The sequence below is a fragment of the Sitophilus oryzae genome, unplaced genomic scaffold, assembly GCF_002938485.1.
Source record: "Sitophilus oryzae breed Bouriz unplaced genomic scaffold, Soryzae_2.0 scaffold_637_pilon_pilon, whole genome shotgun sequence".
Lineage (NCBI taxonomy): Eukaryota > Metazoa > Arthropoda > Insecta > Coleoptera > Curculionidae > Sitophilus > Sitophilus oryzae.
This window is the reverse complement of record NW_022147237.1, coordinates 1,307,771-1,379,859: the sequence shown is the minus strand read 5'-3', so window position 1 is coordinate 1,379,859 and position 72,089 is coordinate 1,307,771.

Genomic DNA, 72,089 nt, shown 5'->3' with positions numbered 1-72,089 from the left:
GGCAATTTCCCAATTGGATATTTAAGTTCGTCGTCTTGCGATGTCCTACCAGAACGACTAGTTCTGATTTTTCTGGTGCCAGATGTATGTCCATTCTATCCAACTTATTGGTTACCCACGAGCAATCAAGAGACCTAGAAGTAGACCAAACTTGAGATGAGGTATGATATTAGAAAATTAGCAGGAATAACTTGGGCCCGCACAGCCAACAATAGGCAACAATGGGCCCAACTACAAAGAGAGTATCTAAATATGTGAGGGAGGGTACACCATAATTGGAAATGGTTGAATAAAAAGATTGACTTCTGAATAAAAATTACTAGGGACCATAAAAAATATAGGAGAAAAGGAAAAGGAGATTAGGTACGATAAATTTCGCCATTTTTATCAAATCTGATCAACATTTTTGTAAAAAAATATTCATAATATACCTGGATTAAGGAAACAGTCTAACATTATTTATATACCGCGTGAGTCTTAAATAAGTACAATTTTTTTCAAGGCTAGTAGACCTAGATAAAAGAAATATATTGTCCCTTTGTGGTATTTCAGATACATCTAAAATAACCCAGGTATATTATAGTTTGAAAATTTAAAATAAATATGTTTTTTGCTTAAAATTTGAAAACCACTAGATTTTTCTGTCAAACCAAACCAAACCAAACCTACTACCTATGTTGTTATATTATCGATATATTATATATTTTAACTGAAAATTAAATGTTTCCACATTTTTTTTTATCTAAAATTTTATTATTGACATTTTGAAAAAAAAATTCTTTGCTTGTTCTATAATTTTTAATGCCGTTACTTTTCCAAATTTCCATACCGTTTTAGAGAAAATTAAGAAAAACATGAAAATATGGTTGAATTATGGTAAGTCCTAAAAATTAAAACGCGTTTCTATAGTAATATAACTTAGTTTTCATTATCTGATAGGTTGTTGTTGATAGAATTTTAATTAACGTAATATTTTTTGTGGTTTTAAAACGATAAAGAAGCACAAAATTTATTTAGTTAAATGCTACGGAAAGGGTGATAATAGTTACCGGAAAATATCATACTTTAACAACAGCATAGAATATGATATTAATCAAAATTAATAATAACCGTCTATCAAAGAATATATATTTATTCTTTTGATTTTTATTACTTAAAGGAAAAAAAATCAACCATATTTTCAAGTTTTTCTTAATTTTCTCTAAAACGGTGTGGAAGTTTGGAAAAATATAACCGGGATTTCTATGAAAAATTTCGGGGCAAAAATTTCTATGAAAAATGCATTTTTTTTTTGAAAATGTGAATAATAAAAAAGTTTTTCCTCTTGTAAAGACAATCCGAAGACATATCCTATTGTATAATACACGTTAGGTGTAGTAAACCGATCAATAAATTGAAGACCATATAAGTAAGATATACATATGCTAAGTTTCAAACAGTGGGGGTACATAGCAGATGCCCTAATTTTATTCGTCGACTGTTTTATTAAAACACAATTTCCTTTTTATGACACTTAGCCTGTTTCTTACTTATGGTCTTCAATTATTAAAAAAATCATTTAAATTACCTAACTATATACAGGGTTGCGCACCTCATTCGCCTCGGTTGATTATACGAAAACGGAAAGATGTAGAAACAAAATATTTTATGGGTATATGCGGGGAGGGAATATGCACAATTTAAAATTATTTTGAAATGTACAGGGTGTTTCAGAACTAAGATCCATACCAAAGTTATATTTTTTCTTATGGAACACCCGGTATTTTATTTTATTTTTGGATTCTTGGGCCCAAAAAAAGGTATTTATTATAAGGGTTAAATATGTTTAAAATCTTTAGTTTTTGAGATATTTAAGAATATTTAAAAATGCATGCTACATTAGAATAGACTATTAACACCCTGTACATTGCTTTTCAGAACTAATTCCTGTGCTGACTTTTAAGCCAGAGAAATAAACTTTACTGAAAAATTTAATCCCTTCGTTTAATGTATACAGGGGTATCAAAAATTGCTGGTCTATTTTAAATATTTATTTTACATAAAAACTTCGTTATTTCAAATACAACACCCTGTATTTTTTCAAATAAATCGAAGCAGACTCAAATGCTCTTTCAAACTATATTAGGGTTTTCTATACCTATCTAGCTCAGATTTTGAATAAAAAGCGATTTTTCAATAAAATGGCAATCAAGATGGCTGGTGTCGCTATGGCAATTTTCTGGTTAAAGCTAGTAAATCGAGCTTCAAAATCGACGTTACTTTGTGGACATTATTATTTAGATTTATAACAGTTTCCTTAAATTTAGTACAATATTTTAATACTTATTAAACTTCATTATTCATTATTTTATGAAGAAAAATAAAGCAGTATCTGCTGGCGGAACGAATAGATATGATACTAGTGATTTTATTTTGTGAGGAAAATTGTTTCTTCGCCTCAAGAGCCTATGCTCAAAGATATCCAAATAGGAATCTTCCTGATAAGCGTTCCTTGAAAAAATACTTTTCTATTTTGCAGAGCTATGGTAGTGTGGTTTATAAAAAACTTATTAGGCAGAAACCTGTCGTTGGAAGTAAAGAAAATGAATTTGCCGTAATTGGCTCTTTTATAGAAAATCCATATATCTACGAGTGATCATAAAATAAATGAGGGAACTACTTCTTCGTTTTTCTTGAAAGATTAATAAATACATATTTAATAAATATTATTTATTAAACTACTGTAGGTAAATTAAATAAAAGTAAACTGCTATACTTAAATAAAAATAAAGTCCATAAACTAATTTCGATTTTGAAAATAGCTAACTGTCACTAGAAACTTGACATCAGCCATCTTGGTTCCCATTTTAATGAAAAATGGCTCTTTATTCAAAATCTGAGCTAGATAGGTATAGGAAACCCTTATATAGTTTGAAAGAGCATTTAAATCTGCTTCGATTTATTTAAAAAAATACAGGGTGTTGTATTTGAAATAACGAAGTTTTTATGTAAAATATATATTTAAAGTAGACCAGCAATTTTTAATACCCCTGTATACATTAAACAAAGCAATTAAATTTTTTAGTAAAGTTTATTTCTCTGGCTAGAAGTCAGTACAAGAATTCATTCTGAAAAGCAATGTACAGGGTGTTAATAATCTATTCTATGCATTTTCAAATATCTTTAAATATCTCAAAAACCAAAGATTTTAAACATATTTAACCCTTATAATAAATACCTTTTTTTGGGCCCAAGAATCCAAAAATGAAATAAAATACAGGGTGTTCCATAAGAAAAAATACAACTTTGGTATGGATCTTAGTCTAAACTAACACCCTGTACATTTCAAAATAATTTTAAATTGTGCACATTGCCTTCCCACATATACTCATAAAATATTTCGTTTCTACATCTTTTCGTTTTCGTATAATCAACCGAGGCGAATGAGATGCGCCACCATGTATTTTTTCTTGAATTTTCGCTCTTATTTACAACTTTTCAAAAATAATTAGAATATGTGCCAAATTTGAGTAAGCTATTTCAGTTTTTCAGGTACTTTCAGAGGAATCAACAAATGATTGAAAAACCAACAAATTAGTTCCGTTTAGTTCCGTTTAGTTTACCATACTGCATACAGAATTTTTACACGTTTAAAAAAATAGAATGGCACTAGTAAACTGGAAAGTTTGCTGATAGGTTCCTTCCCACATTTTCCTAGACATAATCTGCATTTGCTGTTGTTTCTTAGCTACACCTCAATAGATTGAAAAAAACAACGGCGAATGCAGATTATGTGAGGAAAATGGGGAAACACCAAAACATCTCATCACTGAGTGCTCCGAGACAACAAACTTTCCTACCTTAAATTTTGGCATTACTGATATCCGAGATGGAGAACTAACCTCTCTAAAACCGTCTCAGATACTGGCTTTTATCAAAGCCCCAAGACTGCATGATGAGTTATAACTCAAGAAAGGGGGACACAATAGATCTATAAGGTCGCGGTGATTAACTTCCCTCCTCCCATACAATGTACAACCCCAATTTTTGTGTCACGTAAATATTAAACAAATTACCACAACCTCGGAGTAATTGACTACCAAAACAATTGTATATAAATCTCGTAATCGCGTCGAGAAAATTACCACCGGTAATAAACCTGTTTATCAAAGCACCACGGAGCATATCATGTGTGACAATCCCCATAAATACCCTTCGCCAAGAGAGCATATATCCGGTCAGCGAGGAATCGTGTATCCTTTAGCGTCCGGATATTTAGTTGCATGGTTTATGTTTATTCTGAATAGGAAAGCGTTTTGAATTTTTTATAATCTACTCCGTATTATTATGCGCGGCAGTTCGTGAATGATAGTCTGGAAAAGGTTATTGCCTTTGGTCGTAGCCTAGACGTATCGTTTTATTACTCATTGTAATATAAAGAGAATTAAATAATTAGTACGATTATTTTAAGTAAGTTTTCTGTCACAGATTTTTTACAATTAAAAAATTATCTAATGGCTAAATTATTTTTCAATTTAATTTAATTTGTACAAATTTGTTGTACAGGTAATGATCTTCCGTTATTTATGTGCAGACACATCAATTGACAACACGATAAGCGACATAAAATCACAACTTTATAAAACCTCATAATTAATATTAGGTTTGATAAGAGACACCATCTAGATGAACATAAAGAAACACATGTTCATTAACCGTAATGACCATGGTCTTCCTCCCTCTAGTTGATGACTCAACCCGTTGTTAGACGGTTTTCCATCCTGGATTTTTCTCTCCTTGTTGGAGCGGAGGTTCTCGCTCTCTCTCTTATCCGATGATGGAGACGGGCCAGGCTAATTTTTAGTTCCTTTAATCTACCATTTTTGGAGAAGTGTTTTCGCTTTTGCATTCCCTGGAACAAATCCTTCGTGGAGCAGTCGGAGGTATCTCCTTACTCCTGCTCCGCTGAGATGTACTCTCACCAGCTTGTCTAACACGCCTGGTTTACCCAGGCCGGGTAGAGGAAACGGTAGCTTGTGTAGTCTATTAGGTCTAAAGGTAGGCTCCCGATCCTTATTAGAGGACGTGGTAGTTGCACTTTGTGGAGGCTGGTCTCGCGCATTTGTCAGCTGCCTCTCCTGTATTTCTCTTGGAACTTGCACTGTTAAAATGTTGTTAGTGTTGTTAGGGGGCTTCCCTCCAGCTTCACCGCAAAGATCCACTTCTACAGAGGCTCGTATGTAGAAGTAAGGGATTGTGCCCCAAGGTTGAGGCCCATAGAAACTAGTGTTCTATCTAGCCACGCATCCCTTTGACCTAGTGCCGCTATCGTAGGATTTAAGTTTTTGGTGAAGTTGTCTCCTCTTTGTTCGGTTGATTAAGCCAAGACCTCTTCCCCCACACCCTCTATCAATAACTCCTACTCCTAAAGAATGTAAACATTTTACATTCTACCCTCTGTCCATGATACATGACCATAAACAGTAGAGGGTGCCTGGTATGATGGACAGGGTAGTCCCATCCAGGACGTTATACGCCTTAGTGCTATTATCTGGCCACAATACGACAGCCAGGGACAAAACAGTGGGATGTTCCTTAGACTCAGCTAAAGTGCTGGAGGGAATTACCCTAGCAGCTGACTAGGAGCTTCCCACCAACCACAAGGTCTCGCGTCTCCTATAGAGAACGAACTATAATAATTCCTAAAACGATATCTAAAAATGTCAGAATATCACCGTAATTAAAAATGAAGATTTTTTTTAATTGTATGATTTGTATTGTATGATATTTTTTGTATCTAAAAATGTCAGAATATCTAAAAATATCAGAATATCATCGGCGTAATTAAAAATGAAGATTTTTTGAATTGTATGATTTGTATTGTATGATAGTTTTTATATATTTTTTGTGCTTTTGTTTCTTTTGTAAATGCTTTGTCGATGTCGATTATTTTGGCTTTTTGTAGGATAAAGCGTTATTTATTATTATTATCATTATAAATAGCATGTAAATTTTTAAATAAACTGAAAATTCTTAGTCTTCTAAATGATCAAATTATAAACAATACAGATAACTTACAAAATTTAGATATTAATGTGCCAGAAAATATCATTTTATTCAGTGATATGAGACGAATTGATCTGTCCTTTATTGAAAATAAAACCGTATAAATTCTATTATGCCAGCTTCCAACATAAAACATTTATATTTATTACATTTTCACGGACGAACAAAAACAGAAAACGTTTTTCATATTTTGATTTTATTCTCTGGTGATAGAATTAATTGATGTAACAGAAAAAACAAGTTGTAAAAATATTATATTCCATATTTTATATTACCACTTAACACCATTTTTGCGATTGTCCATATATCACAATCGTATCGAGCAAAAAGATAAACAAATTATTCGATTCTGATATTATTTATAAACATCATTCACAAATATTTTTCTATTTAAAAATATATATAAATTTTTAAGGGTTTGATTTTAGTTGATTTAACATATTAAAAGAACTAAAGAAGCGACCAATGTGTACTACCAGTCATGACCTATGCATGCGAAACCTGGTCTCTTAAAACGGACATTATAAGAAAACCGCAAGTCGCACAATGCTCAATTGAACGAAAATGCTGGGAATAACCAAGAAAGAGAGTAAAAGAATAGAGTAGATACGACAAAATACCCAGGTAATAGATGTCATCCACAGAATCAAATTCCTCAAGTAGCAATGCGCAGGACTCCTGGCAAGAAGGACGGACAACATATGGGCCACAAAAACTACAGTACGGTACCCACGTGGAATTAAGAAACCTAGAGGTAGACCAAACTTGAGATGGGACCATGATATTACGAAATTAGTAGGGATAACTTGGACCTGCAAAGCCAACAACAGACAACAATGAACCCAACTACAAAGAGTTTCTCCAAATATGTGAGGGGAGCTACACCATAATTGGAAATGGTTGAAAAAGCTGAAAATAATGATAATGATGATGATACAATGTGTTTAATAACAATAATTATAATCAAAGTTTCAATAATAATTATCATGACACAATCATCATCATCATCATCATTAGCCGTTTGTCGTCCAACTTTGGACATAGGCCTCTCCCAATTCTCGCCACCGATCTCTGTTCTGTGCTGTGCGTGTCCAATGTAGTCCTGCCACTCTTTTGAAATCATCGTACCATCTCATTTGAGGGCGTCCTCTCATTCGCTGTCCTAAGTATGGCCTCCATCGCTGAATTACCGTGTTCCATCTATTGTCGGATTGTCTAACTGTATGTCCTGCAAAGCTCCATTTCAATCGTGCCGCCCTGGCTGTCACATCCTCCACTTTAGTCCGCATTCTTATCCAGCTATTTCTTTTTTTATCCTTAAGTTTAACTCCTAACATAATTCTTTCCATGGCTCTTTGGGTCCTCGACAGTTTTTCTATATTTGCCTTTGTAAATGTCCATGTTTGGCAGCCGTATGTAAGGATTGGCAATATGCATTGGTTGAAAATTCTGCTTCTCAAATATTGGGGAAATTTCTGATTTTTGAGTATCCACGATAATTTTCCGAATCCAGCCCATGCCAACTTGCTCCGCCTAGTAATTTCGGCCGTTTGGTTTTCTTTTCCTAACTTGATCACCTGTCCCAGGTATATGTATTCTTTAACTGTTTCCAGGGGGGATCCGTTGATCGTCACGTTGTTTTGATTTTCGGTATTTGTCATCATTTTTGTTTTTTGTATATTTATCTTTAGGCCAACATTTTCCGATGCGGTTGTCAGCTGGTTTACCATTGCCTGAATTCCCTCAAAAGTGTCAGTAATTAGGACGACGTCATCGGCAAATCTCAAGTGATTTAGTTTTTTGCCGTTTACATTAATGCCATATTCCGACCAGTCCAGTTTTTTAAAAACATCTTCCATTGCCAAGGTAAACAATTTTGGAGATATCACGTCTCCCTGACGTACTCCTCTCTTAACTTGGATGGGTCTAGTAGTATCTCCTATTTGTATTGTCATTGTTGCGTTCTTGTATATATTATGGATTAAGGTTCTATATCTTGAATCAATTCGGCAGTTGTTCATTGCTTGTTCTACAGCCCATAATTCGACACTGTCAAAGGCCTTTTCATAGTCCACGAAAGCAAAATACATGGGAAGATGATACTCGTTTGCCTTCTCAACCAATACTTTCATAGTCAGCAGGTGGTCTGACGTACTGTATCCTTTACGGAAACCTGCCTGTTCCACCGGCTGGTAGTTGTCGAATTTTGATGTTAGTCTGTTGTTAATGACTTTCATGAAAAGCTTATATACTTGAGAAAGCAAGGATATTGGCCTGTAGTTTTTTATATCACCTCTATCACCTTTTTTGAATAAGAGTACTGTCAGGCTGTTATTCCAATCTCTTGGTATTTGTCCGAGATGTAGACATTCGTTAAATAGCTTTTTTAATATCGGTATCACTATGTCTTTTCCTTCCTTTAGCATTTCTGCTAATACTTCATCTTGGCCTGGTGCTTTATTATTCTTCAGGTTTCTTATGGCTTGTTCAATTTCGAATTCATCTATATCCGGCAGTTCCTCGGATCCAACATTTTCTATTTTCAGTTTTAGTTTTTCTCTTGTAGGGGTGTCTGCATCTTTCTTAGACCTATATAGGTCAGTGTAGAAGTCTTCTACTATTGAGGTGATCTTTTTTTTGTCTCTCTCTTCTTTTCCATTTGGGTATTTTAGAGATATCATTCTTTGGGTTCCAAGTGTTGGTTGTAAGCTTTTTAGACCCCTGTTGCTCTCTATAATTTTCTCCGCTAACGCTTCGTTGTGTTCTTTTAGGTCTTTTTTGACTTCTTTTTTGATGATTTTATTTAGTTCATTATATTCCCCCGTATTCATCCTTCCATTCGTCATGAGTTGCCTCCTTTGATTCATCAGTTGTTTCGTTTCCTGACTTAACTTATTTACCCTAGTTTTTGTCCTGCTAGCGACCTCCAATCCAGCTCTGAGGAGCTCCTTACTTATTCTATCGTTTGTTTCGTCTATATCTTGTCCATCCATTTGTTCTAAATTTATATTATCTTCAAGTGTTCTTCTGAATTCGTTTCCCTGTTTTCTCAGTTTATTTGGATCTATTTGGGCTTTCTTTTTGAACAGTTGTTTTCGCATTTTTCTTTCATTTATACAGATTTTGGCTCTAACCATCCTATGGTCACTTCCTGTTGTACATCTGTTTATTACTGTTACGTCCTCAAACATCGATTTATTGGTTGTTAAGAGGTAATCTATTTCGTTCTTTGTCATTCCGTCTGGTGAATCCATGTCCATTTCTTATTTGGTCTTTTTTGTAGAAGCTGTTCATGGCATATAGATTGGCTTTTTCCAGGAATTCATATAGTCTATCACCTCTCTCATTTCTTGTGCCATATCCGTAGTTGCCTAGTCTGTTCTCTCCTTCTGTTCTGTGTCCCAGCTTGGCATTGAAGTCCCCATAATGATTGTGTTTTTAGTATTTTCGTCTTCTAGCGCTTCAGCTAAGTCCTCATAGAAGGTTTCAAGGTCTTCCTCATTGCTGGCAGAGGTTGGCGCGTATACTTGAATGAGTTTGATGTTAGTTTTCTCATTGATTTTTAGAGTTAGGCATCCTACTCTGTCTGATATGGCCTTGAATGCTTCTATATGTGCCTTCAATTTACTGTTGATCATGAATCCTATTCCGCCGTATGTTTCATCATCAGGTCCTCTGTAATATAGGGTGTTACCAGATCTCAGATCTATACAGTGTTCTCCGCGTCTTCTGACCTCTGATAACCCCACTACATCCCATTTTATCTTTTCCAGTTCTTCCTCTAGTTCAGCTAATTTATCATTGTTCGCCATGGTTCGTACATTGTACGTTACGATTTGGAGTGTGGTTTTAGAGTGGGAGTTTTTCCTGTTTTTACATGTCAACTTGTTGCCTCCCCAGAATCCTTGAGGCTGACCGAATGCTCGGTGTGGGATTGTGGATTTGTTTTCCTACCCACCTGGGGTATTTTCCTTGATTGTTTTACGGTTAACATGATTTGGGAGGTTTTGGCAATATTGTTACCGCGCTTGCCGGACGTCTTGGTAACAGGTCTGAGTACTGCATTTCCTTGGTACTCGATGGAACGGTTATACCGCCGTGACTCGGTCGTCAGAGCCTCGTTAGTTATCTAGCAGGGTGCACCGGGTGACCTAGGTCACCACTCTAGCAGGTGAGGTTGACATTTGGGCTGGTGTTCTGACCTTTTTACCTTCGCCCCTTACACCCCTTCATGACACAATACTAAACATAAATTGGTGTGATGTCAAAAAGAACTAGTTTTAATTGAGAAGAAGCAAAACACATTAATTTTCAAGTTAATAATAATAATAATAATATACAGGGTGAGTTTTCTACGATGTTCTCTATGGGTGTCTCGGAAACTACTGGAGATACAGAGTCGGTTAAATTGGGAAAGAATTGCAGTTTTGTGAGGTCATGAGATTTTTGAAAAAGTTCACGGCTTACTAGATATTTCTAAAAAAAAACAAAATTTGGCTATTTTAAAAATTGTCCCTAATTCCATTATAGTCAATTTTAGACAAAAAGTTTTCAGATAAAAGTTTTAGATAATCACATCCTTAATGAGATTGCGTCCTCCGTTTTTTTCCTAAAGCGTGTCATTTTTGACATATGACACAAACATATGTTTTTTTAAATGGAAACCATAGTTGGCCATGACATCATAAAAATCCCCATTTTTCAGCGATATGAGCTATAATATGTTTTTTTTTTCGATAAATTACCGAGTTATACCCAATTCTTATTATTTTAAAACAATTTCACTTAGTTAGCCATGGAAACAGGTTCAATCGTCGTTGCCTTCAGAAATGCAAAACTGTCACATCCAAACTTTGTAAATTAAAATAAACAAACATTGTAAATATGATTTTTTTAAACGAAGAAAAGCGTGTAGGATTATTGGTTCATTTTTGTTTGATACGTTGACCGGTGAACGTTACTTACGTTTTTAAGGAAACGGTTTTCAAGACATGTTAGAAAAGTTAAATTTAGATAGTCGCGCATCATTAGAGTGGTTCGAACATGACTTTCATTATGACACCCCCCCATAATGAAGGAAATGTTAAAAATTATTTATATCATAATTTATGCAAACTCAGGGATCGGAAGATGTGGGCCAATTGCATGGGCCTACTCGATGAATTAAGAGAGGCACTCGAAGACAGAGACACGGAAGAACATTTTCTAAAATAAATTAAAATATATGGGGTAGTGATATTATTTGTTTAAGTCTTCAAGGGAAAGTCTTTGGCAAAAGAGGACCCGGAAGACGAAGAATCTCATGGCTGAAAAATCTCAGAACTTGGTTCACTACAACAACGAAAAATCTATTCAGAGCAGCGGCAAACAAAATAATAATAGCCAGGATGATTGCCAATATTCGAAACGAATAGGCACCTTAAGAAGAAGATCGCTGAAATTCTTAAAAAATGGCGATTTTTATAAAGTCATGGCCAACTATGGTTGTTGTTGTGTTTCATTAAAAATATATATATTTTGACATATGTTTGTATCATATGTCAAAAATTACAGGCTTTAGAAAAAAAAATAGAAAACACAAACTCATTAGGTATGTGATTATCTACAACTTTTATCTGAAAACTTTTTGTCTAAAATAGATTATAATGGAATTAGGAACAAGTTTTAAAATTGTCAAAATTAGTTTTTTTTTCGAAATATCTAGTAAGCCACGAACTTTTTCAAAAATCCCAAAGGCGCATATTTATGACCCCACAAAACTCCAATTCTTTCCCCATTTAACCGACTCTCTATCTCCAGTAGTTTCCGAGATACCCATAGAGAACATCGTAGGAAACTCACCCTGTATAAGTGTTTAATAAACATGCAGTCATGAAGAGGCAGTTTTACATAATATCTACTACTTAACTTATGAAGAGTTAAATACGAAATGTTAAAATGTCCTTTTTTCATAATATTAACACCAATGAAATAAAGCGTCGATGATATTAATTTAAAATGAATGTCTCTTCAAGTGCGTCATACACTGTTGCACAAATTTCTTTGTGATAAATGAAATAAAACTGTATCTTTGTTGTTTCGAGTTTTATTACTGCATGCGATGCACTGTAATTGAATAGCCAGCTAATACACGCATATTTGTATTTAGCTGCCTGCTCGTGACAAGTGCCAAGTCCATATAAATTTTCAGCCTCTGTGCTAAATAGCTGCTACCCTGTTATTCGATTCTTTAATTTCTTTAATAGTGGGTCTTTTTGACTTTGTATTATTCGTAACTGTTAGGGTTTATGTGATTTGAAAATGAAATGACAATCATTTTAAAACTTTTCTACAGGGTTGTCCGAACTGTATTCCGGAAACTTCGGCAGCAAATTCTGCTGGTAAAAAAATTCGTTTAAAGGTATGTCCTAAAATGCGTTAGTTTCGGAGATACAGAGTGTAGAAGTTTCATTTTTATTCCGATTTTTTCGAAATCATTTCTGAAAATTGGTGCCAGAAAGTTTTTTGACATGAGAAATATGATTTTGATGTCAATATGACTCCTACTTGTAGAGGGCGCAACCTACATATTTTTTAACCTGGTTTGAAGTGTAACAACTTTTCGTCTATACCTCTATAAAACTACTGAGTAAAAAAAATACATTTAGGACGTTTTTTACATAAAAAAAATTATTGGTAAAAATAGCTTCAACTAATGGTTCTCGAGATATTTGGAATCCAAATTATCAATACCATGCCATCATTGACATACATTAAACATGCTGACTAAATGGTTATTAAACTGAAATCATAAATTTGAAATGTTTTCCAGTTCAACAGAAATTGTTTTATCATCATTTTTTCGAAGAAAAATTTATGATTAATTTAAAAAAATAAAGTTCTAAAATATATCATTTCAGTCAAATAACTATCTACTCAGCATGTTTATTTTTTGTCAATAATGACATGTATTGATTATTTCCATTCTAAATATCTTGAGAACCGTTGCTCGTAGCGATTTTCCCCACGAAATATATTTTTACGTTAAAAATTCGAAACGGAACAGAAATGTATATTTTTTCACTCAGTAGTTTTATACAGGTACGGACGAAAAGTTATTACTCTTCAGAACAGTTAAAGAAAGTTTAGGCTATAATATATACGTTAAGTACCAAACAAAAGGTTTTAAGCAAAAAACCGAAAAATGTTATTAATATAAATAAACAAAATACGAGAAGCGGAAAAGGGGGGCCAAAAAACCAGCTGCCGCTAGATGGCGTAGAGCGTCTAGCACTCTACGTTTTGTACTACACTAGTACGTTTGGTACTCAAATGCTATTCTCCGCTTTTCGTTGGTCAGATCGAGGGTTACAGCAAAGTCGGCCTGACGATGGAGATAAATCTCCGAAACCGGTCGTCGAATGGCTGTTCCACAGAATATACTAACGAAAAAGAAGCCCAAGTTCCCTGTAATAAATCGGTTCCATTTTCGTAACGCCATCTCTCGACATAGTTAACATTTATAGGTTAGCCAAAGGGGTGCGGGGCCGGGGGGAATTGTAAAATACACTTTTTTATTTTAATTATTTTTATTCGCTATTTGCAATTTTATTTTTAAAACATATTATGTGAAACAATCACATAATATGTCTTAAAAATAAAATTACAAACGGAAACAAAAGGAATTAAATAATCTTTGCCATACCTTGTTTGTTGCAAATCTGGCAGCAGCTTTATCGATCACTTCTATTATCCCAATTTTTCCGAAATGTTGCACACGTATTGAGTTGTGGTGACACTTTATAATATTTTTGAAGAAAAAAAAATCAAATTAGCGGATCCAATATGGCGGATTTTTTAATATAAGAAGGGATTTGCTTGAAATTTAAAACTTTGGGTTCTTAGAAGGACACTTGAGATACTTACTACCTTAAATTGGCCCGTTTTAAAAACATCCTGTAAAGATAGGGTAGGTGTTCATTTAAGTTTCAAACGAAATAAATAAACAAGCTAACATCAGAATACTTAGGTATTTATTTATTCCTGCCTCCATATAATTAGTTTGTTTTTATTGGCTGTTTTAAAATTAAGGTTCCATTTTTTTTAACGCCATCTCTCGACATAGTTAACATTTATAGGTTAGCCAAAGGGGTGCGGGGCCGGGGAATTGTAAAATACACTTTTTATTTTAATTATTTTTATTCGCTATTTGTAATTTTATTTTAAAACATATTATGTGAAACAATCACATAATATGTCTTAAAAATAAAATTACAAACAGAAACAAAAGGAATTAAATAATCTGAAAATCTACAAAGTTTATTGATAAAAAAGTTAGGCTATGCAAATTGATATATTAAGTATAACCTCTTTGGAATAACATTGTTAAACAAACATTAACAAATCATAACATATCAGATCATAGAACTAAAAAAAGTACTATTACATAAAAACAGGTGATACAATAATTCAAAATTAATTTTAACATAATATCAAAACCGAAAAATCAAACTGCAAACACAACCACACTTATCACAACAGAAATTAACACACACTTCCGCGGCAAATGTCCAAGAAAGACTGATCATTCTGATTGGTCCTGGTCCGGTCGTAGCTCACGTTGTATTGTCGGTAAGCAAAATCCCTGTCCAAAAATTTTGACGATCAGCGCCATCACCCGTCATAATTGGGAAACTTTTGCTGGAACCATTTTTAATATTTCACTTACATGGCCCTGGGCTGTTCCCTTCGGTCTGATGAACTTAATGCAGAGAATAAGCATATATGTAGGGTTTTTTGGCCCCCCTTTTCCGCTTCTCGTATTTTGTTTATTCATATTATATATACCCTACCCTTAACCTTCTTAGCTCCATCTACGGTAACGTGGATGAAGCAAGCATGTTATTAATATGTATGCGTGTATAAACGATCGGTTTGAAATACCAAAAATGCACGCTTTTATTTGGAATTTCAAATATATGAGATAAAAGCATTATAATTTTAATTAATTCATTCTGCTTAAATATAATTATTGTATTCCATTTATTATTCGATGTTTCAGATTTTAAAGAGTTTTGAACAAAAATGTAAATTAAAAGTTTAATACATAATTATCCATAATATATTGATTTTATCAGTTTTATTAAAACAAGTAAGTAATTTTGGAGTAAATATTTTGAAGTGCATACAGAAATATTGAAATATTCCTATCGATTAATATATTTTTTAATAAGACCCTACTATATTTAAAGCTGTGTAGGTATCCTTTGTTATAATAATAACTGAATAAGAAAGGAATCGTATCTACGGTCACTGAATGCAAATAGCTCCAGATAGGGAGTTATGGAAGCAAACGAGGGAGGCTACGTCTAGTAGTGAAGTTCACTGGTTGGTTGATGATGATGACATCATGTAGCTGCTTAGTTGGCATAAGTACCATAAATTTATATTGTATTACTGAATAAAAATATGCCCGTTACAAAGAAATATTTCTGATTCCTTTTAAAATATGGAATGAAATATGTTTCAATAGTACTGGTCTTGGAATAGAGTCAATAAAATACATCAATTAAAAGTCAAAGTAATTCATTGTTGTTCAAGCCAGTTAACTCATCCATTCCCATATAACACAACACAATCCTATAGATATCTTGAGGATATCCACCAAGGATATAGTAAATATCTTAGGGATATCCAAAAACCAGAGGAGGATATTTATGGGATATCCAGATGGGACAAAAAAAAGTCATCTTCAAGACATCCCTAGGCAAGCCTTTTACGATTATTTGGGATATTTCTAGGATAATACAGGGATGATGTTGGGAGCATTATAGAATATTTTAGGACATTATATGAGGACTGTTATTTGACAATACTTACTTCATCCTTAGTTTATAGTAAAAACGTCGTGATTTAGTTTTATTTAGCCACATTTTGACGTTATTCATTGGATATTTTTATTAACAGCTCTAAAATAAACCTACATATTATGTCAATGAATTTTACCATCGAAAAAAAAAACGGCGTTCAATTAGCTGAAAATTACGATCGATTTTCCCCATACAATTTTTCCTACAAAATAACAGCAATCTTCATTTCCAAGCCACCTCTGACGCCTTTTTTTCGATCGTACGGTATTATACCAGATTATACTACCCTTTATGGAGTCTAGCATGTAACAGTTACATCAAAGTTGGCACACAGGATACAGGTATAATTTCTAACACCACACATTCCACAAAACTCAAAATTTAAACACAAGAATAGGATTTCTGTTTGAATAGATCAAACAGGAAAATGGGTTTAGGGATAAAGAACAAGCGCTTTTCAACAAATTTTCACCTATAATTTTGTCACAAATTTTTCATTGTGAGACCCTGAGTCGTTCGTCGTTTTTCGACATTAGTTGAGGTTAGGATAGAATTTCTGCTAGAACAAGGCTAGAACTATGAGTATAAGAAAAAAAAAGTCAAACTCAACCAGTTTTGTCAGTTTCAGTCATTTTTAAGCCCATCCAATATCGACAAACGACCGAATTCACCTCGAATTTCACTAAATCAAAGAACTGAATAATACACGATGAACAAAGAACTGTCGAGATGGATTGTGGGAATTTTTTTGCGCGGGCGTTTTAAATTCTCTGTATTACTGGGAGTGGCCAAGCTCATAAATATCCAGATTATCCAGAAGATACTAACAGGATATTGTGTTGCCTTGACGTAATATATATCTATCTGTATGGTTTATTGCATTTTATGTAATATAAAAAGTAGTACATTATTTATTTTTCCTAAATATCTATATCATATCTATAAATATCATGAGCATGTTTGGATATCTCAGCTAGATGTACATTAGATATACGACAGAGATATCCATAGGATATTATATTCTGAGACATCTATAGGATTTCAGGATATCTGGAGGATATCCTATAGATGTTTTTATAAGATGATCTTAGAATGGGACATTCCGACATTCTATGAATATCCTGCGGATATTGTGTGTTATATGGGTTTCCATTCTATTTTAATTTAAAATTGTATTAGGTTATTTGAGGCGTTAAGTTGCAAAACGTTCTTAGTTTTAGATTTATAGTCTTATCCCAAAAATGCTATTTCGACATAATATGCAAAAACTGTTTTAGCAAATGTTTGAAGCGTTATTTTACAAAAAACATGAATAGAAACCATTGTTTTGAATCGTTTTTCTTGAAATAAAAATTAATATTCAATTTTTCAATAGATAAAACACAAAAATAATTCGGAAAAAGCGGGTTTTGCTACAGCAAGATATTTGCATCCTAACTTGATTTATTAGATATGCAAATATAATAATTAATAAATCAATAATTCATTAAAATAAAATCAGTAATTCCTTAAAATTAGATAGAGGATTTTAAATCGATAAAACATCAGTAGAAATAACTTGTGTAAAAAGTCTATCAAAAAATGGGGGATTTGCAACAATACCTAATGACAATAAAAAGCAAATATAAATGGATAACACGGATTTTGCTGCAGTAACCTAATTTGTAGTGAATTTTATAGGAATAGGCGACTTTTGCTGCAGTTTGTGACTATGTATATTTCAGGTTCCTCTATTAATATATTATATCGTTAGGCATATTTTTGTTTAAAAATGGATAAGGCGGGTTTTGCAACTTGATGCCACATATAGATTTATACAAGTGGAAAAAAATATAGTAATATTTTAAGATTATTTGATGTGGATTTTATTAAAAAATTCGAAAGAAAAAATATAATATATCAAAACACACGAAATGTATTTTCAGCACTCTCAAATTGCCGCAATTTTTTTCCGCGAAATTTCATTCAAAACGCAATATCTGGAGAACTTTATCTGAAAACGATCCGGCCGTAAATCTTCCTAAACTCTAACTTGACGTCGCTTTTTTGCTCGTGCTAAACTCACATCAACGTAGACAAACAACGCCCACAAAAAGGACTGTTAATAAAAATACAAATTATAGGGAAAAGTGGATTTGGACGATTCTTTTCAGTTACTTTTTTGATATTTTCTTCTTTTTTTAAACTTCATTTTTTTCACACATATTATTATTATAGAGTAAAAATGGAAAAATAATTTTGCTAACTAGCACTAAATAAAATGGAGAATAATAATTAAATTTTATACACACACCGGCACGAAAAACGAAGAAAAAAAACGAGATTTTTATGATCTTTTAAGCAATAGGTAGCAAGGTAGCCCTCTCAGGGGTTGGGTAGAGCGGGTGTGTGGCCGAAGGAAATTATATTATATTTCAGAAATCTGCCTAAGGCTTAGCCCGATCCTGTCGTGGCAAGCCACATCCAAAATTCCAAACACACGTGCTGTGATTAAAGCTTGATTAAGGTTTGCAGAGCTTCAGCATTTGCCATAAAATAGCGAGCAATTTGTTACAAAGTCATATAAATTATACAGGGTTGTTCACCACATAAGACACGATTGTAGCTAAATGATTAGATTTTTACAAATTGTAAGTTTTGGGTTCGTCGAAGGACTATTAGAGCTACAATTTAAAAATATTTTTCCAAGATACATGGTGTACCAAATAAATAAAAAATATCAAAGTTGTATTTTTTGTAATAATATACAGGGAACACCCTGTATATTATTACATTTTTAGTTTCTACGATTAAAATAAAGGTAAATTTGATTGAGGCTTATTACACTTAAACCTTACCGTTTTTGAAATATTTTCAATTTTGTGAAATTGCAGTAAAAATTTTAAGGCTAAGGGTATCAAAGTTTTTAATACTAAATATTTACTGAAGTGTATTTATTGATCAGCAGTTATTGTGTTTCAATAATAAAAATAATACTACCACATACAGAGTGTCTAAAAATGTACTTTAAATTATTTCTAGCTTTAAACGGCAATAACTTGTTTAATTTAAATGGAACGCTCTGTATATTTTAGGAGAATCAGATGCACAATTTAATTGTCTATCAAATTGTATTATGCCACTTTTTACCTATCCCTTCAAGTTTTCGTAGAAAATGCATTTTCTTATAATTTAGACCTCATTTATCAATATACCCATGGAATATTGACATTTTAGATTGTTTTTAAAGCAACAAATGTACAAAATATACAGGCTAGTAATATTATCGTTTTTAGCTAAATGATAATATTACTAGCCCATTTGTATGCAAAAGAAAACTATTTAAATCTTTATAAAAAGTATACCATTAATTAAATATACCACCATTATCTCCGCCCAAATATTAACTAATTACGTACTTACTTATGTACGTTAATAAATTATTCTAAATAAATGTGGATTTGAATAAGAAATTAATACAATAATAAGTTATGAAAATGAATATCTCTGTTGTTATAAATAAGCATTTGTCAAAAAATGAAATATCATTTTTAAGGTGTTACTTTTTGCCACACTGTCTAATACACATACAAAATTCAGTTTTTTAGTATTTGGACCAATTAATCAACGCAAACAGTCAATTAATGCAGTTTGAATACTGGAATCATATTAATTGGTCCTCTTTAACAAATATTTAAACAGTTTTTTTTTTATTTCTTAATGAAATAAACAAACTATATCGGCATAATCTGTACTTTTTAAAAATTTGGTACATCTTTAAAAATAATCTAAAATGTCAATATTCCATGAGTATATTGATAAATGAGTTTTAAATTACAAGAAAATGCATTTTCTACGGAAACTTGAAGAGATAGGTAAAAAATGGTATAATACAGTTTGATAGACAATTAAATTGTGCATCTGATTCTCATAAAACATACAGAGTGTTCCATTTAAATTAAACAAGTTATTACCGTTTAAATCTAGTAATTATTTAAAATAAAATTTTAGACACTCTGTATAAGGTAGTATAATTTTTATTATTGCAACACAATAACTGATCAATAAATAAACTTTAGTAAATATTTAGTATTAAAAACTTTGATACCCTTGGAGAAATGAAGCCCTAAAAATTTGACTGCAATTTCACAAAATTGAAAATATTTCAAAAACGTTACGATTAAAGTGCAGTAAATCTTAATCAAATTTACCTTTATTTTAATCGTAGAAACTAAAAATGTAACAATATACAGGGTGTTCCATTTAAAAAAAATACAACTTTGATATTTTTTATTTATTTGGGAGACTCTGTATCTTAAAAATCTAATTGTTTAGCTACAATAAGTGGTGAACAACCCTGTATATCACTGTAATCACAAAACATCAATTTATTTCCGTATTGTAAAGGAATTTTAAATCATGTCTTTATTTTCGAGAACATTTAGTTCAAGCATAAGAAACATTTTGTTGATGTTTGATCATCAAAATGTTAAAAATAAAGAAGTTGTCTAAAAATATGCTACAATACGGATATAGTATAATCCTTTATCTTTAATTTCCTTCTTCATTTGTGGAAAAATACCTAGCCAGTTTTACGTAAAACGTTAAATGCCGAACGCTTAAGCATTTTTACAACAAAACAAACTGGTTTTCGTTTGTAATTTAGGTTTCAGTTTGAGCGGGAAATATCTAGGTTTTTACAAGAAATCAGCTCGCTACATTCTTTTTTCGTTGTTCTAGTGCCCCAAAATAGTTAAAGCTGTCTTTTTTATTGGATTTGGGTCGATTATTAAAACACTCGGTATATTGCTTAGTAACTAGTCGATGTTCGATAAATATATTTTCTTCTTACAGTAATTAATTTAAAACTCGCTGATAAGAAATACATCAATTGGTTCTTTTTGACTGTCCCAAAAAATATATTCAAAATTTAAAATCTTGGAAACTCCAGAAACGTAATTTTTTTTTCAAAAATTGAACTATAAGCGCGTTTTAGGAGAATACATATTTGCGGTCCATTGTTTTGCCAATATTCTGCACACAAAATACCACTACACAGGTTTAGTCATTATCTAGATTGGTCTGTGTTTCACCTATTTGTCAAAACTTCCATTATGGACTCAACTCCCAACTTATTAATTAATAATCTTTACATTCGCCTTAATTTTAAACAAATAGTTATTTGTTTTGGCACTTTAATCAAATTCATACTATACTGGCCGATTCTTCAGTGCGTGATGCGGAAATAATAAAAACGGAACGCACCTCGTTGCCTTGTTTTTAATTATCAATTAATTAACCCCGAACGCAGTTCCCCATCGGTTTAGATTAATTAGAACTGGTATGTTTCTTTGTGCCCTCGCCGTTTATAATTGACGAATCAATAAAAGACTCGATTGGGGAGTAGTTAATGTAAATGCAGATATCTGAATGTGACAGGTGCCACATACACAAACACAGTACAAGTCGCTCGTGAATGGGAATTCTACAAAATATACTTGGCCAGTGTTTGTTCTTTATTACGTTATATTCATTATTATATAGCTTCTATATGATATACATGAATTGCGTGAGGGTGCATTGGTATACAGGGTGTCCCAGGCTGAGCGTGCATTAGGAGGTTCTACAAGATTTAAATCGGAGATTTTTTGCACATCATTGTTTCAAAATGAGATCTATCAATTAAGAATATGTTTGCAATATGGCAAGTTGACAGCAACTTTCTTATTTTAAATGGGAACCTCCATTTTTAATATAATAACATACTAAACATACTTAAGTTCTCTGTAAACTTTTATGAATTTTGATAGCAAACACTCTATACCTTAGCCGTTTTTGAGAAAAAAATATTTAAAATTTTTGAGGGAAAAAAACTGCCTGTCAAAAAAAATTTGTATAGCCTAAACGTCAAATTTAGTGATTACTACAGCCACTGTAACACATTCCAACAATTTAATTTTCGAAATAGATAGCTACGTCTTCTATTTATGTCACAGTCGCTGTGGTAATCACTAAATTTGACGTTTAGGCTATACACATTTTTTTGAATGGCAATTTTTTTCGTCCAAAAATTTTAAATATTTGTTTTTTCTCAAAAAGGGTTAATGTCAGATATAGAGTGTGTGTCTGTAATAAAAAATGGGGGTACCTATTTAAAATAAGAAAGTTGCTGTCAACTTCCGGTATTTCCGGAACTGCCGCCATATTGAAAATATTTTTAATCGATAGATCTCGTTGTGAAAGAATGATGTGCAATCTCCGATCTAGATATTGTAGTTTTCTGGAAATTTGCACGCTCAGCCTGGGACACCCTGTATATTCACCCACTGGACAAATAAGTACAAAATAATTTCACTGCCTCCTGGACCATCTTAACAATTCAACATGAAATATTTTAAATCTCATAAGCCTGTTGTAATTCTTTTAGTAAATCAAATTTTTATCAAAAACTAGGTGGCATAATATTTCTCCAAACTAAATATATCTATGGAAATATTTGCCATTTCAAGATAATTAAAAACTAATTTCATGTATATCAGAGAACAATATTTTATTGGTTTTATTAAATTGGTTTTTAATTTTCATTCTATTTTTCAATATCCAACAGAAAATTACATAGTTATTCGTTTCATGCAAAACAATCATAATGATATATCTGACAATAATAAAAAATGCTACTTTTTATTGGAATATTGAAATCGTTTTGAATCCAATCCAAGCTTTTTCCTGTTTTCATATAGAGTAAAAATAAACTAAAATTGAATGGAAATATATTTGAACTGACAGCAAAAAATGAAATAATTTTTAATTGAATTCCCGTTTCACTATTGGTTTTCAGTTAGTTTATATTATCTCATTAGTTTTGTGATGTTTGTAATCAACTGACTTCTTTAAAATGAATAGACTAACAATTTAATTTTTATATTAAAACTACTGGATTTCAAGTCTACTGTAACCGTGTTAATATAAAGATATTGTGTTTTAACCTCCTATTATGTATTTTGCTCTATCTCATAAAATACAGTGTTGGGGGAAGATTAAACTTCCGTTTATTAAAATAAGGATAACTCAGTTAGTTTAATTAGGCTAGGAAACAAAAAAACGTAAATTGGTTACCTCAAAATATCACAACTTTTAAGTTTAGTTTTCAGCATCTGAATTTCGGACGTTTTCTTAAAAAAATGACGTATTGTTTACAATTATGTAAGTTATGAATTCTAAATAAAACACAGTTCAATGCCAATATGTGTTTCATTCAAAACCTCTGTATACCCATTTGTGTATTAAAATTGTTTGTCCCTTCCAAAAGCTATTCCAAAGTTACAACAATATAAATTGCATCGATCGAAAATCAAACCGAAGCTATAACTAAACTACAAACCCAATATTACAGTAGTAAAAGTTTGAAAATATTGTCGCTCATTTCCAGGTAATAATATGAAACTTTAGAAATGGTCTCTCATTTCCCCCATAATAAATATTGCAAATGGACTATTACTGTTCCACAGACGACACAGGTAGGTAATTTTTTTAAAACGCCGCTCCGGTGGTAAATTACGGTAAAACCCTTCCGTTTTCCAACCTTTTATTAACGTTTGACGGTAGGAAATAAAGGAAGTATTAGCGTGTTCCAGATATTATTATTTCTCGACAGGGATGAGTAAATGTCGCAACATTATTTTAATTCTTACTTCTTATTACAACATGAAGGGTATATTTAAATTCTTTTCACTCTACATCTAGGTTAGATTAGGTTGCTGGGGTTTGGGATCCTGTTTGATCCCTCACTCGGAGGCCTTGGGTACATTGCGATATCCTTGTATTATTGTGTCCAAACCTTCCTCTCATTCTTCCTTAGCATTAAAGTACTTCCAGCTCTTTGCAAAGTTCCCTAGTTCCTCCACTCCCTCCAAAAACCGTACCATAAAGTTTTAAAGCGTCGATTTTTCAGTACCTGACAGTGGCACAGCATATGCTCCATGGTTTCTTTTTCCTCTCCGCATTCTCTGCAGTTGTCGTCGTTAGAAATCTTCTATCTCACGAGGTTTGCTTCCGTAGGGCAGATTCCAGTGATGATACCTTCAATTATGCGTACTAGGTTCTTTTTGTGCTTTAGTAGTTGTTTGGTGTTTTTGTTGGCCTTCGAGCTGTAGCGAAGTCCTCACGATGTTGCCACGTATCTTGTTGCTTGGCCTTGATGTTAGTTCATATAACTAATAATGTGTTGATCGCCACAAGTGGTGAGTCATCTGCAAGGTTGGCAACTTTCAAAATAAAAAATATAGGACGAAAGGGTAAAAAAGAGGCACACGAGAAACATTTTTTGAAACCTCGACCAAATGTCTAGAGTTTGGTAAGTGAAAAAGAGGACTTTTTCAATAAGCGAGAGAAAAGAGGACAGTGAGATCCAAAAGAGTCCTCTGGAATAGAGGACAGTTGGCAACCCTAGTCATCTCTCTCCTGGCGAGTCTGTCCGCTGTCTTAACCTTCCTTACTTATTATGTACTGCATATACCTAATTTTTATAGTGCATTAATACAGTTATGAGTATTTTTTTCGATAACAAGGGGCCGTCCTCTGCCGGAAACACTGCGACCTGTGGAGACTATTGTGTTTGTCCCTTTTCAATATCTGCACCCATGCCCCTATCTCTGTACCCTGCACTAACTTATGCAGGTCTTTGATAGAATGAGAGCATAGTTCCTCCGGTTCTAGCCTAAATTTCGCAAATAAAATGTATCGTTGCGATCCAGGGCCTCGCAGTGACATATTATGTGCTCCGCTGTTCCGCTGTGTCAGTATCTTTATTGAAGAGTCTGCAGCAAAAACTTCCTTGTTACAGGTTGAGCTTGTTCAGGTAACACTTAACAGCCATGTCTCCTGTCAAGAGGCCTGTTGTAGTCCACACTTTATTCCAGCATTAGCATTAGCAGTTCTTTTGTGGTTTTAGAGCTAGGTCCTTGAATAAAGGTCTTGCTGTGCCTGTGCCCCTGTCTGGTTCTCCAGTGGACATTCTGCTTTTCCCTGATCCAAAGTTTTAGTGCACTACGGGCCATACATTTGGGTATTCCCAGTACTGGTTCTGGACCAATATAGGATGCCGATGATCCTTGCCTAGCTAGCTCATCGGCTTTTTCATCGCCTTGGATGCCGCTGTGCCCCGGCACCCAGAAGAATTTAATTAATAATAATAATTAATATAATAATTTTATTATATTTTAATTGTATTTTCTGTCATTTTTTGGGATGTCGAAATCTTTCCGAGTCGGTGGACTATGCATTCGTAGTATACTGACACCTCTAGTATAGCAACTTTTACTTTGCTACTCTCAAGGTGAGTATGCGTATATGGAAAACTATTATTTTAGTAATATACTGATAGTAATTTTTAAAATTACGATTTCAATTACTGTAATTACATTAAGTTAATCAAATTAAAATATGCAATCCAATTTAATAAATATCTGCAGTAAATCTCTAAATTAAAGTATTATTAAGTATTTTAATTAATATAATAATAGATACATACATTAAATTTTATTATGTACATACAAGATTTCTGTTTACTAATACAGTTAGTTAAAATGTATTCCACGTGTAACTTTAAAATTTAATTGACATCGTAAGTAATAAATTGGACAACAAAGGGTTCATTTTCAGCGAAACCCAACCCTGTTTAGGAATATTGAGTTGTGTCGTGTTCCAGAATGAAAATATCAGTGTCCGATGTTATTCCTGATTAACAATTTATTAGAGTGGAGAGCTCTATAGTGTGTGTTCGACAATCTATTATTTATACTTATGGATAAAGTAATGAACCCTAAATATAAGGTTGGAGTGCTTTTATATTTGTTCTAGTTTTCTATATAATTATGTTTGTATGTTGTAACAATCCATTGTAATTTTCAGTAAATATTATTAAAACTGTAAACTCCATGTATAATTATATATGAAAAATCAATATTAATTTTACTATACAGGGTGAGTCTTAAATAAGTGCAAATATTTTTAGGGGTAGTATATTTTGACCCTAGAAACACGATTATGAGTATCTTTCGCGATTTTCTTTTTAATTTTTAGTTAAAACACATAATTTTTTTTTAATATGTAGGTAGTAGATTAAATTTACAAGAAAATGACATAGATACTAGATTTCATTTTCAACAGAAGGGTTTTCAATAGTTTCGTTGTAGAAATGAATAAATCAGTAAATTGACTTTGTACGCTGTACTGTAAGAAGTTTACTACTGATGTCAGCATTACTAACATAATTTTTTTTCTAAATAAAGATATATTTTTTATTTACTTTACGTGTTTTTAAGTGCACTGATTGATTAAAAATTGTATCTTAAAGTACAAACATTTTGAAAATTATTTATTCGAACCATATACATATTTTGAAATTTACCGATGAATTATTATTTATGTTACTTTTACATATTTAATAATATATGATAAAAATATACTCTACATATTTTTTAAATCGATATTTTTTAGTAAAATTTAATATTCATTTCTAATATTGACAACCCTTATATTCTTTTAGACTTCGCACACTTACCAACGAGTAAGAAAGTTTATTTGTAGCGACTTTATCAAGCCTTGTAAAAGTTCTTTTAAAATAGAAGAATATTTTCTATTATAAAGTAACACCAAACAAATGCCACAAATACAAAAAGATGGGTTTTGTTTAACACTACAATAGCAGAAAATTGCATAAATAAAAACTAACTCAATATCATAAACTTAAATATTTTTGTATTTATTTATAAATGTTTACGTAAATGAATTAACAGATGACACAACACTAAATTCTGACAATGGAATGACCCTTTAAAAAAACAATGTATTTTTTTAAGTAATTATATTTATAAGTAAATGAATAATGTTCTCAGGGATATCATACTAATAAATATTCTGTTGCATCTATCCAACATGCACTCGACAAGAAACAAATTCCAAAAATAACACATTCACTGGATACAAAAGGATTTCCCCTATGTTTAGTGATATTTGAGAAGCTTTTAAAGAGAGCAGTGAAATTCAGTGGAAGAAGTACAGGAATTAGAGGAATGGTGACAAAAATCTGCCTGCACGATGGAGTTTTGACACATTTTCTATAAAACATGGCTCTTAATATCATATTATACAAACTTTGTTGCATTGCCACCTTCTTTTCTATGTTAGATTGGCTGGTAGTTTCGGCTGTGCCCCGCTAGAACAGAATGTTGATGCTGTTTAAGAATTCCATAACTTTATTAATCTTCGAAATGTTAAAATATTCTCATAGGTAACAGCATTAAAGAATTTAGACCTATGAAAGGCAACAGGTAAGCATTCAAAAAGAATGTCTCACACAATAGAACCGGAGCGTCGACTCCTACTTTTCCAAAATTGTCAGCCCAGCTTATATTATCTTTTTAAATCCTTTCTGTATTCTTAGTAGCCAAATGTTTAAAAAGGATAGGACTGAAAAATGGAATCAAAAAATAACCACAATAAATCTGAGAAGATTGCAGCCGATAGTCACCTCAAAAAATCTGATCTAAACTAGTAGCTAGTTTCTTTTGAAACTATTATTTCATAGCTACTAGCTACAATAGTTTCTTTTGAAACTATTCTTCTATATTACCAATAATATAAAAATTTCTGTAAATATATACAATTTTCTACTTACAAAAGGAAATCTTGTTAAACTCTAAAAGAAATCTTTTACTTTTCTTTTTCAGGACAACCCTTAACATGTCCTTTTACGAAAAACTTTGAGTTTATTCACAAAAAAATGCAAACCTCGCTCCTCTACTATATTATTCTTCGGATTTCTCATACCCGGAACAGCGAGCGAAGGTTCCCTTCAAGCAGGAACGCCTGCTGAATTACAAGGGTCACTACCCTTTCGCTATGCGTTTTTGATAAGAAACCTCCCGTAGGGAAATAACTTTTAAGCCAGTTCTGAATCGGCCTTTTGTGAATTGAAACAAGGTAAACAGGAAAGTAATCAGAAGCGCATTAAATATTTACCGGTTTCGGTGGAAAGTATGCGAGGGCTTGTATGCATGCAGTGGTGCCTCTGTGAGGTGAACTGGGAGTGATAATATTAATATACATAAACATATCTTGGTGCTCTCGTTTTTATCGTGCGTAAGAGACAAGTTTCAAGCTTTTTTTCCTTTAAAATGGTGTGTAAAAGTATAATAGAATAAAAAAGATGATGTAAATAGCATAAACTACTTTAGATACTGAGTATCTATTTATTTTATTTTTGGAAAGGGTAAAGCAACTGGTAGTTTTCTGATTCTAAAAGATCAAATATAAGCTTTTGGTATTGAGTCTTATTTACAAAACTAACAAATAAAATTAATTTCTAGTATGGGAATTAAATTTTAATTTTTATTTATATAGGTATACTGTTATAATATAAAACACTAATTCATCACAATATACCAAACACTATACCTTTAACACCAATTTACTAACAACTAATATTTTAATATACAGAGTGCTACAAATTAGAGCTTGTACCAACAACGTCGCTCCCTTTATCATTGGAACAACACGTATAGAGGAGGTAAATAATTTTACGAGTAATTTTACTTACTTAGGCAGTATAATCTCAACTAACGGAGGCATAGAGCAAGATATCATAAATAGAATAAACAAGGCCAGAATAACATTTGGAATGCTCATCAATATTTGGAGATCTAGGCAGTATTCTCAACTTACTAAGCTTAAGCTTTTCAATTCGAATGTCAAATCAGTATTGCTGTATGGTGCAGAGACCTGGAAAATTACATTGCCATTAATTACCAAGCTCCAGGTTTTCATGAATCGTTGTATGCGAAAAATTGTGGGAGTATTCTGGCCAAATACTATCAGAAACGAGGATTTGTGGAGCTTGACCAACCAGAGGCAGGTGTATAACGAGATCAAACTTAGGAAATAGAGGTGGATTGGTCACACTTTAAGGCGAATCGGCAACAACATCGCTGGCAGAGCTATTGAGTGGAATCCACAAGGCAGTAGAAGAACCGGTCGTCCAAGACACATATGGCAAAGGACAGTTAAAAAGGAGATCGAAGCAGTAAACCGATCATGGCGAGATGTTAAATCAATTGCCAACAACCGAACCCGCTGGAGAGCGTTTATTGAAGCCCTATGCTCCACGTAGGAGTAAAGGACAACAACAAATTCGAGGTACGAGCATTGGTATCTCGGTAACCGTAATAGATACGAACATAAATTGGGGCAAAGTTGCATCTTGGAATGTTCACCAAGAAACCAGCAAAATAGTTTAAACATTTTCAAGGATTGATGATTTTTTTGGAAAAAACGGATTTTTTTGAAAATAAATTTTCTTTTTTTCTGTGATTACTTTTTAGAAAATCAAAAAAACTAATTACACATTCTCATAGCCACTTTATCAGCGCTATCTGATAGTATTTTTAGATTTTCAAACTAGCTGATAATTTGTGAGGTACATAGGCCAACTTAATATTTTTAAATAGGGACCTGCATTTTTTATTTCAGATTTTGAAAGAATTTTAAAACATTGGATACGGAAATTCAAATACAGTAAAATAATAAAAGTAAATAAAATAAATAATATAATATAAACAATCAAATAATTTCTCCGGAAAACACAATAAAAAAAGTTAAAAATAATATCTTTAAATTGCTGACCTGGATATTATTTATTTCAATATTTCAATTGGCTCGATTTTCCTTATTCAGTGTTAATTAGCGCTCATCAATATTGTTGTGATGAATATAATCCAGGTGGCTAAATCATTTAAAAATCTAGAATCGGACTTATCATATTATATTAATCGGCAATTATTTAAAATAATTGTTGTTGTTAAAGTACCCAAAAGAAAAAATATATAAAGTGTCCCAAATAAGTAAAAAATATCAAAGTTGTATTTTTTTAAATGGAACACCCTGTATATTATTACATTTTTAGTTTCTACGATTAAAATAAAGGTAAATTTGATTAAGCTTTATTATACTTAAATCTTACCGTTTTTGAAATATTTTCAATTTTGTGAAATTGCAGTAAAAATTTTAAGGCTTCATTTCTCCAAGGATATCAAAGTTTTTAATACTAAATATTTACTGAAGTTTATTTACTGATCAGTTATTGTGTTGCAATAATAAAAATAATACTACCTTATACAGAGTGTCTAAAATCTATTTTTAAATAATTATTAGCTTCAAACGTAATAACTTGTTTAATTTATAAATAGAACACCCTGTATATTTACGAGAATCAGATGCACAATTTAATTGTCTATCAAATTATATTATACCATTTTTACCTATATCTTTAAGTTTCCGTAGAAAATGCATTTTCTTTTGTAATTTAGAACTTATTTATCAATATACCCATGGACTATTGACATTATTATTTTTAAAGATGTACCAAATTTTTAAAGAGTACAGATACTAATATTGTCGATATAATTCGTTTATTTCATTAAAAAATAAAAAAAAACTGTTTAAATATTTATTAAAGAGGATCAATTAATATGATTCTACTATTAAAACTACATTAAAACTGACTGTTTGCGTTGATTAATAATAATTGCTCCAAATACTAAAAAACTGAATTTTGTATGGGCATGTATGGGCATATAGACAGTGTGATAAAAAGTAACACCTTAAAAATGATATTTAATTTTTTAATAAATACTTATTTATAACAACAGAGATTTTAATTTGATAACTTATTATTATATTGATTTCTGACTCAAATCCACATTTATTTATAATAATTTATTAACGAACACAATTAAGTATGTAATTAATTAGTATATGGGCGGAAATAATGGTGTTATATTTAATTAATGTAAACCACTAGTGGAAATCATTGTACATTTTCCTGGGAATAACATGGCAATCAACTGGGGAATACATGGAAATCCCTGAGGATCACCTGGGAATACCTGGGAATCACATGGGAATCCTGGGGAATCACCTAGGAATCAACTGGCAATCGCTGGGAATGAAATAGTAATCGTTAGGAATCACCTCATCCTAACCTAGAAATCACATATCATTTTGCAAAAGTTTTTCACGATAATATTACGTCCCCGTTCGCATGTGTACAGTTTGTCTTCTTCTGTAGCTATCTAAAATATCCGTTAGAGGAAACGATATATCTCTCGATGTTTTTCGTAAAAAATAAGACGACGCTTCCGATCACTTGAAAAAATAGGATAAATTAATGCAAGTAGCCAATAAAATAATTGGGCGGAGCGATTTGCGGTGACGTACTCGTCAAGTCGACGTAAATAAAGAATATATTGCTGTTTATTTAAAGGTTATTTCGCATTCCTTTCATAGACACAGATCCAGTAGACGTACTTTACCTATTTATTGCAACACAGAAAGTGTTCAATAAATAAACTTCATTAAATATTTAGTATTAAGAACATTGATACCCTTGGAGAAATGAAGCTTTAAAATTTTTACTGCAATTTCACAAAATTGGAAAATATTTCAAAAAAGATAAGTAGGTACTCTACTCTGTACTTTATTAATATTATTTAATATACTTCGTTGCTTGTATAATATTTATTATTCAAATTTAACTAATTTTAATCTTTCCTTGGTGTCTAAAGTATCGTTAGACAGGTGTGTAATAATAAAATAAAAAAATGGCCGATTATCAACAGCTGATTTGAGATTTCTAGCTTTCAAGCCAGATCAATGACTAAAGAATCCAAGGACAAACTCCACCCTTAGCAAATTGTGACGATGTCATCCAAACAGTGCCGTGGCACATATTTAACTTAACCTAGCTGTTTGAACAAATATTTAATTTTTTTGATAAATGTTTTGACTGTATAATATTTTGTATTACTGTTTGTATCATACTAATTACCGTACAGAAAAAACGTATTAAAATAGTTAACAAAAGGTACTCAACTAGTATCGACGTTTAGCACACATCAAGTACATATAATATCAGAAAAATAATTATCGAATTCAATAAGTAAACTAAAAAACGCTAAAAAAATGGAGCTGACTGTTTATTTACTTATGAAACGTAACTCCTGGCTGTTAGCGAACATCCCAAAGGCGCAACTTTGCTCCAATTTATCCATCTTCGTATCTATTATGGTTTTCGAGATACCAATGCTCGTACCTCGAATTTGTAGCAACCTGTACGCAACTTTGGTTCACTACACACAAAGTTAGAAAAAGAATATGTTGAAATTGTCGCTGGTGTAACAAAAAATATCATTGTTTGCCATCAAAAGAATGGCGTCTAAGGTCACAGAAATCTGAAATAAAACCCGTATATATGGACGTTATATGTCCTTATATTCTTTAGTCTGGGTGAGCCAGATGGTAACAAGCTAGTTAATAAGGTTAAATTTTATTTGTCAATTTGTCAATTTTGACTGGTTTGGGTGCGTTCAGATTAAACAAAAATGTATTTTCTTAAAGTAGCTAATTGATAAAAAGTTGTGTAATTAAATTAAAATGGCTGTATTATTATCATCATAAAATCAAAAAATACAAATGCACCAAGAGTTAAAATCATCTTTATTTATTAAAAGAATATTTTTTATTATTAAACGCTCGATTAAACGATTTTATTTAACTTGTATTGACTGATTGGGCTGTCTGTCAAATCTTGCGATTCATTTTGACACATTATTATGAGAAAAAAAATGGGGATAGGGGTGGTTGAGGGGTGTAAATTCATAACTTTGGCACCAAAACAGATACAAACATGCGGTTTTTCAGATTTATGATTTTATCAGGGGATTTCATGTTTTATGGACTCAATCTTACAAGAAAAAAAAATTAAGGTAATACAGAGGTGGGTGAGGTCATAATTTTAATTAATTCAGAATTTTGTAATGAAAACGGATACAAAAATGCGTTGTTCAGATTTATGTTTTGATTTGATAACCGCAAATCCCCCGCTCTGTGATGTTTAATTTGCTCCTTTTTTTTTTATTAAGAGGTTTGTAACGGCACTAAAACTCCTTTCGACAAGGTATGACGAGGGAAAAGCTATTAAAAATTTCCTTGCGATTTCCCACAGTCCAGGATATTTTTCGGGTATTTCTGCTTGCAGCCAAAATGTTGGGTAGCCTTTTCTAAATTTCACCTTCAGCTCCTCATTAGTGCTTAGCTCGAGCAGCTCCTCTTGTAATACAACATTGGCCACTTCCGTTTCATCAAATGGATTTATGATCCATGGTGGTATATCCATCGTCAGTATATCTTCAAACCTGGTTTTGAAGTCATCATGCAGAGCACTTAAATGTTGACTGTAGGTATGGATATCCTCATCAATACATTCTACCTGCGACAAGTTTGGAAATTGAGAGAATTCGCGCCGACTAATGTTTTGCTTCATAAATTTCAATTTCCCAAGAAAAGCCGAAATTATCCCCTTTGTTTTTATTAAATTCAGGCTGTCCCCTTGTAACTGCAAGTTAATATCATTAAATTTTTTAAACAAATCTGTCAAATACGCAATGTCTGCTTTGAATTTGATCAAGTTTTCTTTTAAATCTGGATCTCTACTTTCTAAGAACTCTAATATGGAATCGAAAACAGAGTAAAATCTCGTTAAGCATGCACCTTTCGACAACCAGCGTACTTCAGTATGTAAGAGCAGTCGTTGGAAGTCTTCATCATTTTCGTCGCACAATTGAGCAAATAAACGCGTATTCAATGCATTGCTTCTGATTTTGTTGACAGCTTTTATTACAAAATGAAGAAATTGGTTTGGCTATCACTTAAATAGCTTAGACTCATTATGTTATCGGTGGATTACGCATATATATATATATATATATATATATATATATATATATATATATATATATATATATATATATATATATATATATATATATATATATATATATATATATATATATATATATATATATATATATATATATATATATATATATATATATATATATATATATATATATATATATATATATATATGCTATATATATATATATATATATATATATATATATATATATATATATATATATATATATATATATATATATATATATACTGGTATAATTCTTTTGAGATGACTTATAAACCCACGATATCGCCCGACCATTGCAGGAGCTCCGTCTGTTGCCACTGAAATAATGTTTGTAAATGGGATCGATTTTTCCGTAAAAAATTGTAAATTAGGTTAAATATTAGGCTTTCGGGTTAAAAATGTCTCCAAAAAAGGCATATTAGCATTATTTTTTATTTGGGCCCCCTCAAAAATAAATTTCTGTATCCGCCCCTAGTTTAGTACAATGTGTTTTTTTATTCTGTTTAACTTACAAGCCAAATATACCTCTATTATGTATGTTTTAGATTTTACTTAGTTAAAGTATCTCGCAATCTCATGTCATCATAATGATTTTCTTAGTTTCAGTTTATTACTTAATGTAATTTTTAGCATTAAATGGAGGTAGGTATGTGTATTTTAATTATTATAAAACCTCTTTATAATGAAATAAAATTAAATGTTCTCCGATATCGCTTATTCCAGATTATTGCGTAATGAAGAAATATTTGTAAAATTTGGTAATCAATCGGGAATCACATGGGAATCGTTAAAAAAACTGGGAATCACTTGGGAATCATGAATAAAAATACTTGGCAATTAGTGGGTCTCAGTGGCAATACTTTCTTTCAATGTTTGAAAAACTGATGAGTGATTGCCAAATAGAAAATCATTGTACACCTTTTTAACATGGTGGTTGACCCCTGATGGTATACATTTATAAAGATTTAAATAGTTTTCTTTTTGCATACAAATGGGCAATTAATATGTATCGTTTTGCTAAAACAAAATAATATTCAAATAATCTGATACTATATTGTCGACATTTGTTGCTTTAAAAGCAATCTAAAATGTCAATATTCCATGGATATATTGATAAATGAGTTCTAGTAACCAAGTTTTTTTTTTCTGAATATAGGTATCACACCGCAGCCTTTGTGTCAGCACGCGGAAATAGAATTACGGCTTGTAAAGGGACCAACTAATAAACCGCTGAGACAAATACAGACGTTTTTCACAAAACGGTATCAATTTTAAAGTACATAATTTACCACTAATTTTTTAAATTAAAGAAGTTATTGCCGTTTGAAGCTAATAATTATTTAAAATACATTTTTAGACACTCTGTATAAGGTAGTATTATTTTTATTATTGCAACACAATAACTGATCAATAAATAAACTTCATTAAATATTTAGTATTAAAAACATTGATACCCTTGGAGAAATGAAGCTTTAAAAATTTTACTGCAATTTCACAAAATTGAAAATATTTCAAAAACGGTAAAGTTTAAGTATAATAAACCTTAATCAAATTTACCTTTATTTTAATCGTAGAAACTAAAAATGTAGTAATTATTTGCAAGAAAATTACAAAATTAATACAACTTTGATATTTTTTATTTATTTGGGACACTGTATCTTGTAAAAATATTTTTAAATTGTAGCTCTAATAGTCCTTCAACGAACTCCAAACTTACAATTTGTAAAAATCTCATCGTTTAGCTACAATACTCCGTGTCGTATGTGGTGAACAACCCTGTAGATTATAATAGATTATAATTTCTATATAAGATATTTTTCTTGTATAATGTTTTGTATTATCTTTTGTTTGTTTGTTTGTGTACCGTGTTTGTTTACTTTGTTTGTTTAGTTTACCTTTGTCTCAAATTGAAAAATGTTTAGACAATAAAGGCATTTATTTATCTAAAAAGTAGCGAAAGGAAAAAATAAAAATGTATTAAAAAAAAATAATAAAATTTATTTTCAAGCAATCCTTGAAATTTTTGAAACTTTTTTGACAGCATGTTAGCGAACATCCCAAGGCGCAACTTTGCTCCAATTTATCCATCTTCGTATCTATTATGGTTTTCGAGATACCAATGCTCGTACCTCGAATTTGTAGCAACCTGTACGCAACTTTGGTTTGATATAGAGAAAGTTAGAAAAAGAATATGTTGAAATTACACTGGATGTAACAAAAATATTTTCAAATGCGTTACCATTGGCCCCAAATTGTGTAAAGAAATTGAAATAAAATTCGTAAACCAAAAACGTAATATAGAGCTTTTTCGGAAGTCTGGGTTATCCCGTATGTATAGATCATACCAAATAAACTTTTAGTCACGTGGTTAAGCTTGGCACATGGTATTAAGGTATCACAAACGAGTATCACAATATAATTCATTTAAACCAACAACTAGTAATACAAAACTAAACTGTCATTTTTTGTCATTCAAACTTAACATTTTTTTTTACAGCAGAGCAACCACCTGAATCTCCAACGGCAAATTTAAATTCCAGTTAGTCAGCCCGACGCCGAATATCGCTTATATATTCTTTAAGCGAAATCTCATGAAAAACTGTACTATTTTCCTTTTTTTTTTTGGACATTCGCATGGACAATGGGGCACCATTTATCTTAGCTCTTGTCCCCATTCTTTCCAAATCGCAAAAAGGTGGCGACTAGATCCTGACCGATTCCAACATCTTGACCGCGTTTACCGAAAAATCCCATTTCTCTCTCGAAAACGAGTTTCTAAATTTACACGCGGGCCCTTCTCTAAATACGCGCGCACGGACGTGACAACTAATATATCCCCCGGATGAAACCGGCCGGAATTTCTTTCTCTCAGACACGTAGCGTGCTATTGCGAGCGGAGAGGAGACGGGGGAGGGGGTGGCTGTCTTTTTGTCCTACCATCTCGGACGACCATGCCCGAGAATAATCTTCTTCTTTCGGTTTTCGTTGATGATGCCAACGCGGGAACCAGTACAATTTATATTATTCCGTTGCCCCCTAATACACCTTGAATTATTTTTATGGTCGTTTGTCATTGGGGAGTAGAGAGTCTCGCCCCATTAACAGCTCGCGAGCGCGCAGTGGTTTGAACTAACGTAGATTGATCGCTTGAACTTAGTAGAAGGAATTATGCTGTAAAATATCCTAAATAATTAATTATAGAGTAAGGAAAAATAGAATTTATTATTTACTTGTTAAACAGGGTAAAGATTAGCATTTTTTGAGTTTTTAACATTCTTTTGAAGATACGTTTCAAAGAGATCTTCATGTTTGAAGAGAATAATCAATCAAGACAGATTGACTATTTTTATCAAAAATTACTTTTAGACACTTCAGAATCAGTATGGGTAAAATTATTAGGAAATTGCAGATCGCACATCGCTCAATTGTACGAAATATGCTGGGAATCATCAAGAAAGTCAGTAAAAGAATAGAATGGATACGACAAAAGACCCAGGTAATAGATGTCATCTCCAAAATCAAATCCCCCAAGTTACAAATGGCAGGACATCCTGGCAAGAAGGTCAGACAACAGATGGACAACAAAAATTACAGTATGGTACACACGAGGAATTAAGAGACTTAGAAGAAGACCAGACCTGAGATGGGACCATGATATTAGGAAATTAGCAGGGATAACTTGGGCCCGTTTAGCCAACAACAGACAACTATGGAACCAACTCAAGAGAGTATCTAAATATGTGAGGGAGGCTACACCATATTTGGAAATAGTTGAATAAGCTGAAAATGATGATGATGATGATAATAATATAAAACAGTCGAGTATTTTTTACTTATAAATACTTTAAAGAAATAAAAATAGCATTTTTTGTTAAATGTTACTGAGTTCAGAACTCAACGAAAAACAGCTTCTCAGTAGGTTTGGTTTGGTCAGAGAACACATATCTCCCATCAGTCTTATAATCGATAATTCAATATTCTATGATAATACAATATGATCGAAACAAAACGGCGTCAGCGATGGCTATGGAATAGAAGATCGCGGTCATTTTATATGGGGAATGTCATCGATCGGCGTCAAGCCATCTGGATGCCGATTTTTTGTATCATACAGTAGTAGCAAAGTATGTTTTGATGAGACTTTTCATGAGATTAAGTCCAAATTTTTCTGTATTCATTTTATTAAAAATTTAAATAAAAAATAATTCTACATCTTAAATACCGATATACACATCTTAAATGGCCAAAACCAAGAATCTCCTGGTATTGGATTTTCAGTCTAATAAAAATTTCAGATAATAAAAGTCATCTTGTCCTTGATCTTTGATTTTTGAAGTTCCAGCTTTGTTCTTGGTCTTATTGCACTACCTTTGCAATTATTTCACTTTTTTAATAAATATTTACAAGAAGCACATTCAACATAGAAAATCCTCAAGTAAATAGTATTTTAAGTACCTACTTTAATGCAAAGGCCACTTTAAAAAAAGATACAATATTTTTGGTTTAATTATTTTTTTAAATTTTCAATATCTATTCAGCATTTCTTCCTCTAAAATTTTATGCAAAAGTCGGGAAAGCACTATTTGTAGTAAATTAAAACAATAATTTTGAGCAAATCCGTAACTTTTTATATGTTTATTTATTTGTATGGTTCAAAAAACATGAGCCCTTCAACTAATAAAAACTTTTTAGTGAATATGGTTTATTGTTAAAGGCTGCTATAAATTTGCTGGCAATAGTTTTAGACAACTGAGAAACTTTTTTATTTTTTTACAGAGGGTGGGACAAGTAAATACAAATTTCGTTAATTTTTATCTATATAAAATGAGATGTAAATAAAAATCTCAAAAAATATAAAATTGCATGATTCTTGCATGCTATAAGTCTTGACCTTGATCTTGGTCGTACTTTTGTGCAGGACCAAGACCGGAAGTCTCAGACCACTTCAGCTTGGGTTGGCAAACAGCGCTGCATCGTTTACGAAGTGTATTTGATTTCGATGTAAAAAATATACAAAAAATAAATAAATATATATAAGGTGACATTATAAAAAGTAAAAATCGGGAATTATCCCTAGACAAAAAATACTAAAGAGGGAAAAAGACAGAAATTAGAGAGATGACAGAAGTAAATATCGAGGGACTGAAGACAAAACACAATGAGGTACTTTTTGACACACCCTGCCTCATATTTTAGGTAAAAGCCACCTCAACTTTTTTAGTAAATAATATGCCGTATCATCGAAAAAAAAACGACTTACAGCTCGCTTGGAAATGAGGATCGATGACATTACCCATATAATTTTACATATATATGACAGCGATCTTCATTTCATAATATTCGCTGACGCCCGTTAGTTTTTGAATTATAATTATAGAGAAATAATAAGAAAAGAAAAAAATATATCGGTGATTTCAACTATCTCGTATAATTTTCTTTTTTTCTTCAAACGTCACAAAAGTATTCATTTTTGCGACGTGATTGACAATATAAAATAGCTATTTATGTAACAAGTTGCGAAATGAATGTGTTTTAAGCACGGGACGCAAAAACAATGCGTTGAGTGCTTAAAACACTCTTTTCGCAACGAATTTCATAAAATATTTTTTGTGGAAGCGGATAATTTGAGATTTTCATGCTATTATTATTATTATTTATTTTTAAACATTTTTTAAAATGTTCTGGTAATCGGTTTCTAATGCATTGTTTATGCATTGTTTAATGACAAAGTTCTGTCAGGTTCAAACGTCGCCGTATTTCCTACAAAGTTTTGTGAAAAAATGAGTGATAATGACAAGTCTTTGGATATTCAACAAGCTGCTGAAACTGCGCCATCCACGTTAATAATAATTATTGTACCTTTAAGATTTATAATAAATAAATATTTTCATTGTTTCTAACGTTTCATTTTTTACTTTTAGGCACTAGAGCCTAAACAAGTGTCACGTTTAGATACTAGTGCCTAAAAGAATGTAATTTCGATTTGGTTTGGTTTGGTTTGGCTGTCAATTTCGAAACGCTTTCACAAAAAAGTAATTTTAACGCCTAGGCATAAAAGTAAAGCACTTTTACGCCTAAGCATATAAGTACGAAAATATATTATTAAACTGACATAAAGTGTCAAATTCAACGAGCGTAACGATAGTTTCTGGATATATATTTACATACAAGGTATGACTTTTAAATCTTTTTATATTATATGACTAAAATGTTTGAAATTGTTAAAAAACTTATTTGTGGCATTTAAAAAAAGACTTTCTGTGCCTTGGCTTTGTATGTCCGACGTATAGCCTTGCCCCAAAACGTGTCATTTTTACTCCAAATAAAACAATATACTATTATCATTTTTGTTTCCAATGTTTTTATGCTTGTTTTATTATCCTAAACCACTGTATCCTTATTAAGCGACGTTGTAAGGTAATGGGCTAATTTTGGAGGATTAAGGACGTCATGTTTGGCCTAATAAAGACATATGATTGTAGCTACTTCGGAACGTTAATTATTTATTATCGGAAATTACGTCCGAAGTGACTTTTAAGATTTATTTTGGGGTAATGACACGGGCCGTTTTTTTGTCTGGAAAATAATGGCGCGGAACACAAAAAGCGTCGTGAGACAAAACAATGATGAGGGGAAACCGTGGAAGGTGGAAGTAGTAAAAGGCTGCTCCGATTATAATAAAATCTGCCTTAATGATCATTTATGGTGGTATTATAGGTTGTTTACCATTATGAGGTTAAAACTAGCTTTTATAGTCTATAAAATTAATATCAATTCTGTGGGTAATTATTATTTAGCCTAATTACCTACAAATTCACCTAATAAATATTTGTTTATATAATCAAAATTGTCACTCTAAATTTTTCATAACTAAATTGTCACTCTAGATTACTGTCTTTATTAGACAGACGTCACTTGTCTTGTCATTATTCAATTCATTATCAGAATTCATAGAATGTTGTTAAAAAAAAATTTATCTTAAAATAAAATTTTAATCAATCACAATTGTTTTTCTCCATCATTTACTGGATTATTAATACAGAAATTACAGTTCAATTACAAACAATTCATTATTTATAATGATTTAGAGTAATTTTGTTAAATTATACAAATATTCTCGTTGACTATTGGTTTGAAATAAATATAAGAGTGTCCTCCAATGGAAATGTGAGTTACAAACTCTAAATTCTAATACTGAGCTGACAAATGAGCTAGATCCTTTACCTAGATCTTTATTCAGATGCTATAAACCTATCGATAAAAATCTGCATGAAAATTTACTTCCTAGCACACAAGCACACAAGGTTGGGACAATATAAAGTTTATTATAGTGGTTTTTTTAGCCGCGTATGGCACAGATTGTTACCCAGTGTTGCCACAGGATTATTTTTCATGTCTTTCATCGGGGTTTTTACAAAGGGGTAGAGTGTGGTACGGCCTTTAATTTTTACTCCCAACGCGCGTAAAGAAGTTTCACTTCAAAAATGCATAACATTTATTTCACAATTCTTATACCGGGTCGCCATTTCTGGCCTTGGGTGCCGATTTTCGTGTGTGTAGGAAGAGTACGGTCAATACTTTCAGTACAATAAGATGCAGAGAATAAAGAAAGAAGAGTAAGTATTTTCTCAGTCTCATGAAACCTATTTGACCATGATATGGCCGAGGACTGCGGTTCGGATTCCGCGTAAACTAAGTCCAGATTAGCCCTGGCAGCAAAAAGGAGACGTTAACTGAAATCTTTACTTTTTTTCATGAAACCTAGCGTCAGGTTATGTAATAAATACATCGAATTTTTCTCTCTACGACATACTAGATTGCCATAACCGATTCACTCTTAGACATGTAAACACAGACCCAAAACTTCGCTTACCGATAAGGTATATTGTTCTGCGCGATGTTGCACCTCTGTTGTATTCTCTCCCTAAAGGAAAATGCCCTTTCAGGAATGTTACGGATTTTTACATTAAATATATGTAAGAGTACCAAATTTCAAGGAAAACGGTTTACGAATGGCCTTAAAAATAAGTAAAATATATTATTTTTATTTATCAAATTTCTCTAGTTCTAACTTCCTCCGGAAGCATTTTAAGGCATATGCTCATAGGCTCCTTTTTTTTATTTTTATTTGTAGAATCACCCACCGAAGTTAGATATGCTATTTTTTTTATATCCTGTATATTTGGAATATCTCCGATTATACAGGGCGAGTGTTAAATAAGTGCAAATATTTTCAGGGCTGGTAGATTTCCATAAAAGAAACTTATTTTCTCTTTACCGTTTTTCAAATAAGTCCAAAATAGCCTCGAAAATAGCCGAGTTAGGTATTTTAATTTGAAAATTTCAATTGCCTTTTCTGGGTTTCCTTTTTTGTAAATTTAATCTACTACTTATATTGCCATATTATCAAGAAATTATGTTTTTTTAACTAAAAACTAAAAAATTTTCCAAATTTTCAAAAAATTTCTTTTGCGATAAAAAACCTCATAATCGTGTTTCTGGTGTCGAAATATACCACCCCTAACAATGTTTGCACTTATTTAAGACTCACCCTTTGTGTTTTTAATATACAATTTCTACTCACGAATAATAAAAAAACAAATAATGACCAACTTTGATATAGGTACATATTTGAAACATCTTAGTGATCGCTGGTACATGAAAGAAAATAATATAGTCTTATTTCACCTTGCCGTCTTCATATTTACTGTTATACGAAAACTCTAAGCTGAAAAGTTCGAAAATTGCTGCCTGAAAAATGTAGATATAAGGAGGACGTTGCGACACAATATGTTTAAAGGATGCTGTAATATTTTTAATAAGCTTTTCGTAGTAGCAAAAGTTGTATGGATCTATAGGGCTGTATAAAATGAACATACAAACGTATTAGTATATTATCGATATATTAGGTGGCTTATTTTGAAACTAACAAAATATAACTGCCAATCTACGGTGCATAAAGAAATAGTTATTTTTTTATACAAGACGATAAAATGGTATAAACCGAAAAGAGATTTTTTTTTAAAGATTTCGGGAGACGATTATACAATTTTATCGTCGTGTATAAAACAATATTTTTTCCATAGCGAGTTACGTTTTAAAAAATATTCAGAAATTATTATTTCAAGGAATTTATTACGAGTAAAAAAATATTGTGCTGGGTTGGCGTTGGTTTCTATGTAATTTGACAAATAAATAAAGCTGACTCTTTAGTTGTCAGTTTTGGGTCAATATTTTTTAATTCTTTTTCGTGTCGATTGGTGATTGAATTGGAGCCAGAAATGGCTCAAAACGAAATAAGTAGATTACCAAAAGATATTCAGGCTGAGGCGACAAACCCCATAAAAATATTTAAACTACTTCCATTTAAATCATGAATGATTAAAATGGAAGTAGTTTGGATGGAAAAATGTTGAATGGAAGCAATTAAAAAACGTGCGAGAAGAAATAAAGTTTTTAACCTATCCTCGCTGTTAAAGTATCATTTAATCTACCGTTGCGGTTAAAGTACTATTTTATCTACTATTTTTGATAGGTATAAGGCAATTTTAACAGTTGCTAAGGAAAAAATAAACTTTTTACGTAAAATTCTTCTTTCTCTTGAATCCTAGACGTTTCAAAGAAAGGATATCATAAACAAATATTTCTCAGCTCACATTACGAAAGCACAGTCATATGTATTGTGTATATGTTATTAATACGTTAAAGCACAAACGTCGGACCGTTTTAAAACGTAATTAGCACAAACAATACGCACAGTAGGAGCAAGGGCAGCTTTGCAGATATGTAACGTAGCTCATGTACAGCCGTTCTATTGACGCTTGTGTGGTATTTGTCGAAGGACGTAATCGAGAAAATGTGACCGCAGTGGCCGCCACAAAAGCGTACGTTCGTTCCAATTAGAAAATGTAAACTGAGGGAGGACCGATTTAATTTTCAAAATTCGCCTGAAAGTTTAATGAGGTCGTTGTGTAAACCGAAAACTTTTGGATTTTGGTCCCTTTGCTTGCGACGCTTAACTTTACATAACTTTATTATTTGGATTTTGAATCGTGAATGACGCAAGGAAAATTACTTTTTTAGTTGCGCTTTCCTTGTGCCATGTTGATTTCATAATATTAGTTGATGGAAGTAACATAATTCTTGCTCGTTAAGAAATTAGATTAATCACAGTTTCTTTCGAGATGATTGTTGGAATGCAGGTAATCTAGTCTTAATTTTCAAAATTTTCATGTATTTTAGAACTCAATATTTATTTTTCTAATTAATGACTAAAGAATACAAGGACATATGTCCGAGACCAAATTGTTACCATGGCTCCAAACAGTGCCGTGGCCATATATTTTTTTTTAACTTAGCTGCTTGAAGGGATATTTATATTTTTGATAAATGTTTTGACTACGCCTATGGTGTAGGCGGTGATATCATACTAATTGATTACAAAAAAAAAGTATTAAATTGTTAACAAAAGGTACAAAACTAGTATCGATGTATAGCACATATCAAGTACATATAGTATCAAAAAAATAATTACCAAATTCAATAAGAAAACGCTACGTTACTACGATCGAATTTAAATTTTGATTTAAATGTTTATTAAAAAGTTTTTACAGTAATTGACAGAATAATATTACCACTAACAATGACACTATAAACAATTTTTTTTAATAACTTTTTTTGAGTTCATTTTAATTTTAATGTCGCAGTTTGAAAACCAATTTTCCAATGTCCAATTTTTCCTTTATTTCTACCACTGCCACATAAAGGACATTGATTGGCAAACCAAACCAGAAAAACCAGCCTTTTCGTGCTGCTTAGTTTGGTGACAATTATGATACATATTTCTAGGAACCGTGTTCCGTAATAACTGGTAATAATAAAACTTCCAGAAAACTGATAAAGACGAAACACAAAACCATAACCAAAGTAAGAAACAGAATAGAGCCCAAGTTAGTTCATAGAATAAAAATAAATACAATAATATAGAAAAGCAGAATTAATTAAGTTCTTTGTGTAGCTTTCTTTGTAGATTAATATTATTTAAGACAGTACGGAGAAATCCGAACACCTTTTTATTCTTCCTCCGACGTTTCATTACACTTCGTCGACCTCCCCAAGGCCAGTAATTCTATTGTCGCGCGATTTTTTTCATCCACCTTAACGTGTCGGATTTTTTCTGGTCTCGCCTCGGCGTACAAAGGCGACCTAACCTTATCGAGGCGAATTGTTCCTGGCCAGGTCATATAAACGTACTTACGGCCTATTCCGCCGTGGCATAAACCACATCCACGGCTGTTACGGCCCTGTTTTATAGGCCCGACATCGTTTCAGCGGTCGTAAATTACAGGTGTATTACCTTTCAAATTTTATATTTATTGGAACTTAAAGTATCTCACGTGTGCGAGCTACGATACAACGTGTATACGTATAAATAAATTGAGTTGTGTTTGGATATTTGGCATTGCATCGGTGAAGGTAAGTAATAAACTGATTATTATACTGATTTTTAGAAGAAATATCACAATATTTATATACAATCGTTTAGTTATAACGTTTTTACATCACTATTTTTTTAGTATTTCAGTTACGTTATGAGATTCATAACACAACTAGTTGCTATAATAATGAAAAACAACTACGAACATCTAAATATATTAACTTTTCCGGCAATAATGATTCTGTGGCACGTACTGCGGCAAGTTCTACATCTGAAGGGAGACTTTCGGAATCGCTCATCGTAATTTTTAAAATGATTTTTCTAGGCAAAAAGTGCTCGCGTTTACTTGACAGGACAAACTGACTTTTCAGCATATATGTGACAAATGTCATAGTTAAAGATGTTAAAGGTGGGCGACTAATAAACCAAAATTAAAACAGCATTTTCTAATTTTTCGGTTGTAGATAAAACGTTGTACATGACACGTGCGTTTAAACATGATTACAAAACTCGTGTGATTAGAACGACTTGGTCTACGACCTCGTAGTTCTGATCGTTCACACTCGTTGTAATCATGTTCATAAACACACTTGTACTGTAAATAACTATTAATCTACGACAATGTCATTATGACACATTTAACATTGTCATTTGGATGTCATTGTGGCTTTTATAATAGCACAGGGGCGGGAAAGTGAAATAGCGAAAGCGGTTCCACCGTTTCCACGGAAATTTCAAATAAAATAGTTCCTGCCTCAGGCGCTAGGTGGTAGTGCAATTAATTTTTAGGTTAAGAAGTTGCTACTAGTTACTGCCAGATGGCGTTAAATCAATTTTTTTGTAGTTTCCATAGTTGCCAACGGCCATTGTCATACTATTGTCAAATTCTCAAAAAATATTGTCGTTGTCATAGCGCCAATCATAATATTATCAAATGATTATCAAAACGTTCTTCAAACTATAATTTGTTATATGTGTTTTAATTAGACAATTCCTTTTGTATGTGGCCCTAAAAATATAATGTAAGTCTATTTTTGCCATCATTTAAGTACCTATTTATATTTACTCCATTTACAAAACTTAGGGTGTATTACGTTGGTCTTATTTTATTATAATAAACAATGTTTAAATATTTGACTTATAAATAAAAACTTTAAATAATAAATAATATTTACACATGTTTGGCTTTAATTTTATTTACTAATTGTATAAATTATACTGTTAAATCTTATTTTTTACACATCACAACGATACTTGTTATTAGTATTGTTGAATTTGTATAAAAAATAAGACCCAACAATCAAATTTAATTATTTTAGAGTAAATTTCAATAAACACGCTCATTTAAAAAGCCCGCGCTTCGATCCGTTTAAAACAAACCCTACTCAATAGATGGCGCCACTTCTGTAGGTCCATTTTTCAGTATGGCAGAGTCCATTCTTTTTCTAGCTAGGTATATTCTTTGCACTAGTCCTATTATGAATTCATTAAACACGAAAATTTTAAAATAAGAAACAAGCAAAAAAATGTACCTAAATACGTTTATTTATTGTAAACATTAATTATAATATCAGTACAATTGGTTAAATTAATTCCAGACGATGACAGGTGAGTTGAAATTTTAGAAAGTAAATTTATTTCCTGAGTGCTTGAACTTGTTGAAGACCCATCATTGCCAGAAATGTTACCCAAAATATTACATGACACTTTTTTCTTATTTTCTTTGAAATTTTCTATATAGTTCTCTGCCACTGTGTTAGAGCGCCAACCACCATGTCTTTTAACAGTTAATAAATCCACTCCTGAATCTACAAGCAACGATGCAGACGATCTACGGAAACAATGTCCAGTGTATTGTTGTAGATTTGAAAGACTTAGGAACAATGCTAATTTATACGGAATTTTCCCTAAAGTATTAATGCCAACGGGTTGCTTAATATATTTTCCATTTCTGTACCCCATAAAAAATCGAGTATGCTCTGTGTTGCTTGGCCGCATAGCTATATATCTTCGAACCATTTCCACCGTATTTATTCCTTCAACATTCCCTTTCGTTATAAAAAAATCTCGCGATATCTTTGTTTTCGTAAACGGAATAATGAAATGAATGCATTGTCCTTCATCTTTAACATTTTGCAGCTGCAGTTTTGTCAACTCGATACTCCGGCAGGCTCCCGCAAGTCCCACTATCAATGAAACTTTTGTCAGGAAATAAGTTTTATCATCGGCTTCCAATAAAAACCGAGTTAAGTCTTCTTTTCTTAAAATTCTCAATTTTCTTTGCCGAAATCCTTCCGATTTTCTTTTTAGAAATGCAATTAAATGGACGTACTTACTCATATCTGTATTTTTCTTCACTGATATAACTAAACGTAGCATAGAATAATATACCCAAAGTGATGAAGCCTGCCTATGTTTTGAAAAATGTTCAAAATATGCCAGGAGAATCTTTTCGTTACTACTATTCTTGATTCCTTTCCCTTTACACCAATCTTCAAGTTTTACATAGGCTTGCTCGTACGTTTGTCTTGATTTTTCGGGAAGTAGGGAATCGACAACGTTTTGCGCAATGCCTTCAATATCCGAAGGGACACTTTCAGAATCAGAATCACCCATATTAATATTATTTTTTGCTTTTTGCTAAAACTGAACGTTTAACACAAAATCGAACATCAATAATTGAGTTGTCAATGTCAAAATGGAAACAATCAACAAGCACGGTTACCACGGCGCGGCGTCGACTAATATGGGCACCTGATAATTTTGAATTTTAATTTTTATGAGAATATCTCTGATATTTTAAATTAAATCAAATCTCTTTGGATCGTCCATCGTGTCGCGTCGTAGATTAAATTTTGAATGATACACGTTCGATACGAACTTTTTAATGGAACTTCTGTAACTAAGCCACTCGGCTAACGCGTCGTGGCTTAACGTTACACGCGTTTCGTTATGATGTTCGTATCGAACTTGTATCATTATAAACTATAGTAGTAGTCACAATTGATAGTTCACGTGACGCACGATTATAGACATAATCGATGACATAATAGACATTGTGATACCGTGTGATTAGTAGAATGCGTGTAAGAAGGGTTAATCACCGCGACCTTAAAGATCTAGTGTGTCTCCTTTTCTTGAGTTATAACTCATCATACAGTCCATAACTCATCATACATGGAGATTTTCCTGTTGTAGGGCGGACATGGTATTTCCCATCCTCTGACAACAACTGTTCATTTTCCGAAGGGTGGACATCTTTTTCCTTTCGCGGTTGAAGTTTAGTCCTCCGTGACCTTCACAGTCGAGGAGCATTTGTCTCCGGCTCAGGTACCTTTGGAGTATGGAGGCTGATGGATCTATCTCCATTTTCTCCACCTGTTAAATATGCTCTCTCCTTAAACCCGATAGCGGTGTTGTCCCGGACCTGACCTGTTGTGAGGACCTGACCATGGCCCTCCTTCCTCGAGTTGATGACTCGCCAACTCGATATCATTGTTAAATTAGAGTTCTGGCAAAGCTGGTGAAACACCGCAAGGGTTAGTCGGTCCACTTCTAAAGAACCCCGCATGTAGAAGTAAGAAAGACGAGAATGCAATGGGTTGCCCCATGGTGCCCCGAAGTTGAGACCAGTGGAGGTTAGTCTTCTATCTAGCCACGCATCTCTTTTACAGGAACTCAAATTTCAAGTCAAACTGTAAGAAATAGGTTGCATGAAGTTAATATTCGATCAATGCGAGCAGCTGTGTCGCATTTAACTGCTAATCATCGTAGGGCACGAGAGATATTTGCTCAGGAAAATCTACACTGGGGCGTGAATCAGTGGAGGCACGTCCTTTTTACGGACGAGTCCCGTTTTCGACTGAGTCATAATGATGCCCAGCGGAGAGTATACAGAAGACCGAATGAACGGTATCTGAACACAGTCAGAGAAGCGATTCATGAGATTCCGTCATGGTATGGGGAAGTATAAATTTAAATAGTTGTACGGACTTACATGTGTTTCTAGACGGCATAATTAATGCTGAACGATACAGAGATGGGATTCTTGATGAATATGTCATTCCATTTGCTGCTCAGCATTCATCTATAACAACGGGATAATGCCAGGCCTCATTCTGCAACAGTACTCGATACTTTGAAGAGTCCAATATCACAATTATAGATTGGCCTGCTAATAGCCCTCATCTCAATCCTATTGAGCACCTGGGACCTACTAAAGAGAAGTCTAGAAAGTCGTCCACAAGCACCAGATCTTCAAACAGTGGGAGAAAATCTTTCAGAGGAGTGGAACGCCTTCTCTCATGACATTGTTCGGAGCCTCATTCGGTCTATGGCAAATCCGTGTGTAGAAGTGGGTAGAAACCGCGAAGGACACGCACATTTTTAGGAAAAACAATTTCGGTTGACATTTAAGTTAAAAATTGTTTAGCATTGTTTTCGATGCATATCATTGTAGTCATTCATAACCTAATAAAAATACAATTTTCAGCAGTTTTTTCTTTATGAACACCAAGGTGCACATATGCAACATTCAAACTTAATTCCTAAGAAACATATTGCTACGTTTATATGTTCAAATAAATATATTTTCTTGGTTTAAACGAAATTTATCAAAATGATCCCTAATTTGTTTTGACTAGTTTATATTAAACAAAGTATGTGAAGAATGAAATGACGATATAAATTTTTTGGATTCATTTTTATAATAAACTTGAACAAGGCTTAATATCGAAATTTAGTGAAGAGTAATACTTAATAAAAAGAATAAAAGATGTTATCTTTCATAAAGACATTTAAAACAGTAACTTTAACTACCAAGCGGACCATTTTATCGTTTTACACTTATTTTGCGGACTAAAATCAGCATGAAAAATGCCATTGTTTGCTCTCTGATTTTAACAGTGCTCGCAGTAGTTTATATTTTGCGCGTTTACATCTGGGTGTTCCATTTTGAATAAAAATAACGAAATACATAAACGTGCCCGAACGGCAGCCATAAAAATACTTTACGCCAATAATTCAAAACGGTCGTTCAAAACAGACGTACATCGAGAATTGCACGTGTGCCAAGCAATAACGCATTTCCTTATTTCAGTGAGCTTCACTTATTCAATAGGAAGAAGAGTTTTATAAATTGGTTGTTACAAGAAAATATCCACAGAATGGATTATTTTTTCATAAAAATGTTTAAGTATTTATAAAGGCGACACAGCGTTCGGAAAAAACTCCAAATTCTACTAATTTCATTTTAATGATGATAATTAAATTTTCAATGTAAAGAAAAACAATGCTGTCATTTATATTTCACAGAGATTTTTTAGAAATTCTTTATGAAGACGAATTTTCCTACAAACAAAAATGGAAATTATTATTTAGATCAATATGCCAAAAAAAATGTTTATTATTAATAGTAATTAGAAGAGCGTATGCCAGAGAAAACTTTCCAGACATTATATTTTTTATTTCCTACTTTTCTAACCACCCGAATATTTTTCTATAGTAGATAATATTGATAATTCCAAAGAACTTAAATATAATGAAATCAGAAAATCGTATTTTAAATTTCAATCTAGAGTGCCACAGCTGTGTTAAATAACACAAATTTTTAAGCAAGGAGCCTTGGAAAAATAGTTTAGATTAGTGATGGGATAACTCGAGCGAAAATTCGCTCGAGTACAGATCATTGAAATAACCGACATTATTCTCGATTATGAACGAGCGATGCCAGTGACGAGTTACAAGCGACGAACGCACGCTATCCTAGAATGAAATAAATTGAAATCCGATTTTAATATGACATACTCGATACACAGCCCAGCGAATCTTCTACATACATTGCAGGCTGTACATAGACAATACTGCAAAGTAAACTAAATCAAGCGATTACTCCTCGCTCGTTGCTTGCTATTCATCACCGAAAGAATATGTGCTCTGCGCACGCAACTTACTGCTTGGCGTTACGAGTTGCAAGTACAAGCGACAAACAATGGGCGAAAAGCCGTATTTTTAATATGAGCGAAACTTCGCTCGAGCGATTGATCGATTATAGAAATCGCTTGATACTCGAGTACTCGATTATTGAAATTAATCGGTTTTTCCCATCACTAGTTTTGATTGTCTACTGTCTTTCGTGTCTTATCCTGGCCGATTAAAAGATGCCCAAATCGTATTTTTACTCATATCTCAATTTTTTCAAATGGAACAAGGGTGGCTCATTAGCATATTTGGACAAAGAATTTTTTTACGAATAATTTGATACCACACACTTGGTGTTTAGAGTCAAATTGTCGTTATGAACCGCATGTTACAATTAATTTCAAATAAACCAAAGAATATACCTAGCTAGAAAAAGAATGGACTCTGCCATACTAAAAAATGGTCCTACAGAAGTGGCGCCATCTATTGAGTAGGGCTTGTTTTAAATGGATCGTAGCGCGGGCTTTTTAAATGAGCTTATTTATTGAATTTTACTCTAAAATAATTAAATTTGATTATTAAATCATATTTTTTACACAAATTCAACAATAGTAATAACAAGTATCGTTGTAATGTGTAAAAAATAAAATTTAACAGTATAATTTATACAATTATTAAATAAAATTAAAGCCAAACATGTGTTAATATTATTTATTATTTAAAGTTTTTATTTATAAGTCAAACATTTAAACATCGTTTATTATAATAAAACAAGACCAACGTAATACGCCCAAAGTTTTGTAAATGGAGTAAATATAAATAGGTACTTAAATGATGGCAAAAATAAAAGACTTACATTATATTTTTAGGGCCACAAACAAAAGGAATTGTCTAATTAAAACACATATAACAAATTATAGTTTGAAAAACGTTTTGATAATCATTTGATAATATTATGATTGGCGCTATGACAACGACAATATTTTTTGAGAATTTGACAATAGTATGACATTGGCTGTTGGAAACTATGGAAACTACAAAAAAATTCTGATTTAACGCCATCTGGCAATAACTAGTAGCAACTTCTTAACCTAAAAATTAATTGCACTACCACCTAGCGCCTGAGGCTGGAACTATTTTATTTGGCATTTCCGTGGAAACGGTGGAACCGCTTTTGCTATTTCACTTTCCCGCCCCTGAAATAAACCATATGCAAAAATGTCAAAAGTTGACATGATATGTCATTCTATTCAGAATGTCATTTTCTATCAAATAAAGTAGAAATATACCGGTGAAACAGGAAGTGAACCGAAAACAATTGATCAATCCTAATTTATGTCATATTCACTAAACCAAAACAATTCCATTGGTTTGATTTTGTGAATAATACGAGTGAGAAAGTACAATTCACTAAACCACCATTTCCAAACCAACTAACATACAAAATCTCATTTCTTTATCTGAAAAATAAAAAAGCTATAGGGGTGAGGCCCGTTTGAGACGCACTCGGTAGATACTGAATTGCTAATTAGAAACAAATTGGAAAATTAGACAAAACATAAGTATCTACAATAAATCTTCACCTACTCTTTCCAGTCTAATTGACTATTTTTTTCACCTGAAACAATGTAATTTGGGTTAGTGTAAAACCTCTTTGTAACTGTTGATATACCTGACTTATTTATTAACAAACAATAGAGTCTACTTGTAATGCAACATAAACTTATCGCCAAACCTTATTTTCTTCCTTAAACATGCCATTTTCGGTAAGTTTAGCATAATTTATTCAAATTTATGCCCAGTTTAATCCATATCATTTCGGTTACTGTGTTTTTTATTTAATTTCAAACAACTCCCAACAAATCCAAAGAATTAAACTACTCTATTATGATGGATTGACTTAATACCTGCAAAGTTTTCTTTCTTATCCAACTTAGAGTTGGGATTTCTGTCACGTGACTTTGCATGTATTAAACTTAAAGGAACGATCGTCTAAATCGCGCGGTTAAATGTCCTATCATTTATTTATTGCTGACTATTGAAAATTTAACGCGGGAAGGGTCCGTAGAGGGCTCTGTCCGTAAAATAAATGGGAGAAGTGAAAAATAAATATTGCTTTAGGCTTAGTTCGATTCAATTTGTTTGTTTAGTTACAGGGGTGGTGTGTAAACGAGAGAGAGATTCAGGGACAGTCAGGTGAAAAATTGTTTGCATTGTGAACCGCATCAATCTACGTGTAAGCCGTGGTATAATATTTAAAGCAGAACTTTTGTTTGAAATTAAATCGTTTTTGTTACAAATTTTGTTCTTTAGAATTACATAATAATATACAGAGTGACAATTTTGAAAAAAGCAATCGGAAATATCTCTTAGACAAAAAATTATGTTTATTTGCCAACCCCGAGCTCAGAACTAGTTAAGGCTCAATAATGTACGATGCCAGAAAAATGTACAATCATCTGCCTTTGAATATCAAGTTGCTTTCATTCTTTCCCGCATTTCGCAAAGCTCTGAAATCATACTTACTGGAGAGAGCACTATATGCGGGGTAAACGACTTTTTTGTTGATGTTTAATGATGAACAATTTTGAATTTTAAAATTTTGATCATCTCATACACTGGTAAAAAGTCTGGTATTTAATATTTTTTATCTTGATGTCAATATGACTCCTACTTGTAGAGGGCGCCACCTACATATGTTTTAACTGGTTTGAAATGTAATAACTTTTCGTCTTTACCTGTATAAAACTAAAGAGTAAAAAATATACATTTACGACATTTTTTACGTAAAAAAGGTCTTGGTATAATTAGCTACGAGCAATGGTTCTCGAGATATTTGGAATCGAAATTATCAATACCTATCACCATTGACATAAATTAAACATGCGTTGAATAAATAGTTATTAGACTAAAATCATAAATTTGAACTGTTTTGTGCCAAAATTTCAATAGAAACTGTTTTATCATAATATTTTTGCAGAAAAGTTTATGACTAATTAAAAAAATTTCCCAAATTTATTTTCAGTCAAATAACTATCTACTCAACGTATTTTTTTTTCAATAATGGCATGTACTGACTACTTCCATTCTAAATATCTTGAGAACGGTTGCTCGTGGCGATTTTTACCAAGAGACATTTGTGACGTAGAAAGTCACGGAAATTAACATTTTTTTCACTCAGTAGTTTTATACAGGTACGGACGAAAAGTTATTACTCTTCAAAACAGTTAAAATACATGTAGGTGGCGCCCCCGACAAATAAGAGTCATATTGACATCAAAATCAAATTTGTCATATCAAAAAACTTTTTTGATATGAGAAATTTTCCCCCAAACATTGACGTTACTTCAGAAATTATTTGGAAAAACTCGAAATAAAAATGAAACTTCTACACACTGTATCTACGAAACTATGCATTTTAGGACATACGAACTTTTTTACTTATCTTTATCTGCAGAATATGCCGACAAAGTTTCCGGAATACAATTCGGACCGCCCTGTATATCGTTGACTGTCACTATTCTGCATGTTTCATTCAAGCCATATTCAAACTAATGTTTATCTCTTTCGTATTGGCAGACCTACACCACACTGGGCAGGCATATTTAGCAGTTTCGTGGTTCTACTTTTTTATCTTTATATCATAAGTAGTCTACTACATTTAATTACTTGGAATTTGTTTCATGCTCAGCCTTTTTACCTTTATTATTTATCATATTTCTCCTTCTATTTCTTTATGTTATGCATTGATTCTATAATTCAAAAATTTTACAAAAATTATGTAATTCAATTTTTATAATAGAAACTGTGATTCACAAAGAACGAGCTATTTAGCTTTAAATTTTTATAATTACTAATTCAACATCTATATTCCAATATTCGAAAAACACCATTACATTTGTTAAAATAGGATTATTTGCCAAAAATTGCATTTTTATTTGTGTTCATCAGAATAATGTTTATTGAATATACAAATTTCCTGTCTCATAAAATTACATTTATGCTTTCAACCGTAGAAAATACCGATATATTGTTGCATACTGGTTTTGGTGAAATAGTAATTAAATTATAACGTTATGTAAACTAGATCGTTGATTTTTACGAAGTTTGTAACTATAATTTCGGGCAATTGTTCGAAAACTGCCTAGAGCTCATCAAAAATTCTAGTTATGTTTTTGAAGAAACAATATTTTTGTAAAGACTAATATAAATATTGGGCGTTATGACAGATAAAATAATATTAAAATATATAAATATATACATATATATATATATATATATATATATATATATATATATATTGTAAGAGCGAATAAGAAAAATATAATATTTTTTTTTTTGTTTATATAGCATAATATATGAATGGTGTTAACATCAATTTAATATTCAATCAAATAAACAAAAAGCTTTTTAGTGTATATTAATAAATAATATTTTCTTGCCTTTAGCTGTGTATTTTTTCTAATTTCGAAAAATCGAAAGTAGAGAAAAAATTAAAAAAAAATAAAATAAAAAGTAAAAAGAAAATTGTTTTGCTTGTCGTAAAGGGGGGAACCAAGCTCCACTCCCACAACCGGTTTCTGGGCCTTTTTCGAAATTCGAAAAAATACACAGCTAAAGGCACGAAAATATTATTTATTAATATACACTAAAGCTGTAAGAATTTTGTTCATTTCATATATTTGAGCGGGCTGAAAAACGCTCTTTACCATCTTTTGACGGGAGATGCACTAATATCTCACCGACACTTTACGACATCGTCTGTTGATATAGAAGAAATTTTGCTTGCCGTATCGGTGAGAACCAGCCCCTGGACAGCCCACCTGATGAAGGGTAGGCCCAGAAACCGGTTGTGGGAGTGGAGCTTGGTTCCCCCTTTACGACAAGCAAAACAATTTTCTTTTTACTTTTTATTTTATTTTTTTAATTTTTTCTCTACTTTCGATTTTTCGAAATTAGAAAAAATACACAGCTAAAGGCAAGAAAATATTATTTATTAATATACACTAAAGCTGTAAGAATTTTGTTCATTTCATATATTTGAGCGGGCCGAAAAACGCTCTTTACCATCTTTTGACGGGAGATGCACTAATATCTCACCGACACTTTACGACATCGTCTGTTGATATAGAAGAAGTTTTGCTTGCCGTATCGGTGAGAACCAGCCCCTGGACAGCCCACCTGATGAAGGGTAGGCCCAGAAACCGGTTGTGGGAGTGGAGCTTGGTTCCCCCCTTTACGACAAGCAAAACAATTTTCTTTTTACTTTTTATTTTATTTTTTTTTAATTTTTTCTCTACTTTCGATTTTTCGAAATTAGAAAAAATACAGAGCTAAAGGCAAGAAAATATTATTTATTATATATATATATATATATATATATATATATATATATATATATATATATATATATATATATATATATATATATATATATATAATATATATATATATATATATATATAATATATAAGTTGATTCGGAACGTTCTACGACGTTTTCCGACACCTAACCTCCACTCTTCTCTATTTAGCCAGAGATCATCAGGTATTTCTCTATTTTTTAGTTCTTTGTCCACACCCTCCCTCCATCCTCCTCCGCTTCGTCGCGGCCTTCCTCTTTTATTTCTGCCTCGAGGTGTCCACAGTAAAATTTGTTTTGGTATTCTGTGATCGAGCATTCGTTGCACATGACCAAACCATATGAGTTGTTTTGTTCTTATGTCGTCCACAATTGTGTGTTCTGCTCCCATAATCTCTCTTACTCTGTCGCTGTTTATTTGTTCTCTTTTCGATTTTCCAGCAGATCTCTTCCAGTAATCCATTTCGGTCGCTGATAACATGTTCTCTGTTCCGCTTTTCAACTGCCATATTTCAGTACACAGTACACCATTCAACATAGATATTGCCCTCCTGCCTTGCATTATTCGATCTTTTGTACCCTCATCGAGTTTTCCATCGTTAGTTATTTTTCATCCAAGATATTTTTATTTGTCACAGTTTCTATCACGCTTCCATCCTCTAAGACTATGTTCCCTTGTGGCCCCCCTACAGTCATACATTCAGTTTTGGTTGTATTTACCTCCAACCCCCATTTCCTATACTACTCTATCAGCTTCCTTGCCATATATTCAAGGTCATCGTGATCTTGTGCTAGGACTATCTGGTCGTCCGCAAAAATAGGTTGTACAGGGTGTCCTCATTTATTAGAGGGATTCCCATTCCTCTACACTTAAGCATCCATTTTTTAGTGCCTGTTGCAGGTATATTTTGAATAGTATAGGAGATAGGCAACATCCCTGCTTGAAGCCTTTTGTAGTTTTTATGCTTTCTGACAATGAGTCTCGTATTTTTATTCTAGCTGTGGTGTTCTGGTATAAGTTCTTAACTGCTTTAAGTAGGTTGACATTTATATTAGTTATTTCCAATGTTTCCCACAATTTATTTAATGGTATGCTGTCATAAGCCTTTTGGAGGTCTATATATAGTAAGTGTACCTCTTGATCTTTTGCCGTTTTTTTCTCTAAGACCTCTGTTGTGGAAAAAAGATGATCCACAGTAGACCTTCCCGCTCTAAAACCCGCTCTAAAACCACCCCGCTCTAAAACCCCCCCCCCGCTCCAAAACCCGCCTGTTCTTCTATTTCTATCTCTTAATATAAAAGTCGCTTCTCTAATAATATGCTATTTAATTATGTATTTATTACTTTTGCGGTACAAGTTTAAATATTTCATATCTTGTATCTATTCTATGATATTCTCTAGGAAAAATCAAACAGATGTGTAATTTAGTAAGTTAATTATAACTTAAAATTGAAAATAAAGAAATTATTAATATAAGCGAATATCAACGGACTGTAATTTAATAAGAAAAAGTATAAATAGCATATATATAGAATTTGGAATGACTTGTACTCGATCTCCGATTTAAGCCGTATGTAAGTTTACGGCATGAATGGCTGTCGTCTCGGCGCACTCAGTGATGAGGTGTTCTGGTGTTTCCCCATTTTCCCCTCAGAATTTGCACTTGCCGTTATTTCTTAGCTTCAATTTTTTGTCAAAGCATTGAGACTGTATGATGAGTTATAACCCGGTATAACTCAAGAAAGGGGAACACACAATGGTAACATGGCGGTGATTACATTCAATGGCGTGAACATTCAACATTCTACATTTTAGCTTCATTCTACTGAGGTGTTTGTTGAGGAGACAGTGTCCTGTTAAAAATTCTTCTTATTAATGCCTTTATTGTCAAAAAATTTTTCAATTTGTAGACAAAGGTAAACTAACAAACAAAGTAAAAAAACAAGGTACACAAACAAACAAACAAAAGATAATACAAAACATTATACAAATAATATTGTCAGTCTTATTGTTAAAATAAACATTTATAAATGTTTACAATGTCAAAGAACAAAAAAAATAAAAATAATATTCAAAAATATTTAACTAGTTTATAGTAAAATATCAATGATCTCTAAATAAATTCATTTCGATGTCATTAGTAAATATAGCAATAGCAAACATTAGACCAGTCTTTACAAGATCAAATTCGAGTTTCAAAATATAATTCATTTACGGCGTAGAAAGCCTTGTCAGTAAATAAGAGTTCAATGCTTTGCGAAATGAAAAAAATGATGTTATGGATTTGATTTCAAATGGCAGGTGATTGTGCATTTTTTTCGAGTTGTATAATATTGAACTTTTAACTAACTCTTAGCGTGGGGTAGGTAGATAAAGATCTTGCTCCGCGTTCCTGAGTGGATAAGTGTGAGATGGCCTTTCTTGAGAAGCTGATACATGTTTACGTATTAGGCAAACGGATTCAAATATAAATAAGGAAGGAAGAGTCAATATTTTTAATTCTTTAAAAAAGTCCCGGCAATGAGTTCTGCTGTTTAGTCCGAGTGAATATCGAACAGCTCTCTTCTGGAGCTTGAAAATGCGGTCAAATTGAGTCGCACAACACGTACCCCAGAATGGAAGGGCATACCTGAGGTGCGACTCAAAAAGTGCATAATAAACAGTTCTAGCCACTGACAAGTTAAGCTCCTTAGAAACAGACCTTAATGCAAAACAGGCAGAGCTCAATTTGTTCGACAAAGCTTCGATATGTATGTCCCATATCAGAGAATTGTCCACAACAAGCCCTAAGAATTTTATTTATATTACGACGTCAATGGTGGTGTTGTTAAGTACAAAATACTGCGACGAGTTTTTATACGACAAAGCTTTAGTTTTAGACATGTTGAGACTCAGGAGGTTCGAATCGCACCAAGATTTAATGGTGATTAAGTCATTTGATATAATCCTATGAAGTGCCGTGGTGTCCTTGTTGCTCCAAGTGAAGCTAGTGTCGTCCGCAAAAAGACATATTTTGCCACTGATGTTTATGTTAGCAATGTCGTTAATTAATCTTAAATCAAGAAAAATCTTGGTCGTAAGGGCTGAGAATTTTCTTCGAGTGTCTTAGAACATTGGAACCTTCATGTTTAGCCCTAGCGATCATGACTATGTAATCTGCGTACCCTCTGCAGTGTATTCCCGCTAGAGTTAATTTGTCTAGTAGGACTACCAAGCTTCATAGTAGGGGGAGGTTACTCCACCTTGTGTTGTTGAGTTCCTTGTGTTGTTCTAACAACTACAATTTAGGTACCTATCTGAGCCTCTGCTGTCCGTGCTGAGAGTTTTTTTCCCCAAAACAGAGCAAATTATCGTTCTGTTCAATTCAAATTCATAATTAAAATATAAACGTACATATTAATTGTGAGTAAAAATACACCTAATTTATATTTTTCAAATCTAATAAAACTGTTCAATGCTTTATGATTAAGGTTGTAGAATGTAGAATGTTTAGGAGGGGAGTTAATCACCGCGCACCGCGACCTTGTAGATCAATTGTATGATTAAGGTTACTATGACATATACATTTTCCATTTTCGCATTAATTTTGCCAGTTTACACGACTGATAATTGTACTATATTTGTTTCCATATACAATTTTCTGTTTTTTATAAATAAAAATTTGATATCAAATATGCTTTATAAAATATCGAGACATAAAAATTCAAAGCAAAATTTTTAAACTAATTGAACAACTATATAATATTCGTAAAATACCATTACATTCGATTTAATGGGATTTTCTACCAAAATCGCCTTTTTATTTCTATTCAACACAATTTTATTTTTAGAATATACCCAAATTGCTGCTTCATAAAATTAAATTTATGCTTTCAACCGTAGAATATCCGACATATTGCTACATGCCGTTTTGATGAATACATAGTAATTAAAATATAACCCAACATAAACAATCCCGTTGTTTTTTACGAGCTTCGTAACAATAATTTTGGTCAATTGTTTTAAAACTACTCATAGGTATTATCAAAAAGTTTAGTTATTTTTTGCCAAAACAATATTTTTGTAAAGACAAAAAGTAAATGTTATGTCGAACGATATAAAATTTAAAACTTGCATCTTATTTATTCATTAATTCTTGTTAATTTATTCATTATTCTTGCACCAATCTCTGCTCTTTGCACTGTAGTAAGTTTACTATTCCAAATAATATAAATATTTTATAGTCTAGTGTTTATTCTATACTACTCCCTAGAGAAATTAGAAGAGATCTAATCTTAGCAGGAAGAGATACAAGAAATATAATATATAGAAAAAAATAATGGTTATAAGAATAAATAAAATTGAAGTTACACAATTTCTTATCTTGAAAAAAATATAGATTTTTGACCACTGGAAGGGAAATCTGCAAAATAAAGGTTCTTGTTATCAATTGAGCCATACAAATTCAAATTCAAAAAAATGGCGGCGGGAGGCACGTATAGCCGCCCATACTGAAATATGTTAATAAAAAGTTGATAGGCAGTTCTTTTAGTTTCAAAGTAAAGGAATTTTTTCAATTTTTTTATCTCAAAAACTGCGACTTTGACTGATTTTGATGTTATTACAAATTTTATTTCAAATATTATTCCTAATCTTAAATTGAAAACAACGTTTCGCTAGCTACTGTAATTTTGGAGTTACGATTTTTTTAAATTTTTAACCCTCTCCCATACCCCCTCCCATACTCCCTTCCATACCCCCTCCCATACCCCCTTACAAACCCCACCCCCAACAAAAACTAATGGCCAGATTCTCGGGTGCCACAGTCACGACTAACTACGCTATTTTTTCATTTTATTGATTTTATGGAAAGCACTGTTCATTAAAATGTTGTATCCTATGTTATAGGGCTTGTTTCTCTCTACAATTTCCTGTCTCACAATGTACCGTTTGTGTCCAGAAAGGGTTCATAGTTTCATAGACGTCGATTTTCGAAAGAAATCAGAACATTGTTATTACAAATTTTATTGCAAATATTATTCCTAATCTTAAATTGAAAACAACGTTTCGCTAGCTACTGTAATTTTGGAGTTACGATTTTTTTAAATTTTTAACCCCCTCCCATACCCCCTCCCATACTCCCTTCCATACCCCTCCCATACCCCTTACAAACCCCACCCCCAACAAAAACTAATGGCCAGATTCTCGGGTGCCACAGTCACGACTAACTACGCTATTTTTTCATTTTATTGATTTTATGGAAAGCACTGTTCATTAAAATGTTGTATCCTATGTTATAGGGCTTGTTTCTCTCTACAATTTCCTGTCTCACAATGTACCGTTTGTGTCCAGGAAGGGTTCATAGTTTCATAGATGTCGATTTTCGAAAGAAATCAGAACATGTATATTATTTCATATTTTCATAGTTGTCGATTTTCGAAAGAAATCAGTACATTTATTTTATTTCGTATATTTTTCATTTTATTGATTTTATGGAAAGCACTGTTCATTAAAATGTTGTATCCTATGTTATAAGGCTTGTTTCTCTCTACAATTTCCTGTCTCACAATGTACCGTTTGTGTCCAGGAAGGGTTCATATTTTCATAGTTGTCGATTTTCGAAAGAAATCAGTACATTTATTTTATTTCGTATATTTTTCATTTTATTGATTTTATGGAAAGCACTGTTCATTAAAATGTTGTATCCTATGTTATACAGCTTGTTTCTCTCTACAATTTCCTGTCTCACAATGTACCGTTTGTGTCCAGGAAGGGTTCATATTTTCATAGATGTCGATTTTCGAAAGAAATCGGTACATTTATTTTATTTCGAATATTTTTCATTTTATTGATTTTATGGAAAGCACTGTTCATTAAAACGTTGCATCCTATGTTCTAGGGCTTGTTTCTTTCTACAACTTCCTGTCTCACAATGTAACGTTTGTGTCCAGGAAGGGTTCATATTTTCATAGATGTCGATTTTCGAAAGAAATCGGTACATTTACTTTATTTCGTATATTTTTCATTTTAAGAAAAAAACTCAAAATTTAAGTGAGGATGCAGTCAATAATCACCACATAGGCTAATAAAACTACTTTTTTCAAATTTGTCAAGCTTTCGAGAATTTTATTCCCATCATCAGGGCAGTTTCTAAAATGTATAAATAAAAAAGGCATTACCATTTTAAAAGTGTAAATTGATTTTCTTCATCTTTTTTCTGATAATTTTTCGGACGCGGTTTTTGAAAAGATCCAAAATTGATTAAACTATCTTCTAACCTTTTAAAAATGGCTGGGTTTGGTTGCTCGCGCTCTGGAAACCGCTCAAAATATAAATCAGCTGCCATTTGCTTATGTTTGTTAGACTCAATATAACATTCTAACATATTATATTTCTCAAAATTTTCAAATTTACTCATTTTTTTTATTATTTAAAATACACACACTTCAATCTGTTGAAATGAAATGTGCCGCATGCATCAAAGGTATGTTCCGATCACCATGACAACCGTTTAATTTGTTACTCGGCGCGGCCTACTATCTACTAAGTGGATATTTTAAGAAAAATTTGAAATGCCCATGCCAAGCTGAATAAGAAAATTTAAAAATATACAGGGGGCTCTATTAAAAAAAACATAAGTATATGTTAATAAAATATTTTTTTCGAAAAAAGTCTGACTACGCCACTGCATTCTACGCAGAAAAGTGCCTTTAGGATGTATAATTAATTTTTCCGTGGTTGCTGAAATAAACAAACTATCGAACATCTTCAAAAAGTACAAAATTTGAGAATCCCCCTGTATTTTCGAAACCGATCAAGATAGCCACGATCCGTTTGCGCCATTGTAATTTTTTCAAAAAAAAAACCGAGACTGCAGTATCAAAATTTGAATATTTCTCATGGTTTCCTAGATACCCTATAGAAACAACCAAAATGGTCCACCCTGTACAAACAGCTTGGTGGAAACACCGAAATAAAATGTTTTAGATTAAATCTCTAAATGATCTTCGATCTGCCAATGAAATTAAATCCTCTTAAAGTCGTTTCAACGGTTTCGGATTTACTCCAAACTAATAGAGCCACAAGGCAATAAACAGACCAATGTTATTGGAACGTATATTTGGATTTTGTAACTTTGCAACACACGTCGAAATCAGCTAATTGTTTCATTATATCAGCTGAAATATGATTTTAAATCTGGTACATAGATGAAAAATGGTTTTAAGTCTCGTATTGTTTATGAAAAGTGATAAAATATGTCCTTATAGTTGTATTCATAAAAAATCCTTTAATAACTTAAAATACACTAGTAAGAACAAATTACAGAATGCAATTATCTACAGTTCATACCAAATACATTTTTAGTCACGTGATTAACTTGACCGGCACAACGTTGCCCACTTGTATATATTTTCTTTTAATCAAAATATTTTAGGAAATAAAAATAAATTAATTATAAATATATAAACAGTTATTATTTACATCAAAAAAACTCACCTTCTTAAGGGGCATAAAGGTCGCTTACCTATTCAAAATATTCAAATAAAATTGTAATTATTTTTTTTTACTGCTATTAAGCTATCTTGTACACTAATGTACACTAAAAGAGGTTCAAAAAGAACAATGTTCGACTGCAAGGTCTGCTAGTAAACATTTTTAAGCTTAAAGTATCACAACACTATTTATTTAAACTAAAAATTTGTAATACAAAACTAAAATGTCAAAACGAATGACAATGCCAGGAATTAAATAAAAAAATAAATGCAGCAATTTGACATTTTTTACAGCAGAGAACCACCACCTGAATCCCCAGCGCGAAATTGAAATTCCAATTAGTCAGCGCCGGCGCCGAATATGTTCACTGTTGGCAACAATGAATTTAAAAATCGCGCTCCCGATTACGTAACTGAAAGTTTAATTGATATGAAATATATATATATCCCCAATAACGGTATAGATAAGTTTTTAGTATCTCTGAAATTCAAGTTTTTGTAGCACTACTATGTCTAACTTACCGATGATGTGGAGTACATGTCTGGGGAAGCTATCAGTATCTGAATACAGACAAAATTTTATTTCAAAGGTATATTGTTCGATATGTTATATAAAACTTTATATGGTACGAGTTTTCTACTTTAAAATCAGTAAAAGGATCCTAAAAGCAAATATAAAGTTTATCTTGAAATGCATGGAAGCAATCAAGTTAGCTTTTATGTCGACCTGTATTTGGGGATCTATTGATTTTATTGTTCAAAACAAAAGACAGCAAATATAACAGAGAAACATAGAATATTTGATAGCAATATTAAGCAAATTAGTTAAATACCTATAAAACTAATTTTTAGTTCTATAATATTTCTAAAACCCTGGCATATTTATGAAATCTAAATAAATAAAAAAAGTCAGGGTAGTTACACCTTTTATTACTCAAGAACGTCTGGATTTTAATGATTGTCGAATGCCTCAAGGGACACCCTGGAACAGTACGAACAATTGTTTGCTCGGTTGAATCCATTCAGCGATCAAACCATAGAAACCCTGGATAGAATGGACATGTCTCATAGTAGTAAAATAGCTTGGAATCTAATCAAGAAACTGGATGGTGACCCAAAACTAAGCAAGGCCCCTGCCAATGTAACACCCAATCAAGTGGCCAACCAACTCCTTCTAAATGGCAAATTCAACTCCAAACGCCAGAAAACCAAAATCAAATGCCTAATACCAACTGAAAATACCAACTTTCAGAAATCATTTACCATGAAAGAGTTGAACAATGGTATAAATACTATGAAGAATGGAAAAGCCGCTGGGATTGACGATATATGCGTGGAACAGATCAAAAATATTGGTCCTGGAATCAAAAAATGGATACTTAAACTTTTCAACGTATGTCGCGAAACCAAAAGTAGTAGCTCTCCTTAAACCCGGAAAAGACCCAGAGTCTCCGAAAAGCTACCGACCCATATCCCTCCTTTGCCATCTGTTTAAGCTCTACGAAAGACTAATCCTCTACAGAATAGAGAAGACCGTCGATTCAAAGCTGATTCCACAACAGGCAGGATTCAGACCTGGAAAGTCCTGCACCAGTCAAATCCTCGCATTGACAGAACATATCGAGGAGGGTTTTGAGAATAAACACATCACAGGGCTGGCCTTAGTCGACCTAAGTTCCGCCTATGACACGGTAAACCACAAGATATTACTGCATAAAGCCAATGAGACCTTGAAAGATTACCACCTAGTCAAGATACTCGAATCCTTGCTCCAAAACAGGCAGTTTTTCGTGACGCTCGAGGGCAAAAAAGAGTCGATGGCGAAACCAGAAGAATGGGTTGGCACAAGGGAGCGTGCTGGCACCAATTCTTTTCAACATATATACAAATGACCAACCTATTCCAGATAACACTAGAACCTTTGCATATGCAGATGACCTAGCAATAACAGTTGAAGGCAAAGGGTTCGAAGATATCGAGGAGAAACTAGAAAGCGCCCTAAAACACACAGATAAGCCTACCTATCTTGGCGTCGTGCTGGACAGAACATTGACTTACAAATATCACTGAGAAAAAACACGCAAAAAAGTAGAAGCACGAAATTCCCTTATAAGGAAGCTGACCAATAGTAATGGTGGTCAGAACTACCGTGGTCAGAACCGTGGTCAGAACTTCTGCTCAAGCTCTGTGTTTTTCAACTGCAGAATATGCCTGCCCAGTGTGGTGTAGATCTGTCCATGCAAAAAAGGTGAACATCAGTCTGAATGAAACATGCAGAATAGTGACAGGTTGTATGAAACCCACCCCATTAGAAAACCTTTACAAGGCCGCAGGGTTTACAAGCCCCGATTTACGCAGAAAAGCTCATGAACATACTGAGAAGTTAAAACAAACCTTTGATGCTCGTCACTCAATTTTTGGCCAAGAGTGCGGCACAGGTAGACTTAAATCCAGACGCCGTTTCCTAAGCCACCCCCTGGATGAACCTCCCTCCCACTACCCCCTTAGAGAGGACCCACCAAATGGTGTTTCTAGCGACTGGAAAACCTGGAGAATGCTCAACCGAATCAGAACTGGGGTGGCCCCAGTAATTGGCCCCAACTTGATTAAATGGGGTTTGCTGAACAGAAATGACGACAAATGCGACTGTGACGCCTTTCAGGACATGGAACATCTTCTTCAATGTCCTGCGTGCCCCCACAGATGTACCCTCGATGACCTATGGCTGGCTAAACGGGAAGCATTGGACGTAGCCCATTACTGGGTTAATAAACTATAATATAATCCGGATACGAAAAAGTAAGTTTAATGATTGAAACGATTTTTAAAATTGAATTTTGAAACTCCGCCATCTTCCGGAATTGACAGGTCACACTCAAATCGTGGCATTAGAGAGTTCATGATTTATTTTAAATGGAACATCCTGTATATTATTGCATTAAGCAGCATTATAAAAATAAGTAAAAACTTATTTTTAGATCTTTACATAATCCTTAGATATGAGCAAATATATTTCAACAGTTTCAGAGATATAAATAGGTTTTGTTCCAACCAGCATTTCGGGATCGTTTCGAAATCGTACTCGAATCGGTTTTCTTGCACTTTGTTAGCATGCGCGGACTTCGAATAGTTTCGTGACGGTGCAAGAAGTATCAACGTTGGAACGCTTTGTGGATTGTTTTCGGGACTGTCAAAAGTGTCAAGCGTGCGTATCGATCGTTTTTTTGTTTTTGTTTAGAATTTCATAACATAATCCTATTATTTTTGTTTGCAATTTGCAATAATAATAAGTATTATTCTAGAAATGGAGAATCAGAATCCAATAATTGTTGGTAAGTGTTGTTTCAACTGTATACTCACTAACTCACTAACTCACTTACCTATCCTCTCTTTTATGATCCTGTTATGCGTAGTTTCCTGTTATTTCATTGCAGTGGTAGTATCTTTGAACATTATTTTATAAATAAAAAATTAATTAAAATTTCCGAACGATTTACTCCACACAAACTCACAAGCAAGATTATAATGCACACGTATTCGAATTCGTAAAAAATAACCAAGACAGAAGCATCAACCGGACGCCGGACCAGAATCAGCTGTTAAAATTCGATAATCCCTGCCAATATGCTTTAATGCACAAGTCAACCCAAACAGTTCTCAATTTGCACCATGTACCGAAATTACCGTTCTGAAATCGTAACTAAACGATCCCCAGGTAGGTTGGTACGCTAATAAGATCGTCCGATAACCGTCAAATCTCGGTTGGAACACATTTGAATTACTGTGCACGAGCGTGATCGTTCGGTGACGGTTCTGCGGCGGGTTGGAACAAACCTAATATAAATATATAAAAAATATATATTTTTCAGCCTTCCGTGAAAAAAATATTAAAAATGCAAGAACTGTCCTGAAATCTAAACTATATTAGGTATTTACCGTAGATGGTCTGTACTTACTTTGCGATAAATATGGTAATCCGAAATCATACAGGATGTTCAAAACTTTACGCCAAACTTTCTAAGATATCAAATCATTTATTTTTTTTATTCTAGGAGCTACAGATGCCCGACGCACTTTTGCCAGACCCTGTATATGCCCATATTTTGAAAAATATATTGTTCGCTTTGCAAAAAAAATAAAATATTTTTCTAAATGTATAAATATCCTGAGAAATAAAACTAATTATCTCAAAAAATATCCGCGCTAAACAATAAAACTGAATTATATTTCCACATCAGCCAATAAAATTGGATCATTCGAATGCACACAACTTATATACAACGGCAAAAAATGGCCAAAGATATATTGTAAATTTAACTAAACTAATAATAGTTATAAATACAACTCTAAAAACACTAACTCCTTTAAAATTCGCAAAATAGATAATTTCTATTGGAAATCAGGAACATTTATAACACTTTGTTGTATCGATTATGAAAAATAGTAAATACTTTGTGAATATGCGCTTTGTTTTGCTATATACGTGGAGAGCGAGCATATCAACGGAAAATCTAATTACATGAGGTAGAGAGAAAATATTTCTGAACAACGTGATATTTTGTAATTGGATTTTTAGTGCGCTTTTTTCGTCTGGAAACTGTTAATGGCCGAAACAGAAGTTTAAATTTGTTCGTAAAACAAATAGAGAATATATTTAATGCACGGCTGTAATTTAGTTTAAATATTGAAAAAAAATCATTTATGATATTGTAGAAATACTTATATGACAAGTACTACCGAATATTAATTGTTAATAAACTGTGGAAATACTAATGAATAACAAAATGTATCTATTTTAAAAATCATCAGCATAAACATAAAAATATACTTAGTACAGCATTTATGTCTATAATTAAACCTTTGCAACTTTTCCGTTAATTTGACTTTCCAATATACCGTGCTGGCAACTGTTACTTTTGGGTCGGCATTTACATGTGTGGAAGTAAATCGCATAGGGATCTTATTAAGTCGGAGTGAGAGAAATGCGACCGACCGATTGCGGCGTTGCCGATACGCCTTTCCCTATCAAGTAATGTAAAATCACGATCGCAAACCGCTTTTTTTTAAAGACTTTTTTTTCAAGAGATAACTAGATAAAATCATTAGGTTTGTAATGTTTCTGAGCATCTGAAATGGAATTATAAGGATATCGTTAGGGTGTCATTTTTTTTTGGTTTGGATTAAAAGGCTCAAGAACCACTTTAGATATTGAAACTTTTTTTTATTTTCAAGATCGGATATTTTACAATATGTTTACATAAGAAAAATTCGATGAGGTTGTTTTTTCTATTCAGAAATTGTAAACAATCCATCCATTTATTTTTAGAGCATAACCATTTTCAGCAATCGTGTAATTTTTTTATTGATAAAGATTTTCACATACTGTCTACAAAGAAAATACAGCAGAAATATTAACAAAGTTCTTGAAAAAACTACACTCTATTATTTCTAATAGATTTCGAGATATCGATTTTTGAATTAAGAGTTCTAATAGCGCGACCACTATCGAACACCCACTCAATTCCACTTATTTTTACCAAAAATGCAAGTGTTTCTAGCTTACACTTAAAAAAATTCAAGCTATAGGGAAAATTACAACGACTCGTTAATAAATAAACAAATCAAGTATCGCGAGACGTAATTAAATCGTGAAGCTGAACGCATGACGTACACCTTTCCCTAGAACTTTAAGTACTGACAGAGGTATTGATTGGGTCGACCGGTCAACTGTGACAAATCTGCTATATCCCCTTCCACGTCTCTTAGCGATGTGCACAGTTTCTCGGTTTATTTCATACGTTTGGCAACGTGTTTACTGTCCACTCTATGTTCAGTACATTATAAACTCATTGTACTCTTGTTACATACGGAAATCTCGACCCAAGACTAACCTTTGCCAGCGCTTAGTATACCGTGTGTTGTTCAAAAGCGACTAACCCCTATTTTTTATACTTTCAGATAAAAAAAACAGATTTGTGTTATCGACGCCTATGATCCTTATGATAGGCAGTCATTTTCACGCCGTGCCTGCACCCCGTATCCGCTGATGTTTGCGAGTAGCAGAGTAGTAGGCTTTGGAAACAGTTGAATGTCAGAGTTTGTTGATTTCGGCCAGAGAAGACATTGTTGGTCAAGATAGTTAGAATTATATTTTAGATTTAGATGTTGGGTTTTAGATTTAAGATTTTAGATTAGAGATCTTAGATTTTAGATTTAAGGTTCAACTTTATTTTTTTGCACGCAAGCTGCAGATTGCGTGTAACACCAATATATGTATAATAAGTAATTCGTTTATTTTACCTTTTGAAATTTTCTTTAGTCCCTGAATAATTTATTTGTCCATCGTGAGTTTTTGAGTATTGTTTCTGAGTGAGTTACGATATTTTATTTTTATTTATTTAAGTAGCAAATAAGACGTAGCTCCAGTATGAGCAGTGAACAATCTAACTATATTTTTATTTCAGCTTTTAAAAATGTCTTTTAAACGATTCTGATTATGTTTCTCCTTTTAGAGTGATGTAACAATGGTAACAATTAGCTGATAAGGTTTTGTCAATTGGTTTTGTATCAATTGTCCAATATCAGCAGCAAACAATCTAACATATATTTTTATTTCAGCATTTAAAAATGTCCTTTAAACGATTCTGATTATTTTTGTCCTTTTAGTGTGATGTAACAATGGTAGCGAGTAGCTGATAAAGATATGGCTCAGCAGCAAACAAGCTAATACATATTTTTATTTCAGCATTTAAAAATGCCATTTTAAAAGGTTCTGATTATTTATATCCTTTTAGTATGATTCAGAGGAGTGAGGACACTCATAAGTCAGGAATGGCCGAATGTTATCGACGCCTATGATCCTTATGATAGGCAGTCATTTTCACGCCGTGCCTGCACCCCGTGTCCGCTGATGTTTGCGAGTAGCAGAGTAGTAGGCTTTGGAAACAGTTGAATGTCAGAGTTTGTTGATTTCGGCCAGAGAAGACATTGTTGGTCAAGATAGTTAGAATTATATTTTAAATATCAATTTCTGTTTAATATATTAATCTCTCGATTACATTTGGTATGTTCAATGGGTATGTTAGTATATGACAGGGTTGCCACCTGTCCCGATTTTGATCCAAATGTCCCGAGCGCCCACGCAAAGCCCGAATATCTAGATTTTTATTTATTTAATAGCCACGTTTTTATTAAACAACAAAATTGTAAAATTTATTATTAAAAGTACATGTTTATTAATTTCTTGAATTTAAAAACAGTTCTTTTCCACGAATTAATTAAAATCTTAAAAATTTTATAATTAAAAGAACTAAATATTGATACTCTGTTTAATGAATATTCGATAATAAAAACTTGCGTAAAGGAAATTTGCTAAAAAGGATATAAAAATTATAGAAGTATTTTTGAAACTAGAGTAAATTATACTTATGCCTTCAGTATTTAAGGTTGTTATTTATATATTTTTATGTATGATGTTGAAGTAGACAGACTCTAGAAATAGATGTTCAGTTAAGCTCATTAGAACGGAACTTACTTCAAATCTCATTTAATTTTAATATACCGCATATAAGAATTTTTGGATTTTATTAAAAATGACAAGGCTCTTATTATTACATCAACAAAACAAATAAAAAATATTCATTCCAGTTGGGGGTTGGAACCTTTGGTATTACAACAGCAATATAAAACACTAATTCACCGCAGTACACCAAAACACTTTACTTTTAACACTGGACGCTCGTTTCGCTAATCACAAATTTGAAGCTAACCATCAGTTTTCATCATCTGCTGATGATGCTAAGCTGGTTAACGATACCTGCGTCCAGTGTTAAAAGTAAAGTATTTAATAAAAATTAACTTGAAGGGGTTAAAGCTTTTTATGCTTACGTATTTTATATTTTAAAGTGCTTTGGTGAATTGTGGTAAATTAGTGTTTTATTTTGCCAAAAAAATGTTTATTTAAAAATAATTAAATAAGCTAATAAAGCCAATTATATATACAGATTATATAGCTGAAACTTTTGATTTTGTTTAGGTTTTGTTCTAGTTGTTTTAGGATTGTTATTAAATTGATTGTTCGCTAATTTTGTTTTTAACTTTTCGTTTTTTTACATAATTACTTATAAATTTCGAATAATTTTTTTTAAGTTAACGCAAAAAGGCATAAAATATTGTTTTAAAATCCGATCCGACACATAAAATTTTATAT